The sequence below is a fragment of the Coffea arabica genome, chromosome 1e (genome assembly GCF_036785885.1).
Source record: "Coffea arabica cultivar ET-39 chromosome 1e, Coffea Arabica ET-39 HiFi, whole genome shotgun sequence".
In the NCBI taxonomy this organism is placed as follows: Eukaryota; Viridiplantae; Streptophyta; class Magnoliopsida; order Gentianales; family Rubiaceae; genus Coffea; species Coffea arabica.
The window spans coordinates 3,850,979-3,922,698 of NC_092311.1; the positions used below are offsets into that span (position 1 = coordinate 3,850,979).

Consider the following 71,720-nt stretch of genomic DNA (forward strand, 5'->3'; position numbering starts at 1 on the left):
TGGTCTTTTAGATTGGTTCATAAATTAATATTCTAAAAGGATATATGGGTCACAAAGTTCTATTTGCAGTAAGTTAAAAAAAAGCCTTTTCATTTTAACTTGTTTATGAATATTTTTTTTGCTTAAAAAACTAGAAAAAGAGTAGGTAAAAAATTTTAGTGTTACTTTTGCCTCCACTGAGAATTTTTTCTGGCTCTACCACTGAAATGAATGCAGTAAAAGTGGTTTGATCTTCTCTCCAGCTTATGGCAATAAGCTTGATATCATTAAGCGCCCTTTTTTGAATTATAATTGATTGACCATCATATTTTCTAGAATAGGAGCTTTTACAAACTACTTTTGGACATAATTTCTTTTTTTGGGAGAAGAAATAATATTTTCATTTGCATCAATTAAGAAGATCTAGTTACATTTGCCAAAGTATAGGCTTTGGCCATTGCAGTTCTATTAACCTTAACTATTTGAATTGTAGAGAAAAAAATACAAGTAAAAAGGATATCATCTATTATAGAGCGTACTTTTTGAGGCAATTTCTCTGGATCAGTTAGACAATGAAGCATTGAAAAGGAATCAGTCCTTATTTGAGCCGAATAGTAGGAAATAGTGTGAAGCTACCTAATGGACCAAACATGTTAATGCCTCAATCTGCAACATTGTAAGGGCTAAGATTTTCCTGGAATGCTGAAATATCAAATTTCCGCTAGAGTCTTCAATAACACATGCTATTGCTGCATTATGTATATGAGGTCATGTACCAAGATCCTAAGAGAAAGATCCATCGATAATGGATCCAGTTGACAAAACTGGTACTTTGTCCCTTGTTTATCAAAAAATAGCTTGAGATTTCCCTTGTCCACTAGCTTCTTACATGTACTTTGATTTGAAGAGCACAGGTGTTGAGTCTCTTCTTGCTATGGCAATTTCAATCGATACATCACCGTTGTTGTTGCCAAAATATTGTCTAGACTAAATCGTATACCTTCCTACACAAATATATTCCATGCTAGCCAAATATTCCATAATATATCGATCAACAGCACTAAATCCTCATCCTCAGGAGACTTTGTAAACCACTCCTGCAACCATATAGTTAAAGGAACCAGTTCACCAGTTTCAAAATTAAACCCTAGCCATGAGGCTCTCCAAATTCTAATGATGTTTGACATTTCAACAATAAGTGGGAAGTGGATTCTTCCTGTGTACCACATCGAAGACATATTGGGGAAGGACGGAAATTCTTTTTAAATAGAGCCAAATTGGTAGGACAAACATCATGTAACAAGCACCAAACAAAAAACTGGATACACGATGGAATTTGTAACCTCCATAAAAATTTCCAAACATTTTGCGGGATTATTGACCCCTTAGAAAATGAGGATGACGATGGAATTTGGCTCCGTCGAATAGTTGAAGCCAAGTGATACCCCGATTTAACATAATAGACCCCATTCCTTTCTAGTTTCCATATCATGTGATCCTTTCCCCCAGATTGTGGAATATAAATGGTGAGAATTTTATGTACTTCCATGGCAGGGAAAAACAACTTGGTCAGCGACTCTCTCTATTGCCTAGTGGTATCAATCAAATTCACAACTCAAATGTTCGGCGATTGAGGTAAAACAGAGATGCCACGAAGGGGATTTTGACAATCAGGAATCCAGGTATCCTCTAATTTTATTTTTGTTTTGTTCACTACACGCCGCTTCAATCCTAGCTTCAATAAGTCCCTTCCCCACAAGATGCTTTGCCATTCCCAAGTGGCATTAGTTGCACAATGCACACTAAGAAACTAGTTTTGCTGCAATACTTGGATAGAAAAAAATCAACTGAATAGGGTTCCAGGTTGAGATATTATTCTCCAAGCCGCTCTAGCCAATAATGCTCTGTTCATTTCCTTTGTAGATCTCATTCCCAAACCCCCTTTAAACTTGGACATAGTTTAGGTAGACCAAGCTTTCCAATGGATTTCGCATCCTTCAACATCCCCAGTCCAAATAAACCAAGCTATATATTGGTTCAGTGCTACAACAATGCTTCGCGGAATGTGAAACATTGCAATAGTATACTAAGATAGGGCACTTAGAACATGCTTTGCTAACACAACTCGTCCCATAACTAAGAGATTAGATGACCTACATTTTCTAATACGCCTGAAAATTCTTGATTTGAGCTCGACAAACAGTCAAGATTTATTTTGAGAAAAGTCAAGATTGAGCCCTAAGTATCTTCCCACCCCTACAATAGATTGAATATTGAGTAAACTTGAGATGGACATTCTTAGCTTTGTGGGGGTATTTGAGCTAACAACTAAGCTTGACTTTGTAAAGTTGATTTCCTGACCCGATACTTTTTGATATTTATCAAGCTTTTCCTTTAACCTTTCCGTTGCCTCACCGGTAAATTTGAAAAATACCATAGTATTATTTGTGAACATTAAATGAGATAGCAGGGGTCCATCACGACATACTTTTATAAGAAGACATGAATTCCTTTCTGTTAATGCTGTTAAGAGAGAGGACAGAGCCTGTTGACATAGTATAAATAAATAGGGGAATAATAGACAACCTTGTTGAAGGCTACGACCAGGATAAAAGGCTAACAAATAATCTTGATCCAAGAATCTAGAAATCCCATTTTACAAAGCAGAACCATTAAAAATTGCCAAGAAACCCTATCATAAGCTTTATTGATATCCAGCTTTAAGGCAGCCATATATGTTTTCCCTTTCTTTCTATTCCTTAAAAACTCTAGCACCTCATGGGCTATAAGCACATTGTCAGAGATTAACCTACCTAGAACAAATGCATTTTGATATGGAGAAACTAGTTTAGAAATCTTCTTTTGAAGCCGATTGACCAAAATTTTCCCAATGATTTTGTAAAAAATATTACAAAGGCTCATTGGACGAAAATTTGAGATTTTCCTTGGACTAGAACTTTTAGGAATTAGGACAATATTTGTATGATTTCAACCCTTTGAAATCAAACCAGATTGGCAAAACTATAACACTACTCCTGTGACTTCCAGACCAACTAAATCCCAAAAGTGTTTGAAAAATCCTGCCAAAATTCTATCTAGTCCTGACATCTTCCATTTATCCATCTAAAAGACTGCCACTTTGACTTCTCTATAGTAAACTCCTATTGTAAATAACTTTTTTTCTCATCATCTATACAAGTATTTATACAATCCAAAATGTCTTCAAATGGGGTCAAGCCTTCTAAAATTTGAGAAGTCTACATTCACTATGGATCTTTGCCCTCTGTATAGGTCTAAGAAATACTGTAGGAAAAGATTATTGATTTTGTTAGACTTAGTAATCTTGGTACTGTCTTCATTTTGCAAATGAGAATCTGACTTTTAGCTTTTTTTTTTATTTGCCCATTGATGATAATACTTTGTGTTACAATCCCTTTGTGACACCTAACGATTGTTGGACCTTTGAGCCCAATAACCCTGTTTGCAATCCTATAAATGATCCAAATAAAATCTCAAATATTGATCACATTCAATTGCCTTTGGATTGTTGATTTGACCTTGAAGCCACTTTAAGTGCGGTTGTGCTTGGCAAATCTTGTTATCAAGGTTACCATAAGACAATCGATGCCAATGAGTGAGTTGCGTTACGGTAATATGAAGCCTTTCACTTACCCCATGAATTGTATTGCCAATATTTGTGAGCTTTGGATTTCTCCATATCTTGCTAACAATGGCTACTAAATCTTTGACCCAAAAAGATTCAAATTTTAAGAATCTATCCCCAGCTGCTTAGATGTGTATTTTATGTCCAAAATTAGAGGACCACGATCCGAACGCATAATTGGAAGGTTTCAAAGCATGGTGTTAGGGAACGATTGCAGTCATGAATGAGTGGCAAATGTCTTATCTAAGCGTTCAAATGTGACATAAGAGCCTATCCTTGAATTTGTCCAAGTGAACCAAATGTCCAAACATTGCAACTCTGAAAGTCCCAGATCAGACAGAAAGGAATGAAATTGATTAACCCCTCTTGTACATCTTTAAAAAAAGCTTAGCTTATCATGATTATTTAGAATATGATTAAATTCCCTCACAAAGCAAACAGTCGATCACAGGTAAATAATTTGAACTGTACTACTTGCTAAATGGTTTGCTTGTGCTGCAAATTAGGATGGTCATAAATAAGGAGCAGGACTCATTGTAGACCAGAAACCCCTATAACCTATACAACATCCTTGGATATAACTTGAACCATAACTGAGTCATAACATGTTAAACACAGATCACCTCCACCACTAGAAGTTGGAGGTACCATGTTCCAAAATGAAAAATAAGACACATCCAACCAACTAACTAGCCGTGTAGTAGACATTTGTTTCCATAAGAAATAATACATTAAGAGCATAAGAACGGGTCAAATTAGACAAAAATTGAACCGTAAGGGGTTGACCCATTCCTCTATAGTTCTAGCTTAGAATCCTTATGGCTTTTGAGGTAGTTGTTTTGGGACAACCACCTCCAAACCTTAGCTGAGCAATCAAAACAATCCAACAAAAACTTTCCAATGTATAGTCAAGATCCCCAAATGTAGTAGCATTTTCTAGCGGAAATTGATAGATTGTTAAGGATCACCGACTGGATTCGTTCTTGTCCCTAGACAAGATGCCAATATATTAGAAATCCAAACAACATCATTGACGACAAGAGCTAGGTTCTACTTCTACTTGTGCCTTTCTCTTCCTATCAAGAAAAATTGTACTCCCTTCGTCCCAAAATAAGGGACGTTTTTTGGGATTCTAACTTATTATGCACAGTTTAATCAATTTGAATGTGAGACATTTTTTTCCAATTGTGCCCCTTTGACCGATATCAAATCTTAATTGCTGTCTATGGTGATGTGAAAAGAATCTGTGGGTCCATGTAAAATGTAAGCTCTTGCCAAGCACGCGCCTATTTATGGCCATCAAAATTTTTGGTGCTGTCCAAGCACCTTTTTTTGGATGTCTATTTATTGCTTTTGTGGGTTCCATCATACTTGTTTTTTATTTTATCAATGTCTCTTTTGAGGCTACAAATGGAATGTTAGAGAAAAAAATTGTAGTGTGACTCAAATTTTGGGACATGAAAAAAGGTGAACTATGACAATAACAATGGGACGGAGGGAGTATCTTGAATTTGTGAAGTTTCGGAGTTCTAGATACTATGCATTTGGAATTTAGTTGCAACTAGAGAGCTAAGACCCTTAAGGAAGTAATTTTAGGGTCCAGTTGGTGATATTTTCTTTTGTGAATTCCAAAGACTGATAGGTTAGCGAAAGCTTCCTCAATAGTTCCAATTGTAGCACTCAGTTGCTTGTCTTGTTCTATATGTGGACTTTTAAAGACTTGATACTAATGAAAAATACTTTTGTAAGGAAGCTTACCTTGTGGATCTCTAAGAAAAAGGGAACCTCACTTGAGTCTTTGCACAGAAAACTTCCAATGAAACCCATTGAAATCCCTTAGTAATACAACTGTACTTATCTTACTCTTCTTTGCAGGTGCAATAAATGGTGAGGGGATAATTTCGTTTCCTTTTGTCTCATAGGTAGAAACATAAGATGCTGGTTGAATGCACGGCCTTTGGTCATTGAAAGGATGTGAGATAACTTTATCCTCTTCCCACTGACGTGGCCTTTAAATTTCCACTTCTTGTAACATGGCTTCTCCTTCATGATTCACTATGTCTAATTCCAAGGAAAAAGGAAACTCCACAGATGGTAGCTAGCTGGAGTTACTACTCTTTTCTTCATGAATTAACCAAGCATTAGTGACAAATTCATTATTATTCGAAGAACAATGGTCAACAAATTTGTTGTGTCAATACACGCTTGCCAGTGGTTGCCAATCTTAATTTGTTGCTCTCCCTTTTGCATCCCAGCATTGTTCAAGAAGGTTGAAGAAGTGAAAAAATGATTATCACTATAGGAAGGAAATGACTATGGAGCATGTTCATGAGGAGTTTGTTGAGGAGAACCCACTTGTGGAGAACTTGCTTGCGGAGGCAAATGACTGTCTGGACTTAACACTAGAGTAGCTTATTCTTCCGATAAACGAACTTTAGATAATCCAATAACTAAAATAAGTCTAAAACCATTAGGATAATTGATTGGTGATAGAATTGGGTTACCTGCATGCAAGTGGTTGAAAAGACCTCATGGAACAGTAGGAGGAGCAGTATGATGTTGATGAGCCCAGAGCGTAGGAGGAAAAAGCTCTTCCTGATCGTCAACCCAAAACTCGTATCCAAGTCTTTGAGATATCCCTTGGACCCAAGGAGCAAGAAAACGATGAAGCTCCCTTTGATTACTAATAGAATAATTATTCAAAAAAATGCCCAATCACTCCGCATCTGTGACATATTTTGAAAACATTTTTATAACTATATTTAATCCAAATGATATGATCAGACCTAAGTTTTAAGAAGAAACCACTGAGAAGAGGATCGTTCATATGGAGCCAAACTCGAGCTCTTAGATAACGAGAGTTGTATGAAAGACCTTCATGATGGTCAATCTCTTCCATATTCATGGTTAATGTAGGGGTGGGTAAAAAATCCGATCCGATCCGAAACCCGACGAACCCGATCCTATTCGATCCGAAAAATAGAATATCCGATCCGATTTTTCTTAGTGGGGCAGATGCGGATCGGGTACCCGTAAAAACGGATACGGATACGGATCAGTAAAATAAAAACCCGTAGGGTATATTATATAAATATTAAAAAAATAAGGGTTCATCATATAATTTTTATAATTTTTAATCCTAAGTGTAAGTAAAGTGGTTTACAACCTCATATTCTAATCTCATATGATCCGCCTCTCCTCATCTTGCCTTAAAAAAACGAATATTCTTGGTGAAACCTGAACTAAAATGAACAAAAGAAAGAAAAATTAGTGAAACTCTATCATAAAAATTGTTCATCATTTTCATCCTTTTTCTTTTTTATTCTACTTCCATCGATCTTTCTTGCAAGTTTTTCATCATTTCAATCAAAAATTTGTGTTTGGAGCTCCAATTTTCTATTAGCTAGACAATTAAAACATTTGTGTCTTTCATTTATTTATTTGTTTTATTGCAATTGTGTCTCTTAAATTTGTCTCCTTTATTTTAGTGCAAGAAATTTATTTTTATTTTTCATCATTTTTAATGCAATAAGGTCTATTCCAAAGATGTAAGAAAGTTGGTGCAAATTTTTCAAGATTATTTTGATTATACTTCAAAAATTATTAGCTGTGTTCAATTCTTTTCCGGACTTGATTCCACAATCGACTCATTTTGGATGCAGTCTTGTACCATAACGTCCTTAAGGAAGTTGGAAAAGTTGCCAAATACTTATTATCCTTGTGTTTGTTATGTTATAAAAGGATGAAATGCGTGAGAATGGTGATGTACTCAAAATTATCATAAAATTTCATTATATCTATTAGATATTATAATTCTAATATGTACTAAATTTATGAAATCGGTTTGATTATTGGATGAAATGTGTGAGAATGATGACGTGTGGATTTTGATTATAATATCTCTACCAATGTTAATTAGAAAGCATTTTCTTATTGAAAAATATGTTGATATTAAGTGAAACATATTTTTTATTGGAATTTTTATTTTGGGCGGGTACCCAATGACCCGCCCCTTTTTTCGGGTACCCGAAAATATTAGGAGCGGGTTAGGGTCGCAAAATGGCCGATCCGATATTTTAGGGTCGGGTCAGCCAAAACTTATTAGGGGCAGGTACCCAACCCGTGCCCACCCCTAGGTTAATGTACTCAATTGAAGCCCATGAAGTTGAACCTAAACTAAAATCTGAGTGACAATAATAGATGTGAGTGGAGTATTAGGAACCAATCTATGTAAAATGAGAAATGCCCTATGAACTGAATAAGGACTATTGTCAAGAATAAGTAACATGTCTTGCATAGAAGAGAAATGAAAAAAGAAAAAATTTGCTTCACGTAGTAATACTTGAACTTGTGGATGCTAGTTGAACTCAACATAATTCCACAGAATATCAACACTTAAATGCAGTAGTCTACTAAACAACCAATAAGACAGAGGTCAAACCTTGCAACATGCTGCAGGATATTAGGAAACTGGTGAACACAAGAGATCCCCTTCTTACTACTTGGAGATTATTTGGCACAAAAGAAGTACCAAATGGAACCTCACGGCATTCATCCGAGTTGTCACTACCATATCCAGAGTCACTATTTTCATTCCACCTTGAAAGACAAAAATGATCTGACTGATCCATGTAGATAGGAAGGCCCCTAGGAATAAAGTATCAGGAGTGAAATATATATGGAGTGAAAGTTTGCTGAAGAAAACCAACAAAAGGTCTATTAGATTTTAGTAAATATACAGCCTAACATTCTCAATAACAGTGTAGAAAGGAAACCTCCTAACAAGAAGTAAAGGAAGGGAAAGCTAAAAATAAGGTACGAAACTTCAAGAGAAGGAGAAAACTCCCAAAGGAGAAAGCTTTGGTCAGGGTTTTTTTCCCGTTCATCGACCTAATTTCTCAGTCTCGTGGTTCATATAAAGTTTGAACACTATTTAAAAAAAAAGGCAAGAAAAGAGTCAATCGTCACACCATGTCACTATGAACTCGCACTAAGATTGTTCATCGAGTCGAGTATTCAATCCAATGAGTTGAACCAATCATACCAATTTGATAAACAATTCAATCATAACTAGTCCATATTCATCACATAATCAAACTTGCATTTGTATTTTGTTTTAAGGGAAAAATAAAGAAAAACGAACATTTGCATTTCGGTATGGATAACTAGTTAAAAATATAAACTTGAGTTGTGAAATACAGTCAGTCATCACTAGAGAATGATGGAATCAATAGTGGATGAAAATTTGAGTTGGGATGTAAAAGGAATTTTAGTTGAATAACTAGTTCCAAAATGTTTTAACCAAACAAAAACCCCTAATTTCTAAAATGTCCAACTTCCAATTTGGATTTCTCTCATTCATTTCACCTTAAGTTAATCACAACATAATTTTTTCACTTCAAGAATAATGGATAAAATCTCAAAACTACCTACTCATTGGTATTTTGAAATATGAATCGATACCTAAACTAGCAATTCATTTAGCCAAATCATTGACGTGACTCCAGAATAAAAACCAGCACAATTGCTTTTTCTTGTTCAGAAAAAGCCGATTTTGTGGGTTTTTTTTTATTAACTTGGCCTTTTCTCAAAACTAAAAATGCAAAGAAAAGCCATTTTTTGATAATTAACCACTAGGTAAAAATTTTTTTAAAAAAGGTTAATTGCAGTTGCACCCCTTAACTATTTCAGCATTAGACTTTGTATCTCAAACTTTTAATTTTAATAACCACCTATTATCAACTTTTGATTTTCAATAATGCATTACAAATAACCCAAATTCTGGCCATTCTTTCGGCAACTAATTAGTAAAAGACCACTTTGACCCTTCTTCTTCTTTAAACAAAAAATGATTATTTTAAAAATCAGCATAGGGGCCGAATCTCACGTAATTAAGGCACCATGAAACAACCAAGCAAGAACCAAAGAAAAGATAAAAGAGAAAAATCACCAACTACTTATGAAAGAATATTTATATTAAAAATACAAATCAAACCAAGGAATTAGCAGTGAAAAAGAAAAGGATCTCATTGACAAACAAAATTAGAAAGAAATGGAAGAACATTACTTCTTGCCTAATAAAAACAAATCCTCAAGAGCCTTTACAAAAAGAAAATTCAAACAATAGAGAGAAAAAAAATCCTCAAGAGCTTTTATACCAAAAATAAAAATTCAAAAAAGCTAATTGTGAACGAGAAAACTTACTAGGTACAACTGCTCCAGAAAAAAAAAAACTTACTGGGTACAAGATTGGATAGGAATAGAAGATCATTAGTCCTTACTCAAGAATTTTAAAAAAAAAAAGTAAATCTTATATACACTGACAAGTATACACTATTATATTTGGATGCATGACATATGAGCAAAATTTGGATTTTAAATTTATATTCATATGAGTTGTCATTCATCTAATAGTGATAGTATATATACTGTCAGTATATAAAAGATTAATCCAAAAAAAAAAGAAAGTAAAAACTAGATTCTTAATTAAAAAATTAAAAAGATAAAGAAACACCAGATTCTCATAAAAACCTACCATTCGCCGGCTCCTATGGATCTCCATGATTCCTACTTTCTTTCAATCAACTTTACTCAAGTCTATCAAAAAGCTTCCTCTCAAGTTCAATCTAAAATCCTGATGGTTGCTTTATCATCCCAAAATTTGAATCAAAGTTTGTTACTAAAAGAATTGTATAAGGACTTTAAAGTTCTAAAAAATTCGTATACCAAATACAATGAATGCAAATCAAGTTAATCAAATAAAGACAGGCATTTCTAAACCAGTCACATTACTTTTTCTTTCCACCATAATTTGCTCAATTCTGAATCATGTGAAAAGTAGATCCCGGTGCTTTCTATCGTTTTTTTTTTCAAATTCTTACCTGCCACCACTAAACATATGGGATAGTCCATACACCAAGGGTGAAGAAGTAACAGTAGTAGTATTGGCACGGTTTACAATTATCCTTTTGTGAAACAATAGTTTATTCTCATGTGTCGCGCCCCTTTTTTGAAAATAAAATAATATGGAAATGGTGTTTTAAAAATGAGTTTTGATTTTAGAAAATAAAGAGAAAAGGGTCTAAAATGGGACATTAAATAACGCGATAGTTTGGAACCAAAATATTAGTCTAAAAAGGATTTTTAGAAAGAGAGTCGTTACTTAGTATTGAATTTAGGTGTACCAAATGACCAAAAATATATTTTGAATAAAAACAAATAAAACCCTTTTAAACAATTCCAAATCTTTGAAAACAAGAGAAAAGAGTTTGGGATTTACGATTGAAGAAAGGGAAGGCAAAAATTTGATCTAAGACACCCTTTCAACTTAACCAAAACTAGTTGCGAGATTTAATCAAAAATTTTCTTAATCTAACTTATAAAACATAACACATTTTGATGCTTATATATGAATGCAAACCTAGACCTAGAGGGTATCGAGAGGAACGAAATGTTTCTTCAAAATTTAATTGGTACAAATCACATTAATTGTGAAATCCAAAAAGATCCCTTGAAATGGTCGCGAAAATGCGAGAGATGAGATCAAAAAAAGGAAATTGTGATATATAGATAAATATACATAACCTACAAGAGAAGAATGCAACATAACAGGTATGGAAGATTAAGACTCGTGATACAATTTTTCTTTTTATAGAGGGATAATAGCGTGTTAAGATTAAAAAAGTCATACTCGCCCATTTCTCATATTTGAAGGACGACTCTTCTAATATAGTCAAACAAATGAATTAGTTTACTTCTAATTTCTAAAATAAGATGGTTCAAACATATAGAGGGTAAGGGAATAATAATAGGAAAAATATCATGCAAATGATAAAAAATTCTAAAATAGAAAAATATGCGTGAAATGCAATAAATGTCAAACAAAGGTATGAACCTAGCGCATAAATAGTCTAAAGAGTCTAACATTAGACTAACCCATTTCTACAAGTCCTCACTAGCATTAAACTAGTAAGAAATTTGGGAGAAAAGCCACAACTAGCGTTGGACTAGTGTGGCAATGTCATACACTCAATATAAATAAATAAATAAAACATATAGAACATTAGTGAAACAAATAAATACACAAAGTATAAATAAAGCAAATAAACACATAAATCATATACAACACACAACGTGTAAGTATAATATCTAGATGTAAAACCTAAAAAAGCGAAAAAAATACATAAGCACACAAGTATGCAATTATTACATTTGGGACTCTAACTACAATCTAAAACGGGAATCTTTGGAAATAATAAACCTATTTATTACATTTGTTTATCCATATATATTTTCTTGGTAAAAGGGAAAAACTTATCTATTACAATTTGGCATTTAAAATATCCTCCAAAATAATCAAAAGACTTAAATCAAACATAAAATGAATAAAAAGCTAAAATAAGCAAATAAAAGAAAAATACATAAAACATATAATCACACTTAAAAACACATAGGAGCACATAAAAGGGTTTAAAAAATAATAGAGGGTACATCCCTTGAAATAATGGTTAAATGAGGTAGAGTTTGCCCTATTTATACTCCAAAACCAACAAAAATTGTCAAGACACCAATTTAATTAACAATTTAAAAGAAATGTAAACATATAACAAATTCACTTTATTATTTTAAAGAAATATAAAGAAATATAAAATCTCTAAAAATTTACAAATTAGATGCATTTGAATGAAACATGATTAACAATTAAAGAAGATAAACAATTGTAATTAACAAAAAATCAAAACCATTAGGGACTCAATTGCAAAATTTGCAGAAATTAAAAGTTTTTCAGGTCAAATTTTAATTTTTAAAAAATTAGGGATCAAAATTGAATAAAAATAAAATTTAGGGATCAAAATACAATTAAATTAAGGAATTAATTGAAAGAAATAGAGAAATTATTCAAAAGAGTAGGGACTGAAGAGCAAAATATTCTTTTCTGCTTGTACAAAGACAACAAACATTGGGCCATTTCTATGTATTTTGGGGCACAACACTTTGGCCCGAGGAAAATAAATGGGTTATATTATTAAAAAAAAAATTCCGCCCAATTTATTTTTACTTGTTAAACCTAAGAAAGGAAGCGGGGTTAAGTTTCAAAATCCAATGAAATTAAACACAAACCCAACAGGCAAAAATGAATTCTAACCAATGTCTCAGCCCATAAACATGACCCAACAGCAGCCAACTCATCTGGAAAGATCAAACAAGAGAAGGCAAACGAAATTTGCAAAGAAAGAACAAAGCACTAGTTTCCGGAGAAAAATGTTTTCGAGGGTTTCTAAGGTCGACTTTTGGTATAAACATGATCCTTGCAATTTTGTGAACTCACTCAAATCATCAAACAAGATTTTTAAACATCATAAGTCATGCAAAAGTGAGATCTAAGGTTCATAAATTTAGAACTTTCCATGGCTCGTCTAGATCTCATTTAAACGTTAAATCAACGAAGAGAAGCGAGTAATAGTTACCTCTGATACTTGCTTGAATCGAAACAGGAGTGAAAAGCTCCAGGAATACGTGCAAATCTTCGCGAAGAGAGCCAAACCAAGAATTGTGAAGCAGGAAAATTTGAGGTCGAATTCAAGGTATTTACGAACATTTTTTCAGGAAAGTTTCAAGACAAAAGTTTCTCCCCTACAACTAGAGATGGTGCAGAAAAAAATAATCTCCTCAAAAGGAGGTTGGAGTTGGTCGGAATAAGATGACGAGTAGAGCTATTCGGTCAGCCCTTACTCAAATTTTGTTTGCAGAAATTTTTTTTTTCTTCCTTTTTTTTTTCTTCTCTGATGCTTAGTCGACTTTTCTCCTTTTCTCCCCTAACCCTAAGACTCTCTCTTATCCTTTTAAATGAAAACAAAAATTGATTAATCCCTCAGAATAATGGTCCAGATGGAAACAAGGTTTTATGGCAATATTTGGTCCATTTGATCTTGTTTGTTAGTTGTTGCTTGAGAGATTTTTGAATGGTGAGGTGTTCATGGTACGAATTAATCTTTGGGGGCAAAGAAAACAGGAAACAAAAACGAATTTTGGTTGCCAAAAAATCAAGCTCTTTTTTGTACTGCTGTTGCCGCAATTCTCTAAAGAGAAAACACACGAGTACATTGCACGCACGCGTGAGGTAACCTTTTTTTTTTTTTAAAGTCCAACGGGCCTCTTGGGCCTTTTTCTTCCTTTCGTTTTCTTTCCAGACTTTTTGTTGGATTTGCCTTGGGCTTTTTGGGGGTTTTGGTTTGGACTTTGTTTGGGTTTTGACTAAGGTTTTTGTGAAACTTTACCCTTTTTTTTAAAATTTTGGACCAAAAAATAAGAACATTTTGAAATTCCATTTCTTCTTCATTTTTCTTACAAAATAACACAAAATATAAATGATTCTTTAAACAATAATATACAGAAAAATTAATAAAAGTTTTGGAAGAAATTTGGTGTCTACATCATGATGGAGGCAACCATATTGAATAGGGAGGAAAAAAGTGAGGAGGGGGCTTTAAAAAGTTCAATAAAAGATTAAGGATAAACTAGTTACGTTACTTTTTCTTTCTACCATAATTTGCTTGATTTTGAATCATGCGAAATTTTAAATGTAAAATGTAGTTAATTACGAAAATTAGAAGCTTACGGTGAAAAGTTCAATTTATGAATAATTGAGGGGTGCAAAGTGCATTAAACCCCAAAAAAAAAACAAAAAAGCCGCCTCTTCCCTTTTTTCCTTTCCATATTAACCGTGACACTTTGGATATCCATCAAATTCAAAATATTTAAACTTTTCCAAGTGACGTCGTTTAGCACTCCCACCCCAATACAAACTTTTCAAGCTAATCCCAAAACGCCGGCGTTTCCTTTCCTCAAAACAGCGACGAATTTAAAAAGTTTGAAAGGAGAACCAACAAAAAAAAGAAGACCGGCTTCATATGATAGTATATAAATAATTAAATCAAGAAGAGATGTAAATACAAAGAGTTTCGCGGTTATACACCAAAAATAAAATTCATTCTCTCTCTCCTTCCTTTCTTCTTCTCATTCTTCATCTTCCCCGCCCCAATTCTTCTAATCCTCTACAGCCGACACCATCTTCGATTCCCTCCAATCACCCCTCCTTCTTGTTCCAATGCGTTGAATTTCACTCCAATTTCAAATCAAGCAGCCTGCATCGTTGGTAATTAGTGAAACACTACTCCCTCTGGCGTCCAAATTCATGTATTTATTTTTCAAAAAATTTAAAATTTAAAATTTTTTCTGACTTCAAAATCTCGGATTTTGCAGTTTCAGCTGCCAATTTCTCTGATTTTTGGCTCTATTTCGCGAGGTTTGCCCGATCGCTGTGCGTATTTTAGTTTGGATGATAACTTTCTTTTGGTACTGTTTTGTCTGTCACTTTTTTTTCTTTGAAAATTTGGCTGATTTTGTGAACTTTTTTGGGTTTCTTTTGATGTTGTTGCGCTCTGGGTTCAGTTTAAGTGTTCGCATGAGCTGATTTTTCTGTGGTCTGCTTAATTACGAGATTTTGCATTCATTTGAAAGATTCGGCAAATTTGAATTTTTTTAAAATGTGGTTTTGGTATGTGTGCTTGGTTATGCTGTAAATTACTGATCTTGATAGTCAAGTTTGAAATTTCGCGCGATTGAAAACTCGAATCTTCAAAATTTTTTTTTTTTTTTTTTTTGTGTATTGAGAATGATTGGATTGTGGGGTTTAAGTTTGAATTTGGATTTGTAGTCCACTTGGGTGGGGAGATAGGGGAAAAGGTTTCTTTTTTTTGGGTCAAAAGTTTCGTCCCACTGTTTTAGATTTGTAGGAGTTGGTTGTAGAAATGACGAAGAGATTGTTTAAACTGCTGAGCCTGTCCAAAATTAAACATATGGATTTGGCTGTTCTTAGCTGATGTCATGGAACTCATTATAGTTTATATGCACAATATTAAGAATGCTATTTCGATAGGTTTACTGTTTGAAATCAAATGCTTTTGCTAACTCATTTTTTGCTTTTCAATTTAGGTGACTCAAGAATTTTCTTATGGCTCCAGCAAGAAAGTCTAGAAGTGTCAATAAACGTCATTTGTCGATCAATGAGGTTTCTCCTATTAAAGGTTCCAGTAATGGTAGAAGAAATAGTAAGCGGGTGAGTAATTGATTCTGTCTGCTAAGCAACATTATTTGAATTCTGCAGGGCTTTTGGAAGCTTTTTTAGGTTTTGTAGAGGCAAGTTCGTATTTAGGATTGATTGCGGTTGTAGTAGGATTCTTAATGATATTTGTTATGATTCTAAAAGTTCGTCTTGGGATTTTCGTTCTGAAGACTTTGATGTTTGTCACTTGCACCTTTGGTGGCGTGATTGCATCAACCACTCTTTTGCTCTATTAAAGTTTTTCTAGGACTGAGTCCACTGGTTTAACCTTTTTCCATTTTATCTATGCTGATCATCTGATCAGCCCATGACATTGCATTGCCTTTGAAGGAATAATTTAGTTTCTAATTGGCTGGTGGCTGTGACATATCAGAACTGTTTTAAGCTGTGCTTGTAAAGATTGAAACCACTCTACAGTTGACAATTGAATGTCGATATCCATTTTTACCATGTTTTAAGTCGGTGCTTGCTTTGTTTCTAAACATGTAGGTTACAATGGTGTGTGACAGAGGAAATGCCTCATACTGGACGAAATGATTTTTGTATCTCTTTATGTGCTTTATTGTTACAGCTTATGTCGAATAGGGGTTTTCCTGCTTAAATTTCCTTCGTTGTAATAGAGTGTGAATATCTTTGTACCTGTAACCTACAAGGATGAGAGAAAGAAAAAGAATGCAATCGATTGTAAATTGGTTTTTGCAACTGTAGTCATGTGGATTTTCTTTTAACACCTAAATTGTTCAAGAAATGTGGAGTATACTATACTGAAGATGATCATTTGTTTGAACTTGTTTGCAGAAGCGAAAACCAACTAACAAGCTTGGGCCTCAATGGAGCAAGGAAGAGATAACTCGTTTTTATGAAGCATATCGGAAGTATGGTCAAGACTTTAAAAAGGTGTGTCAAGAAATGCTTGTTGGAAATGCTGGTTGAGTTTGTTTGACTAAGAAAATCATACATTGGCTCAATTTTTTGTTACTAGTAATTGAGGAACCTTACACTATTTTAGCTGCTATTTGGATGCCCAATGTGCAGTTGGCTGTGTTATGGAGTTATTTAATTTGCTTGATAAGCTCTCGATATTCGATCAATCTTGTGCAGATAGCACCTATTACATTTATCTTTTTGGCTCATGTATAACATTAAGCATAAGCCTGCTGTTGCTGTTGATATACCATGGTTTTTAGCAACTATTGTGTTTAACATTTTCCCTACTGCTAACAAATTGTTGCTTCATTTGGATTTTAGGTGGCTGCTGCTGTGAGAAATCGCTCTGTTGACATGGTGGACGCCCTGTTCTCAATGAATAGGGTGGGTAGACTTGTGTTGAATATCGATATTATAATTCAAGCAGATATTGTCTTACTTGGCTCCTCCTTAGAATGGGACTCTAATCTTCTTAATTTTATCATTGGAATATTTTTAGTTTGTGTGGTTTTTGTGCAATTTTCATTGTAGCATGCTTTTATTGTCTTAAACTATTTAGTACTTTTAAAATATTATGCATGAGTATTAAGAATTGCAGTTTATAATTAAAAATCTGCTCTCTCTTTCTGATACAAAATTGATAGCTTTTAGGCAAGGCAGATATCTGATAATTTAGGATGTGTGATAGATAGGTGATTGAATTGGTCTATCTGGATATCCAGATACCTGACAGTTTTAGCCTTATATGTTCTTAGTTAACATAAAGGGTGCATATATTCAGCTACAGTACTTTATAATGTTCTACTTGATTTAATGGAGCATAGGATGTGATACTTGAAGCTGGATGGATTAACCGGTCAGGTGTTGGTTTGCAAAGTTGTTTATTGAATATGTTGACTTCATGATTTAGAGTAATTAGCTGGTCCCATCCTTTCAGCTATTTAAGAAGATAACTCATTGGCATTCCTGTACTTCAGGCTTACTTAGCTCTTCCAGAAGGGACTGCTTCAGTAATTGGGCTGGTTGCAATGATGACAGACTACTACAGCAATTTGGTAAGGTCCTTTTACTTTCCATATGGAAGCATCTCCTGCATATGGTTTGCTAATATATATAATAATCGTGGAACAGATTGTTATGTCGTTCTAAGGAGTTTGAGAAACATATTGTTAGAGTCTTTTTTAATTTTTTTAGATCTCCCTTTGCACTGATCATTTTGGATTCTTTCCTACTGAATCCATTTTTTTCCTCAATAAGAGATGAGTTTCTGACCTCAAATGGTTTTGTAGCACATTTCCGAGGAATGTGGTGGCATTTTTCTTTTTGTTGAAGCTAAAGGGTAGTGAACTGAGAAGCCTGATGCTAGCTCAATAGTACTTGATTAAGATTTGAGCTCCAGCAGCTCTAGTAGTAAGTTGAACCAAAAAAGCGGAGCTTAAGTTATACGGAGCTGAAATCACCCTGGATTATGTTGAATTTTAACTGGTATTTGTTTGCTAGATCATTTATATAATTTTTATAGTAACCAATACAGCCCTCTAGAAGAAAGAGTAAACTAACTTGAAACACTTCAATAACGCTGAAAATCTTTCTCATATTGTCCAACAAGCATTGCTTCCTCTCCAATGCATCCTCTGATGCCGCTTCATACGGTGCCTCTCTTGTGCTGTTTCTCTCCTTTATGTCTCTCTGTCTCCATGATGTGGTTGGTTTATTGATGGCTTTAGAGGATGTTAAGTCTGCACACATCCTCACAGACCAAGATTTAAAAATAAATCTGTACTAAGTTACATCAATACTAAAAGATAAATCTGTACTAATGTTTGTTTGATTCATGTGGTTGAGGTTTTTAATCATTTCATTCTAGAAATTGAATTTCGAGGAGATGCAGTTTTCGAAATTTGATTGAAAGTGTTCATTGATGCTTGACCTCAAGACTCACATTTGAGCTAGAGCATCAATATCAAAAATATTGAAAACTTAAAGCCCCAGCTCATCTGTAGATTTTTCGAGTTTCTTAGCCTCCAGCATTTTGATACGCAGCTCTACTCAACTGGATGGGGGCCATTTTCGAGAAAAAATGAAAAGAAGGATGGGGGTTGCTTGCCGTATACTCCCTCTATCTGACGAACATGATCAGCCTTGTCAAATTTTAGGCGATTTTCTGTTTTCAACTTTCGGAGCTTTGCTTTAGCACCTTTTTTGTCGACTTTCTTAAAATCTTAATTTTCTGTATCGTAATTTTGATGTAAACATGGATATTTTGCACTCAAAGTTTTGATAATTTAAATAAACCAGTTGAAGTTATTATTAGTTACAAAATAATCCAGTTCTGACCAAAAGCTAAAATGGACGAGAATGTAGAGTATCTTTTGAAAGCAAACTTTTGACCTTGGAATTAAGTTCAGTTACTCTTCATTAGATTCTCCAAGAGTGAATGGTTTGTAAGACAAAGTTGTGTGCTTCATGGATTGAGGATTATGGTGGATAATTGTTAATCATCTTTGAGACTTTACAAGACAATGTAATTGACTTGCTCTTCTGTTTTATGCATATTGAATTAATTACATTGTGGCATTGCAGGCAATAACTGACAGCGAACAAGAAAGCAATGATGGTGCTGGAGCATCTCGAAAAGCTCAAAGGCACACTGAGGGAAAAGGTCAGCCTAGTACCACCAAAGCATCTGATGGACATTTTTCTCGTTCCCCAACTGTAACAGCAGGCTATGGTTTCCAATCATTGCTGAAGAAGAAGCGGTCAGGAGGTATGTGGTGTGGAAAAGCGGTGTACTTTTAAGAATTCATCACTTCTCTGTCCTAAAACTCTTTTCTTACTTCACCAAGCTTACTAGAAGGACAATTGAATTGGTGCTAGTTGGGTTTTAGCTTGTCTGTGTCATGCAAGCAGCCTGAAATAGGGGGTGTCCTTGAATGTGGTTTTGATGTCTTACTCTGGGTATTCAGCTAACTTTTTGCTCTTTAGGATTTTTTTATTACATTGGTGCTTAACATGTGGCTTTTCTATGAATCAAGCAGGACCTTTTCCATCTTTAGCTTACTAGTGACCAGACATGACTTTATTGTGGCTGACGGGTCACCTTTTGTGGAGTTTGTTTAGGAAGCAGAGCTCGTGCTGTGGGGAAAAGGACACCACGGGTCCCTGTTGCGTACTCTTATGAAAACAACAAGGGGGAGAAGTTCTTTTCAACTACCAGGCGGGGTGATGATGATGTTGCTCATGAGATAGCGTTGGCTTTGACAGAGGCTTCACAAAGAGGTGGTTCTCCCCAGGTTTCTCAAACACCAAGCAGAAGAACAGAAAGTGTTATGTCATCTCCTGCTCGGAATGCAGAAACCAGGGTAATAGTTTTTCTATATGTCTGTTGGCCTGTTCTCGTGCCTTTTTTTGTCTGTCTTTTCAAAATGTATTAGGCGATCAACTACTGAACCATTTCTGTGTGCAGCGTGCTGAACTCAAAATGGCTAATTACAAGCATGTAGAAAGTGATGTGGATGAAGAAGAATTAGAGGGTAGTATGGAAGCTGACACTGGAGAACTATCAAGGTACAAAACTTATTTAAAGCAAACTGGACGTGTTGGTAGTTTGGTCCCGAAAGGAAGAAGATTCGATGGAAAGAGGCTAGATGTTGATGATAGCAGTGACAATCATTTGGAAGACACAAGGGAAGCATGTAGTGGGACGGAAGAAGGTCAACGATTTGGTGCAGCGAGATATGCAGATGCTAGAAATTCCAAGTCGTCTTACCAAGGTCCAAGGAAGAGGAGTAAAAAGGTTCTTTTCAGAAGAGGTATGAATATTTTCTATGAAATACTTTCAAAACATGGTTCTTCTTCATTTTAATTCATCATAATGTGATAAGCACCATCCTGATAGGTTGTATTCTTCATCTTTTGAGGAGTTGAAAATTATGTAGTGACCAAATGAACCAGTTCTTCTTCCCATTTTTTAAATTTAATTGCTAGTGAATGCTAAAAGCTCTAGTTGTACTTTGAGACAATCATGTTTTATCTCTGTTGTTTTATCAGTTTGTCTGATGTTAGGGAATTAATTAATTTGGATGGTTGTTTTCCCTGCCAATGCTCTGGGCTTGTTGATTCTTTGTCTGGAAATCTCAATGTCCCTGGTGCGACTTGATATTGAGAGTAAATTAATCTGACACCGGTATGAGTGTTTGTGTGACCTGCAATGCTTATGAAATATAAGTTGGCCTCAGACTGATGTTTGTAAAGTATCACATAATAAGAGATGATGTTGACTGGATTTCTTGAGCATGCAGCATAGAGCATGTAGTATACTTTTGAGACAATAATGTCGTCATCTTTTGGTTTATCAGTTTGTCTGATGTTAGGAAATTAATTAATTTGGATGGTTATTTTTCCTGCCCATGCTCTGGGCTTGTTGATTTTTTGTCTAGAAATCTCAATGTCTCTGGTGCGACTTGGTATCCAGAGTAAATTAATCTAACACTGGTACGAGTGATTGTGTGACCTGCAATGCTTATAAAATATATGTTGGCCTCGGATTGTAAAGTATAGCATAATGAGATGATGATGATTGAATTTCTTGAGCATGTAGCATAGAGGGTGCAAAGTTTTAAGATTTCAGTGAAGTTAGAATTTAGGAAATTTAGGAGATTATATCATTAAGGGGATGCATTTTAATATTGCTGCTGCTTTTTTAAGATGTCTTACATTTATATCTACTTGGTTAAAAGTAATTGCTCGAAGATTACCTTGGACTTTGTAAATCTAGTGCTATGTCTTAATTTCATCTTATCCTTTATTTTGTCGTATTTTCACTTTTAACGTGATGGAATTGCATAATTTCTGCTATACTTTGAAAGCAATTGCTCGAAGGTTATCTTGCATTTTGTAAAGCTAGTGCTATGGCTTAATTTGGTATTATACTTTATTTGGTTATATTCTCACTTTAGACATGATGGAATTGCATAATTTACTTTTAGTTGGCTGCCAAGTGTTTATGAAACCAAACTTGAATTTTTTTCCTTTTGTAGATGAAGATTCTGCATTTGATGCCTTGCAAACTTTGGCTGATTTATCCTTGATGTTGCCAGCAGAAGCAAATGAAGATGGTAAGAAATACATACGTCCTATTTTCCTTTTACTTTTGGAGGTAGAATCATGAATGAGTTCGAAGCAGACAATTTTTATTTGTTTCTTGTTTTAACATATGTTGAACGAAAGTCTCTGACCCTCAACAGCGGGTACACAGACTATTAAGCAGCTGATCTTAACAGCATTATTTGGCTGTAGAAATTTACAGACACACACGGAGGAGACATGTAGTTGAATTCATCCTTTATATTTGAAATTTTTATTACTTGTTTCCTTGTTAGTCTTTATGAGCAGTCTTTCTATCTGCTTTCAAAAATTCATTGGACCACAGCTTTGGTGACATTGTCTTGCCTACCACTTTTACTTGTGCAGACTTTGTTTTCCTCCAGTTCTTTTCAATGTACACGCACAAAATGTTACATTATACTCATTGTTGAGCTCTTGGTTGATAATTATCCTCTAGGCTTTTGATTCTAGACTGATTATTGATTGTTGTCTACCTGTGAATAACTGGTCCAAAAATTTACGAGTTTTGTTCTTGCTTCATTATGTTTGTTTTTCCTCTCAGAGTCGATGGTGGAAATTAAAGATGAACATGTTGATCATGTGGATGAATCTGGTTCATTAGAGGCAATACCTGCACCACATCAGAGGGACAAGCGTAGATCTTCAGGGCAGAAAATAAAAGGAGATCAATCAACGATGGCTAGACTGGAAATGGCTTCTACCAAAATTCCAAAATCGGGAAAGATGTCTCTTTATGATGTTAGTGTTGTTCCTGAAGTGAAAGACGAAGTTTACCCCTCTAAATCTATTCGCAAGAAACCAAAGATACTGACATCTAAGGTGAGGCTTAACATGAATGCTTTTTTGTCATCACTGTCACTTGAGTGTTTTGAGGCATCATAAGTTTAAAAGTTAAATTTTTTTTGTGCAGATCCGGAAGTCCGAAACTCATGTGAATAGTCAACTGAGTGAGCCTCAGGAGGCTGAGGTATGATTTGTTTCCTCTTCCCCTTTAGATTTTATTGTGTTTTCTAAAGATTTTATTGTATTCTTCTTTACACAATAGCTTTTTTTCCATGTGAAGCGAGGAGTTTCACATGATTTGTGCTCACATGAATGTGAGATGCATGTCCATACATGAAGTCTTAAATTTGTTAGGTTTGTCAGGATGCATTACATTATCTGAAAGTAGGACTTACCGAGGTAATTGCTATGTTCTTGATTTTATTGTATATGTAATTCATTTCTTCTACCTTATAGTTTACTATATATGAAATACAGTCATAATTTTTTGCTTTCTTTGTATTGACCGGTTCAGTGATCTTGTTTTCTCTGCTTCCTAGCCTATTAGCAGGTTTGGCAAAATCCACCTGTGGCAGCAAATAGGCTACATTTGTTGTCAATGTCTTGTTGGTTGCTTGCATCAGTTGTATCCAATCGATGCACTATAAACTTTTACAGCACTCATGTCTCTTAATGCAATTCTCAACATTCGATAGCATTTGACCAGGGTTTTTTTTCCTCCCATCCTCTTTTCTTCATCTTCTGAGCATTTGGTGTTGCATTATGTCTGATGTAGTATAGTTATTCGGGTTTTTCCACTTCATACACCTTTGATGGCCAAATTTGAGTCAACAAATATTTTGGTTATGATTTGCAGTTTTTTGTGTCCTTAACTAGTCATAAAAAAAATCAAGTGGTGTTTAAATATTGCTGCTTAATTGGATTATCTTTCGACCCATTGTATTGACCACTTTGATCATGGTGCATATATATTTGACGCATCTTTTGCAGTTATTAATTATCTTAGCCTGTTGGCCGTTTTTTTTACTACCTCTCTTAGAGCTTAAATGCTTTAATTCCTACCATGGCTTCTATTGCACCAAGTGTGCTCTTTTCATACGAGCATCTGGTATTCATGGATAGCATAGTTAACCCAAATGGGAATTTGCTGATATATTTTTTTATCAATAGTTGTCCTCCAATGGGTAGATATCTGGTCAATCAATATCCTTTTTCTGCGGATTAGATATATCAAATAACCGATCTGCTCAATCCCTAGTAGATTCCATTTGTTCTTCCTCCTCCCACCTTTTGCTTTAGCAAGAGCAATTGTTGGTACTACAGTTCATATTCTTTGAAGTTTCCATTTCATAAAGAAGCCACTACCTTGTCAAATTTAAAGTAAAAAGTGAGTCAATTCATGAAGTCTTCATCAGCAAAGTAGCTATTTTGGCTTACAATTCGGCTGGTCATGGAAATTTTTGCTGCCGCCTTCCAAATAGCTATCTGAATCTTATTCCAGTGGCCCTTACTTGAGATATTGCTTAATGGATTTGATATTGATAAGATATAGCGGATTCTCAGATTTCATATTCTATTACACTTGTTTTACGCCTTCAGATGGCTCAACTTATAAGTCAAGGTAGGATGTCAGGTTATGTTGCTCTTTTATGTATCCAAAAATGGAGCCTTGGTCATTGAGGTTGTGGAGTCTTTAAGATGGAGGAGCTAAGTAAATAAGTAAACAAAATTCAACAGAAAATGGAGAAGCAGAGCGATTAATTTCAGCAGGGATCAAGTGTAATCTACTGTAAATATTTAAGGAAAAGTGAGGAGCCAAGTCATTTAATGCCTTTGGAGACTGTTGTTTAACTGATGCAAAAGTTGGAAGCATTGGTATGCTGGAATACTGAATGTAGAACTTGCAAAACTTTTATTTTTCATCCCTTATTCAGGTTTGTTAGTTCTGAGAAATGTCAGTTAACTTACTAAAGCCTTTGAGATTCTAATGTGCAAGGTCACAATGCAAGTTTATGTAGTATGCCAGTCCAACCAGTGACTAATAAATATGCCAGGACTAATAATTGCATGAGTGTGGGTCTTATAGCATAGCACTGCACGGTCCATTTTTAAATGAAGTGGCTGTTGCATTTAGTATATTTCATGTATGTATGTCCTCGATATTCTTTTTTGGCTTGCATTCTTTTTTAGCTTCATGGATGAAATCAAGTTTTTTGTGGTTCCGTTTTTGCAGACTAGAGATTTGGGGAAGATGATTAAGAACAAGAAATCTTCTCACAGTTCTTCACCAAAATTGGTAAAAAATGTTGAACATTCTTCTAGTGCTGATCCAAGAATAGAGGGAAGTGATTCCGCTCAATCAACCATACAGGCCCCTCCTGCAAACCAAGTTAACTTGCTAACCAGAGTAAGGAGCAGGCGCAAGAGGGACCTGAACAAACCGCAAATTCAGAAAGATTTGAAGCTTTCAGAGAAAATTTCAAATGACAGGTCTAATGTACCTTTAGCCTCAGTTAATGATACGGCATTTAGTGTTAAGGTAAAATATCTTTGACTTTTTAGAAATCCTGGTTGAGTTTTGTAGTTAGTTAGAATATCTTGGTTCATATTGCATGGTGCATCTGGCAGGGAAAACTTGCCAATTGCTTATCTAATCACCGACTAAGGAGATGGTGTGCATATGAATGGTTTTACAATGCTATTGATTACCCTTGGTTTGCTAAAAGAGAGTTTGTGGAGTATCTGTATCATGTTGGATTGGGCCATGTTCCAAGGCTAACTCGTGTAGAGTGGGGTGTGATAAGGAGGTAATTTTCTTCACTTGTCACGTCATAACAGGTTTTTATGTTCTTTTTAGGCTGCTATTGAACCACCAGAATATTCATGACATGTTTGTTGAACAATGTGCTTCCACCATGTTGCAGTTCACTGGGAAAACCTCGGCGTTTTTCTCAACAGTTTTTGAAGGAAGAAAAGGAGAAACTTAATAAATATAGGGATTCTGTAAGGACCCATTACACTGAATTGCGCAAAGGTATCAGAGAAGGACTCCCGACAGATCTTGCTAGACCTTTGACAGTTGGCCAACGTGTTATAGCTATCCACCCAAAAACAAGAGAAATTCATGATGGTAGTGTGCTAACAGTTGATCACTCCAGGTGCCGGGTTCAATTTGACCGTCCCGAGCTGGGTGTTGAATTTGTTATGGTAATGTAACTTATGCAATGTACCTTGTTAGTTTTTAGCTAAATTCTTTTAGTATGTCAACTTCAAGATGAGTGGCCAAAATTTGAAAATTTACAATTTAGTTTAACAATATACAGATGTTTATCTTCCTGCATGTTTCTTTCTCTTTTGTCCTTTAGCTAAGGAAGATGAGCAAACATAATAAATTTTACCAAGTAACTCCCTTTGTACATATGTGACATCCATTAAGATGTATCAATAGTACAAGCAGTACATTGGAGTTTTGTTAAAGACATATTAATGGTATATTGAATGCCTTGGAGTTTTTTAATGTGGTTTTAAGTGGATATAGCTCACAAGTGTCTTCTTGAAAGGTTGGGTCTGCATGTTGAGCATGCCAATTGAAATGTTGCTGGTGGTAAACTAAGGAATTTGTAGTTGTTTGCAGGGGTAATCGCATATTGACATTCTTTTACTGCTGTTTCTGAAAAAGGTTGTCCTCTTCCACTTTGTTTATCTCAGTGATTTTAGTCCACGATGAGAAATCAGCCAGCTAGAGGGAAGTTACTTAAAAGCTAAGCTGATTGGTTTATGGATTGTGAATGCAAGTACATGACTTTATTTTTACCCTTTTGTTTTAATTGCTAGACTGGCTTGATCATTGTTTCGGAGGCAGTAGAAATTTTTTTAATACCAATCTTTATTGTTAACCGCTCAATGTAAAAAATTTTGAAAAATAAATATGAATGAATGTCTAAATCTGGTTCATATATTCAATGGATGATTGGTGATAGACAATGTGGAAGATAGTTTTGATGAACATGACTCACTCAGGTGCAGTTTTGTGGTTGAGCTTAAATGGAGTTTCTGTTCTGTATTCAGCTTGTTTCTCTCTCTGTATTATATATATATATATATATATATATATATTTGGGTTGCCTGTTACATTGAACTGGCACTTGTGGCAGGATGTTGATTGCATGCCCTTAGATCCTATGGAAAATATCCCCACAATGCTTGCAAGGCACATTGCCGTTGATAAGTTTTTTGAGAACTACAATGAGCTGAGGATGAATGAACAAGCAAAAGAGTACATAAAAATTTCATCTGGTGACAACGTGGAGAACATCAATGGGCTTTCTAATTTGTCTTCATCAACTTACCCTGTAACTAATCTATTAAAGCAGACAAAGGTTTGTGATTTCCTCTTTCATTTTCATTATTTACATTCATAACAACAGTTAATCATTATTTTTTTTTAATTTTTGGGCCCTATACTGGTGTAGATTGCCAGTCAAAATGCTTAACTCATGTCTGTTATCTCTTCAAAAAGTTCCTTTTTTCCCCTCCTGGACATGATATAGAGCTTTTTTCTTTGTAGTCTTCTAGGAACTTTTTGATTTATAATATCATGTCATAAGAATTCTGTACTGTGAATATTTTGCCAATGTCATCTGCCATCCAACTTCACCATTTTTTAATAATTACTTTGTATGTCTCACATTTTAATGTATCGTAGGGTCTGTATTGGTTAGGTATTTTTAGGGGTGTTTTTAAAAAACCTTTGCTGTAGTTTTGTATATTGAAAACTTTCACTATAGATGTATTTTGGGGGTGTTTTTAAAATTTAAAACTTTATTGAGATATTTTTAAAATTTTTTTATCTTCCTACTATGACCACCCACCATCACTTCCTCTCCAACCTCCTTCCCCCAGCCGTCACCCGCCCACGTCGACTCCACCCTTTCCTCCCTCTTCCTCTTTCGCCCTTCTTCCTCTACCCTCCCCTCCTTTTTCCCCACTTCCTCCTTCTCCACTCCCCTTCCTGTTTTCCTTCCTCCTTTACCCCTCCCTTCCTTTCCCTCCATTCCAACCCCCCCCCCCCCCCCACACACACACACGCACAAAAAAAAAGAGCACAATGACCAGACTTGGTCGGGGGAGGGAGCTCAGTGGGGGTAAGGGAGGGAGGGGGAGAGGATGAAGGAAGAGGGGAGGGTGAGAGGAGGGAAGGGGAAGAAGAGAAAGCAGGCCTTGGGGGTGGTAGTGAGGGTGTTGGAGGGAGAGGGTGGCACTAGGTGGGGGTGGGAGTGGAGCAAGGGTGGTCGGGATTTTTTCTTTTTTTGAAGTTATTTTTTGGGTGTTTTTTTTAGGTGTATTTGGTGTGTTTTTGGGGTGTATTTGGAATGTGTCACTGTAGACTTGTTTTGGAAAACTAATTTTTCCAAATACTTGCAATCCTTTCAGACCCCTAATTTTTAACTAGATGTGATTGGGAAACTGCTTGATGCATATTATGTGGTATCCTGAAAGCATGCAATGGGGCCCGAGTAATATGTGCTTCCTGTCTGATCCTTTTTAGGGTAAATTTCAAGGTTTTTTGGAGTGTAGAGGACATGTTAAAATAACTGAAATGAGTTAGATCTCAATGTGTGTGACGGGTATTTGTAGGATACTTTCTGTCTGTTGGTATTCTACTGAGGAATGATGAAAGTATTACATTCAATTAACTTAGTAAATCATGTATGAATTGGATTCATTAGGTGGCACCAGAAGATGCCAATTTGCAGACTAGGGCTGTACAGATGGAAACACCCACTCACACATATTCTCAGCCTTGTATACCTGCTCAAGTTCAGGCGAAGGAAGCTGATGTTCAGGCTCTTGCTCAGCTTACCCGTGCTCTGGATAAAAAGGTCTTGGCTTTTGCATGTTTTTCTGCTAAATTTGTTGCTTTTGATGTTTGATTAGTGGGTTGGAATGTTTTAAACTTACTTTTTACTCTTATGATTAGCATAGATAGCTCTTTCTAGCATTGTTGCTAACCTTTTTCCCCCATACACATGTATCTGTTACATAGGCAAGGCAAAACATTTTTCATTTTCTGGTATGGAGTAAGATTCAGTTTTATTGTTAGAGAGTTTTTTTTTTTTTTTTTGTAAAAGTACTTTTGGAACTGAACTTGGTTTGATTGTATTCACCTATATTAGGAAAACCACACTGCAAAAGGTTTCATTTGAAAAGCATTTTTTTTTCAACTTGTGGTAGATTACTTCATGTAGTTACATATTAGAATGTTATTTCTATTCTTTGAACACAGAATATATGTCAGTAGCTGCTGGACAGTGATGCAGTCTCAAGCTTATATGTTATATTTTCTTGTCATTTTTAATTTTGGTTGTATTGTTTTGGGTAAAAGCAGGAAGTCTCCAATTGTGTTTTCTATTAAAATCTTGATCCATCACGTTTGGAAATGGACATCTCTCTTAGTTTGGGTGGAAGGGCCATTTGAGAAATGATTATAGTCTCATTTTTCTTTCAGTTTTGGCCTTTCACTTGGGTTCATTCAGTAATTATTTACTATGCTAATCTTTCCATTACTAGTTGCATAAGGAGTTCTAGGCTCATATCTAGATGTAAGATGAGGAGTCTCATATAGCCTTGTTGGAACATGTAGGAAGCGGTAGTTTCAGAGTTGAAGCGTATGAATGATGATGTAGTGGAAAATTGCTCACTTAAGGAGTCAGAGTCTTTTAAAAAGCAATATGCGGCAGTTCTTGTACAGTTACACGAAGTAAATGAACAGGCATGTATTCTCTCTGAAATAAAGTTTGAAGTTCTTTCTCTTGGGTTGGCATAACTTTGAATCAACCAGGTGTGTAAGTGCCCAACATTTAATGTATTTGGCAGGTTTCTTCTGCTTTGATTTGCTTGCGACAGAGGAATACATATCAAGGAAACATTTCACTTGGATGGCCAAGACCAGTAGCCAATTTGGGTGATCCTGGTTCCATGTTGAGCTCTTTGGATTGCTCTACCAGCCAGTCGCAGGATTCTGGATCTCATATCAGTGAAATTATTGAAAGTTCAAGGAAAAAAGCAAGATCCATGGTAGATGTAGCATTGCAGGTATAAAAAGTCCTGTTTTTATATATATATTTTTTGGCTTGAACAAAGTGCTGTTTTACACAGTGATGCATGTCAAATATTGATCTTAACTCGTGTACAGTCTGTGTTGAAGTATTTTCCAGCTAAAAGTATGGTACATATATCCAGCTAAAAGTGCTTCCGGTTGATTTAATGGAGTTTAAAGGCAATGAAAAAGATTTTAAGATTTGAGGTTGAAATTTGATTTAGAGCTCTCAACTTTTCAAGTGCTTGACCTTGTTGTCAGGATTTGATTGAGCTTTTCTTAGCTTTCTTGAAAGGCCAGGGTAACATGGATATTTTAGGATTTTGGACGTCATTTCATTATGGAGCACTTCAGTACTGAAATTAATGCACAAGATGCTTAAATTCTTATTCTCCTGCTTTTCTTCATTGTTTTGGCCACTGATCGGTCTGCATGACCTATGTAATTGTAGTCTTGGATTGATACAACTATTGCCACATGATATTGCATAATAGGAGAAACCTCTTGAGTTCTGGTAGGCTTTGATTGGTTTAAGTGGGATGAAGTTTCTTTTATTTTGGTACTAACCTCCTTGTTTAGTGTACATAGATCTAATTGGGCTGGTGCTTCTGATATGACCCCAAAAGTACATACCTTTGGATTTTTAAACTGTAGGATTGGTTTTTCTCAATGCACTGTCATCGCTAGTTTGGTGTATTGGTTTCTGGTTGGCAGATGAATATTTATTGAGTTGAAGTTTCATTTCTTAGCATTTATTAATTCTAATTTGAATTTGCTTTTAATCATTTAGGCCATGTCCTCGCTTAAAGGTAGGGAGAATACATTTGAGAAGATTGAGGAGGCTATTGATTATGTAAATGAGCAGCTTCCTTCAGATGATTCCTCTGTTCCAGCTGTAAGATTGCTTATTGCCATAAATTCAACTCTCTAGTTCTGGCTTTTCTGAATCAATTGAACTCTAGCATATTGATTGTTTTGCAGGCTCCCGATCCTAACCTGAAAAATGCGACAGACAGGAATGAGGCACAAATCCCTTCGGAGCTTATCACTCAATGTGTAGCTACTCTGCTTATGATTCAGGTGCTTTTTGGGTGTATATCTCTAAGATTCTTTATTTCTCTCTCTCTCTGTTTCTTTCTTTTACTTCATTGACTGCCCGCTTATGATGATATTTACATCAGAAGGTTGATCTCTTGGATGGTCTCCTTTCCCCTCTTCCTGTGAAAACTACAAGCTGTGCATATTTTGGTTTATATTTTCCTTATGGCTTATTATCAATCCAAAGAACTGAATCTCAGTTTCAGTGAAGTTGACATTTACGGCTATCAAATCATAGCTACAATGACATTACTGGCTCAATCTAGCAACTATTCGTATAATGGGATTAATCTGCATTCTCTTTTCAATGAATTAAGGAGTTGAAAATAATCTCAAACTTTGTTTAACTGATAAGGAAGCTCACCCTTCACTTGCTTGCTGCTGTTGGGTTTTGCATCATATTTGAAATATTTTCTTTGTCAACTCCATTTATTGGTAAGCAAGTTCTTTCTGCAGTTGTAGCAATGACATGACTAGAATATCAGTTCTCTATTCGAGAATTGGACAGCTGTGCCAAGGTTCGTGTGTCATGTCATATCAATGGTAAATTACTAGGTTATAAACGGAAATATGCCTTAGATCAGTGCGTACAATGTTTTAAATGCTGTTCATTCTGCAATTTGTTGTTTTTGTTTTGTTGTGATGTACGGAGTTTGACCTTTTTGAGAATGTATACTTGTTGGCTTAACATTGCAGTCATCTATTGCAGAAATGTACAGAGAGGCAGTTTCCACCAGCCGATGTGGCTCAAATATTGGATTCTGCAGTTACAAGCTTGAAGCCTTGCTGCCCACAAAACCTTCCAGTTTATACAGAAATACAGAAGTGCATGGGAATTGTCAGGAACCAAATATTGGCGCTTATACCTACTTAGCCAATAAAACTTGGAAGTATATTTTTTTTTTCTTGTCTGCAATGTAGATAATTGATTTGATTGCCATCTTAGCTTCTAAGGCTGCCATGACAAGTGTTCTCTTTGTATCCAACTAACATCAATGGAATGAGTTATCACCTCCATTATAGGTCATCTATCTTCAAATTCATGATAGACTTGCCTCTTATTTACTGTTAAGTTGATTATGTACCCATTCGCTCTCCCTTGTTGATAGACACGTACAAGTTTTGGGTCCTTTGCAGCTATTGAATGGATTGCGCAGGATCCTATGGGAATACAGTTTTGGAGAAGTCAAAGAGGGTTTTTGCCTCAGCTGTAGTATAACCAGAGATTTTAAATTTTTGAATGCAAGAACTGGGTATTAATGAAGTAGTCGATTTGTTTAATCAGCCAGACTTTGCACACTTTGCAAGCAGCAGCTGATGTTCAATCAATATTCAAGAACATTAGCGTATTGATCTAACAGCTTTAGTTGTTTTCTCTCTTTTAAACAGGATACTAGGGCTTTGTTTGGCATCGACGTGTTTTGAGTGCTTTTAGGAAGACAGATTGTAGAATACCATCTATAATTACTTGTTAAAGACACTCTTAAAATAGATTTAGAAAATGTCAAAAATGCACCTCATTTCACCTCCATTTTTTGGTCAACCAGGGACGGGGCAGTAGCTGCGAGGAGGGGGGAGGGGTAAGGGGAGAAGGTGTTGGGAAGCAAGAAAGGAGCGGAGGAGGGTGGCAGGTTGAGGGGAGAGAGGGACGGGGAAATACTCAACAAAGCCCAAGTTGCAAAATTTTCCTTGTCTTTACAGATAGGTAGTAAGCAACAATTACAAAAACTAATATTTCAAATACAATGTTACAGTAATATATAACCAAAAATAATTTTATTCATATAATATATTAAAAATAAATCATAAATATACAAATAAAAAATAAATTCTACAACATTTTTCATCAATCACCATCACTGCCCTTACCCATACCCACAACTGCCACCACTCCCTTTCTCCTTCCCTCTTCCTCCCCTCACTTTCTTCTCCCTCTTCCTCCTCCCTTCCCCGCCACCCCCACCTCCTCTCCTTCTGCTCCGCCGATCTGGTTTTGACAAGATCACGACTAAAAGGAAGACGGAAGGAGAGGAAGAAGAAAGAGAGGGGAGGACGAGAAGGAAGAGGGAGGGGATGAGAAAGAAGGAAGGAGGGGGTGATGACAGTGGTGGGTGGTAGTATTAATTTTTAAAATGTACTCTAGATATTTTTTTTACTTTAAAAAGTACCTTAAAATAGATTCCAAAAACTCCTTCCTAAATACCACAAAAAAACATTTACAATAAAAAAATTTTCATCTACACTGTTACAGTAAAATATTTCAAAAACACCCAAAAAAATGGTTAATCCAAACTACAATAAAATATAATTATTGTGCAACCTGGGATTGAACCATTTAACCTGCAAATTGAACCGATAATCTGATGACCTAGTCATCTCTTCGGGTCGCAATATGAAATATCTCCCCGATTATGGTGATTTTACACCTTTAATGCAATGAATTTACAATGTGAACATAAGTTTGCATTGTCCTAAATATGTAAGTACGATCCACATCATGGTTAATCTTTGCTATAATTATCTCAAGCAATTAATCTCTAGGCTTTTCTTATTTCATTGTGACATTTATCTTTCAAGTTATTTTTTGTCTATTATATCTATGTTAATTTATGTCATTAATGTAGATTTAATAAAAGTATGATATTTTAAGGAGAAATAGTTGTATTAGACTATTCGAACAAGTTTACATAAATGTTAAAGATTGAAGTTGTTCAATGTGGTTCGACCTAAATAGAGGTATTGTCCCACAAGTATTTTCTACATAGGTTAGATGAGCATGTTTCAGCATGCCCATTGAGATGAAATTGATGATCAAGTCTTAGGAACTCAAAGGAAGAAGGAACCTACTTGCCAAAATTTATAGGATATTGAAACTTATTTGCTGCTTCATTTTGGAAAAGGTTTCTTTGATCTTTGTTAGTCCAAAAGATCCGTTCGACTAAAACAAGCTACTTAGAAGTTAAATTCGTTGGTTATTGATTTTGAATGCTAGTATACTAACATAAACTTCGATCTTCTTTGTTGGAATTATTCTGGATTCGGTTATTATTGCAGAAGCAGAGGAAACGTTACTGGCTCACTCTTGTTTCCACTTTTGCAAGAGCATATAGCTTTGATTGTTTCGTTCTTTTGACATGGACAATTTCTGCAAATTCCATTGCCTTTTGCTGCCATTGTTACCTTCTTGTATTGTTTATGCTCTGTACTTCTTCCCTTTGTCTTTGGTTCATCTAGTAATTTTTTAAAACACTCTTCTTTCCATCACTAATTGCGTGCAGAGTTTTTTTGCTCATTGTCAAAATCTTAGTGAAATGTCAATATCAACATTGTAGACAGAGTAACTCATACGCTATGTTGAAACATGCAAGTAGTAGTAGTTTTTGAACTGAATCCTATGAATTATGGTGTGGTGAAAAATTGCTCTCTTAAGGAGTGAAGAGTCTAAACAAGAATCAACAAGATTCTAAAATTGATATGTTGCATTTTTGTCATTAATTTTATGGTTATTCCCTCTTTTATTTTACCAAATATTACGTTATTTGATTGATTCTACTTATATTTGGTTAATGGTGCTAAATTGTAGGGAAATTACCAAAACATGATTAAAAGGGGCAGTTTCCACCTAATTTGGTGGTGGTACGTTGGGACCTACATTCAAGTCCAGAAGACTCGGGAATTTGTCACGCATGGAGATTTCGTAGTTCGAGTCAAATATGGACATCTTTGGTGAATTTGGATGACTTTAATTATCTTTGTTAGTTGTAGAGTTGAATTAGGAAACAATTAAGTATTATCTCTTTAGAATGTTTCCTTTTTCAATTGGGGGTTTGTTTCCCTTAAAAAAATGAGAAAATAGGAAGAGCAAGCCGGATCCCGCGTGATTAAGAGTTCGGCCAACAACAAATTCGGGAGGAGTTTTGTTTTCCTTCAGAAGCTACAAAATAGGAATTGAGAGGAGGGCCCGTGACTTGTCTTTTTTCTGTCTTCTTTCGTTAGTTTTTGGAGAAGGAACCAATGGTTATCAAGGAAGTCCTGTGGATTTTCCTTGAGGATGTGTAGCTAAATCTCCATTTTCTAGTCAAGGGGACAACTGAAGATTTGGTTCAGCAATTACTATGAGATCTAAATTATTTTAACTGTGTCCTTCATTTATTGGTATATGTTTTCTGTTTTTCATTGTTATACCTATTGTGTATGATTGAATAGTGTGCAATATTTAATCATTCACGTAGGCTATTTTGCAAATTGGGGGTAGTTGAATATGTAATTGTTCGATTACCTCCGTCCCGGTAGCAACTGGCATAATTGAGTTTATGTCAAGAAAACATACGATCTAACTTAAACAAACCCTCGTAGCGTGTTTGTTAGTTTGGATTGGGCTTTTCTAAATCTTAATGCAGACTAGAAATTAAATCCTATGGTCGTACTTAGGATTGTTTCCGAGTTAGAGAAATAGTTAACGATCGTACCTTAACTATCGAGAAATTAAGGAAAGACTGGTTGTTTATCGCGTGTATGATAACTATAACCAATCTATTAATAACTGTTGGAATTATATTTGAATCAATGATCAGTTGCATGAACCATCTCTGAAGTGCACCCTTGGCTAGAGTTCTCCCTATTATTTCTTCTAATCAATTATTTTTCGCATTTAATTTATTTAGTTAGCATTTAATCCTGAAATCCCCCATTTGTCTTGACTCGAAAGGAAACGAACTTCTCCCCAGTCCCTGAGGAGATGACCTGTTTGCCACTGTCTACTAGTTAGTAAATTTTGTCAGTAATTAATTCTGGTATATAGGATTAAGCAAACTCTTCGGGAACAAGGTGAATCAAGTAACCCATTGCACACCTAAGGTTCCTGCTCCAGTACCTTGAATTGATTATTGACAGCTTGAGGATAGTTAGATTTTATTATTATTATTGCACAGATTCGGCACCTGTAAAAAACCTAGAGTGCACGCAAAGGGCCAAGGTGTAAAATCCAAACAACACACCAAGTGTTTAAATTTGATAATCTCTCTATCTATCCATCTATTATATCCACGTCTATATCTATCTATCTATCTATTTCTATACTATATAAAAGTACAATGAGTTTTGGTATTTTGGAGTCTGGGTGTAAGCATTGTTATGATTTGAATTATGCCCTTCTTAACTTGTGGTTAAGTTTCATGCAATCTTAAGTATGGGTTAAAGTTTAATTATGAATTTCTAATGATCAAAATTCATTGTATCATATGTACTGGTTGGTTAATTATTACAATCACTATATTGCATCATACCATAGTGATTTAGAAAGAAAAATCTCCTTAAAGTTATAAATAGTGAAATGGTTTGAGAAATATTTGTCAAATGAATTATATGAGTTGCACACATCTAGTTCAAGAGGGGAAGAACTTTTTATGTTGCACACAAAGGACTTTCACTATACAAAAAATTAGACACCTTCATATAACTGAAATAACAATATTAAACTGAAAAAAAAAGGAAATCTGAAATAGCCCATACAATCCATCATTATTATTAATAGCAACCCTTCATAACAAGAAAAACTGAAAAAAAAAATGAAAACTATTCATAAAATGACATAAAGCGAATAGAAGTGAATCAAAAAGCTAAAAATACAACTCAAATAATACCACAAATAACTTTCAAATCACTCGAAATTCTAATTCAGGTGAGTCAAATCTAAGGGAAGACAAAAATTTGTTATTGATAGCAATAGAGTAGTGCTTCGTTTATATATTGTTTCGAGCAAATCGAGTTAATCCAGCAAGCCATCAGTCCAAGGAAAAGGAGAAGAAGAAAAGGTTACCATATATAATACTATAATTTGTTAACTACATATCCTATCTTATGTCTAGAAACTAATAATTGTACTCGAAGAAAAGGTAGATCTGCAGTGTTGGTTGGTCTGATACTTTTAGCTCTTTGTGGCTAATGTAACCAAGAAGTTGCTTGATGAAATGATGAAGACCTGATCCCTTCACACACTTTTTTTTTTTCCTAATCCCTTCTCATTTTTCTGTTACTTGCCCTAATAATTTGCGTAATAAAGATTTTTTATATTTTAAACGATAAGTTAACAATAAGAAAAAAAAAAGGGCATATTAAGAAGATGCATCTTCAGGAACTAGCCGCCAGGCATCCAATTAATTGACCTACAGAGATGAACAAGCATAAATTGATTAATTACACTTGTGCATGTTTTCCAGACCAGGCAACATCTAAAACATGTATTCCTTTCATTTTTTTTTTTAACAATATATTACTTACTTGCTTTTGTTTTTTCAGTTCTGACGAAGATTTCATAAACAAATATAAAGTGCATTACTCGCTTGCCTTTTTTTTTCAGGTAATTTACTAATTAGTAACTATATTTTTCTTAATAATTAGCAAATATCAATTAATTATATTCTAATTAATTTCATCCACTGCAAATATGTTTAGCAAGATGACTTTTCATTTAATCAAGATTTTATTTATTTTACTGATAGTAACACTGAAAATTACTGCTGAATTGGATTTCCTTTAGCGCAGTTTCAAGGTCAATTCGTCCAGATTTTCTGAAGAAGTGCTGCCCTGTCTTTAATTACTTTAATTTCAGTTTCATCAAATCACTTTTTCGGTTTTCTTGATTACTGTTTATTGATGGAATCAGGAAGATGCTTTCTGGTGTAAATAATAACAAATTGAAAATTAAGAAATAAAAAGAGAAGCAAATTATGCATTTTCGAGGAACATGTGAAGAAGTCCTCATTTTTTTTTCTTTTTTTTGGCCACTTTCATTTCTTTATTTCTTAATTGCACGAGAAGATGCTTCAAGCAAAGAGGAAGCAATATTTATTTATTTTTGAATGGCAAACGGGCTTCAGCATTAATCCAAGAAAGTTAAGAGTGAAAATTTTGAAAAGAAAAAAGAACCAAATAAAAAATGCTAAACACATGAAAATCACTCTGATGACTATTTGGAATTTTTGCTTTTTGAAACTACCAAGCAGGCAAGCACTGAAAACATTGACAATTTCCCATTAGCCCGAACAAGATTCACTATTTATTTTTCTTTCTCTTCAAATTAATTTTGTTAACTTTTTCTTCTCCATTCCAACGATATCATCTTACACCATTAGACTTGTTGAACTGAATTTTATGATTCTAATACTATCAACATTCAGGGTTGTAGGATTGAAGGATAAAGTAATCACTCAATATACATATACATAAACATATATATACATATATATATATATATATAGATGAGTGTGTGTGTGTTTGTGGGAGATAATAAACAAATAAATAGAGTAATCTTATTGCAAATATATTAGCAGGTTGATTAATTAAATTAATCTAGATAGATAAAATAGGGTAATCCAATATTCCAATTAGTTAATTTTCTTTTCTTTCTCTTTAAGTTAATTTTGTAACTTTTTCTTCTCCATTCCAACGGTATCATCTTACACCATTAGACTTGTTCGACCGAATTTTATGATTCTGATACTATCAACATATACATATATATCTAGTACCATGTTAAAAGGCAGTTGCCTCTCCTTTGTATACATATGAGAGTGTGTGTGTGTGTGTTTGTGGGAGATAACAAAAAAATAAATAGAGTAATCTTATTGCAAATATATTAGCAAGTTGATTAATTAAATTAATCGAGATAGATAAAATAGGGTAATCTGATTAGTTAGATTTTTATTTATTTTACTGATCGATATCTAAAACAGGTCAGACCGAAACAGTACACACTATATAGTAATAGTACACAGAATTTCTTAAATAAATAAAGGCGGCCAGCATCACAAGCCATTGACCAAAGCTTAGTAACATGGCCTCATCTTAATGTAGTACTAGTAAACAGAATTTCTTAAATCACAAGCCATTGATGATGGCCTCATCTTAATATAGCCTTAAAACTTTCTCTCCTTCTTTAATATTACTCCTTGTTTGGTACATGGAAATGCACAGAATAGAAAGGGTTTCAGCTATAATCCGGTAGGGAAAAAAGTTACTGTTTCAAGGTTTGATAAACAAGTCAGAATCGAATGTTTATTTATTCAGTTTCCAATTTTTGGTATAATCAGTATTAAGATGTTAGAATGGAATATAGTAAATACAAATTTGACTTAATTACCCTAGATTAGTTTATAGGACATAATATATCTTCTTATTTTTTGTTTTATTTGTTCAACAATAGAATTTGTCTATTTACTTGAAATTTTGGTAGCTTGATTTAAAAATAAATGATGAATGGTATCAAAATTCTTCAATTTATAATTCGTATTCATTCTAATATATAGATTTTTAAGTTAAAATTTTATTTACTACCAATATAATTAGTAGTGTAAAATATAAATTACATGAAGTTAGACAATAATAATTTATTTTTAATCTATTTTCAATTTTGATATGATATTCAAAAAAAAAAATTCTTGAACGATTGTTCAAAAATGAAAGAATAAAGTATCTTAAAACATTTGTTTCCTAGTATAAAAGAAAAAAATTATTCAAAATACAAGGAAAATTAATTATTACAAAAATTACATTCAAATATTAATTGAGCTTATAAATAGCTTAAGATATGGCAATGCATAGACTTATGACGGTAAATTTGGCATGCTACTATTTAGTCATTCTAGAATGAAGGTGAAAAGAGCTTTCTCTAAATTTTTTTGAGGAATGGGATTCTAAAAAGGGTTGGAATGAGCATCCCAGCTGGAAGAAATGAACAAAACATGACAATTGTGAATTATACCAAACAGTAGAATGAAATAAACAAGTTGGAAAGGCATTTCTTTCTAGGTGTATTTGTGAGGTGCATTTATGAGGAAGAAGCTAATGAGCTTCTAAATCCTATGTCGGATCACAAATACATGACAATTTAATGGTGTAAACTAGTGAAGAAGAATCTTAGCACTGCCCATAATTTTTTTTTTCATCGTTCCTCAAGAACGTAAAAAGGATGCCCTACCAACCACATAACACTTTATTATGATCCAATCAACTCATTTGGTTGAGCAAAGAAACTGAGGTTTTAATTCCAAAATGAAAAAGATATTATGTAGATCTGCCAACTCCTTTAGATTTATTTTAAATGACAAAAGAGCTCCAGCATTGACCCAAAAAATAGGAAGCGAAAATTTTAAAATGACTCGAATCAAAGGACACATAAAAAACTCTCTTTTTCTGAATCAAATTCATCAATATCTTTCCTTTATCTTTAAATTAATTTTATTAAGTTTTCTTCTCCACTAATCCAACAACTTATCTTCAGTCTACTAAATTTAAATAATTCCATTTCTCAATTTATTTCATAATTACATAAGCAATCAAGAAGTTGGTTGATGAAACGAAGAAGTCCTCATCCATTCTAAATCTCTTTGTGTCCCTTCTTGATTGCTTAAGTAGTCAAGAAGAGTTGGCTTAATTGTTTAAGTAATCGAGAAGATTCTTTGCAGTGTGAATAACAAATAAACATTGAGGAAAAAAGAAAAAGAAAAATGCAAAGTAGGAAGATGCATTTTCGAGGAAGTAGCCACCAGGCATATTCTAATACCAGCCAGATTGAATAAATGAACTAGATAGATAAAGTAGAATAAATTGATTAATCAGGGCGAGATTTCAGATCTATTTCTCCTGTTGCCAGCCCCTCAATCAGTTTAGTTAAGTCAACTCTTTTGAGTTTTGTGCACTGTTACATTAATCGCAATTATACTAATCTGAATCTCACACATCAACCCACTGGAATCGTTAACTCATCTCTCTCTTGTTCTGGGCTTCTATTCTGATTTCTACCATTTGTTGCTGAAACATTCCTTCCATCTCCGATATTAGAAAACCTTTCGATCCAAGTTCCAATTCCAAGCAAGAAACAATGGCTGACGCTGCTATCAGTGCTACTGTTAAGGTCGTCTTGGGGACAGTCATTTCCATTGCCGCGGACCGTGTTGGTATGGTTCTCGGGGTCAAAGCGGAGTTGGAGAGACTAGGCAAAACTACTGCAACGATCCAAGGTTTCCTGGCTGATGCTGACGAGAAAATGCATAGCCAAGGGGTGCGAGGTTGGCTCAAGGAGCTAGAGGATGAGGTTTTTAAAGCTGATACCGTGCTAGACGAGCTCAACTACGACAATCTTCGTCGGGAGGTGAAGTACCGAAATCAACCAATGAAGAAGAAGGTATGCTTCTTCTTCTCCTTCTTTAATGCAATTGGCTTTAGTTCCAGCTTAGCTTCAAAGATCCGGGACATCAACACCAACCTAGAAAGGATCAACCAGCGAGCCAATGAGTTGGGATTGGTCATTAAGTACCAAATTGAAGCTGCACTCCCTGCTGATGCCGTTGGTGCCAGACAGACCGACTCTATTGTCATTCCGAACGTTGTAGGAAGATCCGGCGACGAGTCAAAGATTGTGGACATGTTATCGAGCCCATCTGAAAAGGTTCTTTCTGTTATTCCCATAACAGGCTCGGGAGGTTTGGGAAAGACAACTCTGGCGAAATCAGTCTACAATAATCCAAAAATAGATGGGCACTTTGGCCAAAAAATTTGGGTTTGTGTGGCTAAAGAACACATTAAGATAATGGAGCTGTTCAAGCTCATTTTAGTACAATTGACACAAGACGAAGTTAAAGTGGATGACAGAGAGGTTATCGTTAAAAAAATTGGAGAAAAGCTCAAGGGACAAAGATATTTCCTTGTTCTTGATGATGTGTGGGATCATGATCAAGGATTGTGGGATGACTATTTCAACACTTTGATGGGACTCAACGAAACCAAAGGAAGCTGGTGTCTTCTCACTACTCGGTTGAAACCAGTGGCTGATGTTGTATCTACACATTTGAAGATGAATAGCGGTCCTTATTTCTTAGGAAAGCTATCAGATGAGGAGTGCTGGTCCATCATAAAAGGAAAGGTGATGAGTGCAGGGGAAGAAGTACCAGAAGAATTGGAAGCAATACAGGAGAAAATTTTAGGGAGATGCGATGGCCTACCCTTGGCGGCAAGTTTGATTGGTGGCTTGTTGCTTAACAACAGAAGAGAGAAGTGGCACTCCATTGTGCAGGAGAGTCTTTTGAATGAATGTCCAAGCGAGATTGAGCAAATACTTAAGGTGAGTTTTGATCATTTGTCACCTGCATCAGTTAAAAAATGTTTTGCATATTGTTCAATTTTCCCCCAGGATTCAGAATTGAAACAAGATCTATTAATTGAGCTTTGGATGGCGGAAGGTTTTGTTCAACCAGATCGCCAAAACCAAAGATTGATGGAGGAAATAGGGGGTGATTATTTGAGGATTTTGTTACATAATTCCTTATTGGAAAAAGTAGAGGGGTGGCAGGGAACATACTATAAAATGCACGATCTCGTGCATGATTTTGCAAAATCAATTCTCAATCCAGAAAGCAGCAATCAGGATCGCTACCTTGCATTGAACTCTTCTGAAGGTTTGGCAGAAAATACCACAAGGACAATACCAGCATCAATTCGCACATTATTTCTCCATCTAGAGGGTGGCGTATCTACTGACATGCTTTTAAGATTCAAGTGCTTGCATGTTCTCAGATTGTCCGGCGATGATGTCAAGTTTCTACCGAGCTCCATTGGCAAACTACTACATTTGCGGTTGCTCGACATTTCATGTTCTCTAATCACAAGTTTGCCGGAAACTCTTTCCAAGCTATATAATATGCAGACACTAACGATGAGAGATCATGCATTTGGAGGAGGTTTTCCAAAACAGATGAGTGATTTGATCAGCTTGCGGCATCTAAACTACTACCATGGTTATGCGGAATTTGAAATGCCGGTGCAGATGGGACGATTGACTTGTCTTCAAACTCTGGAGTTTTTTAATGTAAGTCAAGAGAGGGGTCGTGGTATCGAAGAGCTTGGGACCTTGAAATATCTGAAAGGATCGTTGGAGATAAGAAATCTTGGACTAGTGAAGGGCAAAGAAGCAGCTAGACAAGCAAAATTGTTCGAAAAGCCAGATCTGTCTCGCTTGGCATTTGAATGGAATAGGAGGGATCTGAAAAGTGATAACCATGATGAGGATGTGTTGGAAGGTCTCCAACCTCACCCAAATTTGGAAAAGCTGAGGATTTATTGTTTTATGGGTAATAAATTTCCGCAATGGTTTATGAATTTGTCAAAATTGGAGACATTACAGATAGAAGACTGCAAGAGATGCAGTGAACTCCCCTCATTAGGGCAACTGCCATCCCTCAAAAGTCTCTATTTGAGAAGCTTGGACAACATTCGATTTATTGGAGATGAATTCTACGGTATTACTGCTAATGAGGAGGAGGAGGAGGAGGGCAGATCACGAGCATCAGGGAGCAGCACTAGAAGACGAAAATTCTTTGCTGCCCTTGAAGAACTCAAAGTAGAAGATATGGAGAATTTGGTAGAGTGGAAGGATGCAGACCAAGTGAGGTCAACAGTAGGTGAAGCAGAAGCAGATGTCTTTCCCATGCTGAGGAAATTGAGCATTCAATATTGCCCACAACTGACCACTCTTCCATGCTCGTGTAAAAGTCTACACGTGGAGAGTTGCGATAATCTAACAAGTATAAAAATGGGTTACGGCGCTGCTTCTGTTGAGGAGTGGTGGATCGACTCTTGCGACAATCTTAGGGAGCTGCCAGATCTGGATCTGTTTGGATCGAGTTTGCAGCGATTGACCATCGCAAGTTGCCCAAGATTAATTAGTCTAGGAGTAAATGGACAGAAATGCCCCCTACCATGCCTTGAGAAATTGAGAATTAATAATTGCGAAGGGTTGACCACTATATCCGACAAAATGTTCGAGTCATGCCCGTCTCTGCGGTCCCTGTGGGTGATGAGGTGCCCCAATTTGTTCTCGTTTTCGCTTAATTTGCAGGAGATGTCTTCTCTCGAGGAATTCATCTTAGTCGAATGTCCCAAATTGATCCCTCATAGGTTCAATGGATTTGCTTTTGCCACCAGCTTAAGAGAATTGAGGATTGGTCCCTTCTCCTCAGATGACTCCTCAATCGATGATTTTGATTGGTCCGCATCAACACTTCGTGAGCTTGAATTACGAGGGTTGCCTCACTCGGATTCCCTGCCACACCAGCTTCAATACTTGACTACCCTCACTTCACTAAGGCTGGAGAACTTTGGAGGAATAGAGGTGCTACCTGATTGGATTGGAAACCTTGTGTCCCTTGAAACCCTATCGCTATGGTCTTGCCAAAAGCTTCAGTCTTTACCACCCGAGGCCGCCATGAGACGACTCACAAAGTTAACTCGTGTCGACGTCTTTGATTGTCCTCTATTAAGACAATGATACACTCCCCAAAGAGGCATCTACTTGGAGGAGGAGATTTCAAGTGATCCGGTGAGATTTTCCTATCTAAAGTTCACACTCATATATATGTATACAAATTTTTTGTTTCTGCATCTCATTGACATATATTTGCTCTTCAGTCTCTTGTACTCTTTTTCTCCATCTCTTTTCCCCAAAGTTATTCTCCGTAATTAATTCTCTTCTTTTGGGCAGACCTTGGTTTCTTTTCAAAGATTAGTTTTAACAAAGCCTGGTTTTGAGCAAATTAGAAGAGACCAAAATTCTATATTTTCTCTGCATCTCGCCATTGAAAGATTTTGAACATCTTAAAAACTCAACTTGTTACCTTCTATTTGGCCAAGCATGAAATTATTAGCAACGCTGCATACACAATTAGCCTCTTTGTTTGAATGTGTTAGCAAATGACTCGAATCAAAGGACACATAGAATGCTCTCTTTTTTTGAATCGAATTCATCAATATCTTTCCATATATTTAAATTAATTTTATTAAGTTTTCTTCTCCACTAATCCGACAAGTTATCTTCAGTCTAATCCAACAAGTTATCTTCAGTCTACTAAATTTAAATAATTCCATTTCTCAATTTGATTCATAATTACATAAGCAATCAAGAAGCTGGTTGATGAAAGGAAGAAGTCCTCATCCATTTTAAATCTCTTTGTTTCCCATCTTGATTGCTTAAGTAGTCAAGAAGAGTTGGCTTAATTGTTTAAGTAATCGAGAAGATTCTTTGCAGTGTGAATAACAAATAAACATTGAGAAAAAAGAAAGAAAAAGAAAAATGCAAAGTAGGAAGATGCATTTTCGAGGAAGCAACCACCAGGCATACTCTAATACCAACCAGATTAAATAAATGAACTCGATAAATAAAGTAGAATAAATTGATTAATCAGGGCGAGATTTCAGATCTATGTCTCCTGTTGCCAGCCCTCAATCAGTTTAGTTAAGTCAACTCTTCTGAGTTTTGTGCACTGTTACATTAATCGCAATTATACTAATCTGAATCTCACACATCAAATTTGTTGATTACTACTCCAATTACCCATTCACAACATAGGTATCAACTGCCACGCATTGCGTGGGACTCTCCCCTAATAGTTAATAAGATGAAGAAGTCATTATCCATTCTCGCTTCTTTTATTTCTTGTCTTAATTATTGAAGTAACCAAGAAGTCATTAGATGAATGATCCCATGATCCATTCTCCTTTCCTTGTTTCTTGTCACAATCCATTGGGAATATGTTTAGCAAGATGATTAATTATATGAATCCCATTTTTATTTATTTTACTGATAGTGCCACTGAAAACTACTGCTGAATAGGATCTACTAATAGTATCACTGAAAATAACTACTGCAAACTCAACTCGTCCAAAATTTTCTCAACTCGTCCTACCTTTCATCACTTTAATTTCAGTTTCATCCAATCACTTTCGGTTTTCAATTTCAACAAATAGGAGAAACTGGTTATGTACATTTCCCAGCTCTGAAAATTCATTTAAATTACCAAAAGCTATAGCATTGACACAAGAAAGTTATGAATGAAAAAGGAACCAAACCATAATACTTCTTAATCGCATCAAAAAGCACTCTTTCCGCTATTAAAGTTTTTAGCTTCCGAAGCTTCAAAAAAAAAAAAGTGTACGTGACCGCACGAATAATTGACTAAAAAAATTGATGTGAAGATGTCATATGCCATTTTCACTTCTTTATTTCATTTCTTAATTACTGTTTATCGATGGAATCAAGAGGATGCTTGCTGGTGTAAATAATACCAAATTGAAATGTGAAAAATAAAAAGAGAATCAAATTGTGCAACTTCGAGGAAGTTGTTACGTGCGTCCACTCTATCCATGTTCACTTTATTATTCTTTGTTCTTGGCCTCTGTGGCGCTTTTCACATTTTCCAGATCTGAAACAAGTCCTTAATCTGTTTTTTTTTTTGGCAACCACTTTCATTTCTTTATCTTTTATTACACGAGAAGATGTTTGAAGCAAAGAAGAAGCAATATTGCCCAATGAGCATCTAAAGTCCACATGTAATCACAAGCCGCTAGAGTTGCCGAGTGGAGGGCACTTTTTAATAATTTTATTCCTAGAGAACATAAAAAAGAGGTACTGCCTACTACTAGTCACTTCTCCTTGAGGACTTGGGAGGCGGAGTTGGAACTTTTGGGGTGTTGATATGGAAGTGATGGAAACTTGAAGCTTGGAGTGCAAAAAAGAAAAAAAAAAAGAAAAAAGCGTTTGGTCAAAAACTTGTTTATCAAACAAACCCAAAAAATTAGTTTGGTGAGAATATAAAAGAGTTAGTGGGAGATCATTATTCGTTATTCTACCAAATTGAAATTTCTCGATCTTTGCTTCTTCCATTTCTCCTAGCAAAAACCCTTGCTTTCTTAGTTCTTTTCATTTCCTCACAAACGATCACACTTGGGAAATCAAGCTTAAGCAAGTGCTTCTCAAGAGCTAGGAGATCTTCCTTTATAACTTAATCAAGGTAACTCTTGCATCTTTTAAGTTTTCTTTACTTGACTTGATTTGGTTTTGGGTTTAATGTAAGTTAAGCTTTGGTTTTGAGTGGACCTTTTGGTAGAGATCCTTATATATGTGGTAGTTTGGTGATTGTGGTTATTTTTTTATTGAGGGATAATTGTTGAAGTTTTGGATGTTTGGTGATGTTTTGGGTTGATTTGTACTTGGTTGTTGTACTGGGTTGGACATAGGTAGAAGAGGTGAAAAAGGAAGTAAAGCTCGAAATTTTTATTATCACAATGACAAAACTAATTAGTATCACATTTGCCATTGATCTAAAACAAGCTATTGATGAAAACTAGTGTCACGGATTCATCTTAATGGAGTACTATTAAATGGAATTTATTTGAATAACTAAAGGCCACCAGCGTCACAAGTCATTAGGGGTGTGAATCGGAATCGAAATTGGTAATTTGGAACTTTGAAATTGAAATTTTTTGAAATTTGGGTATTAGAATTTTCGACCAAATTCGATTTCAAGTTCACCAACTCCAAATTCAATTTGGAATTCCGATTTCACCGAATTCATGAATATAAAAATTATTATTATTATAATATAAATATTATATTACATATATATATAAAAATATTATATATATATGTGAAAACAAAATTGAAATCGAAATAGGAATTCCGAATTCCGATTTCGATTTCGATTTCAATTTCGAATTGTGAATTCGAAATCGAAATTTTGGATTTGAAAAATCTCATTACCGAATTCGACCAATTCGAAATCGAATATTCCGATTTCCATTCCGAATTATCAAATTCGAAATTTCGAATTTAATTCGAATTCAGTCGATGAATCGAAATTTTTTGACTTTGCACACTCCTACAAATCATTGACCAAAGCCAGTTTTGCAGTCTCATCATACCTAGGGATGGCAACGGGGCGTGGTTGGGGCGGGGGACCCCTCCCCCACCCCCGCCCCGTTGCCTATTAGTTCCCCCCGTCCCCCGCCCCGTCCCCCGCCTCCCGCTCCCCCAGCCCCGCCCCTCCCCCGCCCCGTCTTGCCCCGCTTCTCCCGCTGGGGCACCCGCGGGGTTAATATAATTTTATTATAATTAAATTTTAATAAATAATCAAGTACTAAAATATCAACACATTACCAAATTATTATTCATTGTAATTTTACAATTGAAACTCATAAAAACAATCAAACAGAAGTTATTTGAATACAATCCAATATGATGAAATAAATATAACTAAAATAGTCAAGTTTTCACTTTTAGTACAAATGCAATCACTAATTCATTATTGTATTTGTGCTTTTTTTTGAGAAAAAAGTGTTATTCTATTAAGTGTAATTAGAAATTTAGTATAAATGTATTAGTAAATTTAGTATAACTAATTAATAAATTCTATTAGTAGACATGTATAATTATTCATATAATTGATAATATCAATTATATTACATAAACTAATATACATTATATAATACATCTAACTAATAATATCATTATCATAAGTTTATAACTAATTAACTTACATATTATATATAATTATATATATATATATATATTTTTTGTTTTGCGGGTGGCGGGGCGGGGGTATGCTCCCCCGCCCCCCGCCCCGTTTCTTAGCGGGGGGAAAAATTCCCCCCGCCCCCGCCCCAACCCCCGCCCCGAGAGCCCCCCGCCCCCATTGCCATCCCTAATCATACCTTAGAACGAGTCTTTGTGATTAACATATTTTTTTTAATAATTCATGCTTTTCTTGGAGCATTGGGGAGCCATCAATGTAGCAATTATGAGAGGTGATAACAAATATTGCAGCAAAGTGAAGGGAATTCAAGCAAAAAGCATCCAGTAGCTGTGGTACAAATACACGATTAAGTGAATAATTAACAAATAGTCGATGAGAAGCTGTCCTCACTTCTTTATTTTTGGTCTTAATTACTATAATAATAATAATAATTAAGAAGTGGCTTGATGGGATGAAAATGTCACAGCACATTTCTTTGTTTCTCGTCTCAGTTCCTTCAGTAATCAAGAAGATGATTTGTAAATGCAAATAATAAAGTAACAATAAGAAAAAAATTATAAAAAAAAGAAAAAAAAAAGCAAGAAGATGCAATTTGGAGGAAGTAGCCACTGTGTTTTGACCATGACAGATGCTTATCAAGATGACTAATTTAAACTAGAAAACTTTGAAAAAGGTAAAGTGATGCATCATGTTTCTTTTTTTTTTTTTGGGTGTTGCTTTCTTGACCAACAAATATCTGAACTATATCTTACCTACTTAATAAAAAAAATTAAAAAGATAATAAAAAAACATGTCCTAGCTGCAATTGTACTTTTCCACTTCCTTGTTTTTTTAAAATTAATTCCGACGAAGCAAATTAGCCATACTTTCTGCTAGATAGAATTTTTAGACAACCAAAGGCCGCCTACATTGGCAAAACTAATTACTCTCACAACTAGTTTCGGGTAGAATTTTTAAATATCCGACAAAGGAAAATTAGCAGCATTAGATAGAATTTTCTAAACGACCATTCTATCTAAACGACTAATGGCCACCACCATTAATCAAACTAGTATTGATACGGTCGACAAGATTTTTTTTTTTTTTGACAAAACATATGTCAATATTATTAACAATCTAGTTGGAAATCATCCACCACAATTTGTTAATTGTTTGACAAAGTAATCTACACTAATGGTAGAAAATACATTAAGCATGTTACAGATATATTTCATCTGAAAAATTATAAGATTTAATAGAGTTACAAAATATAAAAGATTACGCTGTAAATCACAAATCATCAAATCTGACTAATTGAACGAGCCGCTTCATAGATATCTATGCATGTCTATTCTTTCAGATCTATTGTCCAACTGGTTTGACCTCAAAACTGATGTTGAGATTTGACGAAAAGACCTAAAAAATTTTAGACCTAACATATAGATTTGAAGAAATTCTTAGATTTGAGAAAATAAATAACAAAAAAAACACTAAACAAAACTCTCACCAAGATAGTTTGGGAGAGAAAAAAACTCTCATTAGGATACTTTAGAAGAGATTTTATTAAATAAAAGTAAGCACAAAGAGGAAGGGAGACCTTGGCTTAGGGCCAAGATCTTCCTATGGAGGACGAAGAGTAGAGAGAAAGTTGAGAGATAAGGGGAAAAAGAAGGTTGAGGGAAAAGAGAAAATAGCCCCTACGGCCGACAAGATTTTCGTCTAAGCTTTCACACAGCTATTCTTTATCAAATCATGCAACACATATTTATTTGCGAACCAAAACTTGTAACAAATATTACAACCGGTTGACACATTAAAATCGTACTTAGCCATATTTCTAGATTACATAATCTTGAGGGATGCTTTTAACTTCTCTGGCCAATACAACCATAGACACGGATTGGTTAAATGAGTATAGGGGCAATTTTAATGATAAAAAAATACAGAAAGTGGAAGACTGGTGGATGAGTATTGGTGTGTCAACCATCATTTACAGAAAAAAAAATACAGAAATGATAAAAAAAAATGGTGGATTGGTTAAATGAGTATAGGCGAAATTTCAATGATAAAAAAAATACAGAAAGTGGAAGACTGGTGGATGAGTTTTGGAGTGTCAACCATCATTTACCTTGTAGTTCTGAATAATAGCATATAGATTCTTTATACTTTTAAGCACATTCAATTAAGATGTCTCAATTTAGAACTTAGAGACAGAATTTAAAGTTTAGAGACAGACTAAGGGTCTGTTTGATAATATAATAAAGTGCTGAAACTGAACCTTTTCAGACATTCAGATGTTTTGAGTGTTTAATAAATGAAAATCCATCTGCTGAACTTGTTAAGTAATGCTAAACTTGCATGTATTTTTTTCAGTACAAAAATCCTAACTGAATGCTTAATTCTGATAAAAATCAGTAGAATTATTTCAACTACCTTATCTTATCTACCAAATCTACCCTTGTTTGTTAATTATATTCAAAATTATTATCTAATTAAACAACCTGATATTCTCTATCAAACGATTTTCTGTTTCTTTTTTCTCCTTTTTTAATGACTTTCACATTTTCTCCATACTCCTCATATAATATATTTCATCTTTTATATTAATTTGATTTAAAAATAAATTATTGTCGTTTTCATACCTAATAATTTTAAACTAATTAAATCATAGGTTCTATTTCTTTTTTAAATGAAAGATATAAGGGCAAAATTATCAAATTAAACTTATTACGCACTCGGTTATAAATATTTGTCAAACAGTATAAATAGGTTTAACATTAAAATTTAGACATTCATATATTTTTCTTTTCAGTGCTTAAAATTCAGCAAAATAATTGTTTCAGTATTCAAATTTCAAAATTCAGACTTCAGACTTCAGAATTCAAATATAGTTTAATCAAACGGAACCTAAATTAAGAATCATGCTATAGTTAAAGGATTAAAGTATCCTAATTTAGAATTTAAGAGCTAAAGCGTCATGTGCGGTTATCACAATTCTTACAGGCCCTTAATCTGGTATACCACCAGGGCGGAATTAAGGTGGGGGCACTGGGGCACGGACCCCCACTGTCCCCCTTAAATTCTTATAATATTTGTACAATTTTAACGTAATTTTGAGTGTGCCCCCACTCCCCAAATTCCCTTTCCTCCTATGTCCCCAATTTTCCCTCCCACAACTGATGGTTTCTCTTTTTTAATCCATCATTTACTTCCTTTGTCCCCACTTCCCAATTTCCCTTTCCTCCATCATTTATTGCTCCTCTGGTTTCCCATTTTCCCCCAACAGAGCCACAAATCTATCCGCACCGAACCTTGATCATAAGGACCTCCTATCTGCCGTCCCACACTGAATTGGATGTTCTAAGTTGGATATTCTTGCACTTGACACTGAATTGGATACTTATATTAATGACTTGAAATCAGCCAAGGAATTTCTTGATTTAAGAAAAATCTCTGATCTAGCTTAAAGGTTGGTGGAGACTAAGAGAGATATTGTGTATCCATTGGTTAATATGCTCTTAAAGTTGGCTTTGATTTTGCCTGTTACTACAGTTACAGTAGAAAGGGCTTTTTCAGTTATGAATATAGTGAAGAATCGGTTACGAAATAAAATGGGAGACACTTTGATGAATAATTGTTTAGTTACTTATAATGAGAAAAATATACTTCGTGAAGTTCAAAATGAGAAAGTCGTAAACCGTTATCAAAATATGAAAACTCATCGTGAACAATTGTAAATAGTTTAGTTTGTTTTTGAAATAAAATTATTATTACATTAATAATTTTGAGTTTGTCTTTTTTTGTTTTTCATGGAATATACGTATTATTTGTACTTGTTGGTGAATTTTTTTTTTTTTTTGCTTAAAAAACTAGAAAAAGAGCAGATAAAAAAATTTTACTGTTATTTTTGTCCCCATTGAGATTTTTTTCTAGCACCGCCACTGTATACCACCACTATTTCTTGAGGTTTGCTTATTTTATTAAGCAACATATAAATCAAGTAGTAATTGAAGTTACTGGTTTATACAATTGTAATTTCATTCGAATGCCGAGATCAGAGATAGTCTCTCTTTTTTTTTTTGCAAAACAAGATAAAAACCAAGCAAGTTCCATACTATGAAAGTCCTGTCAACCTCATTTTAATGTTAGAATGTAAGAAAGAAGTCCTAACAACCACCGAACACTTTGTTATGATTCAATTAATTCATTGGGTTGAGCAAAGAAACTGAGGTTTCAATTCCAGCAAGAAAAGGATACTCTGTCTATCAGCCACCTCTTTTTAGACATATTTTAAAAGACTAAAGGGCTCCAGCATTGACCCAACAAAAGAGGTAGTTTTTTCATTTTTTATCTATTAGATTTGAGTTTTTTCACGAATTGATTATCAAATTTGGAATTTCTTAGGTCCATTTGCTAGATTTCGCTATAATATTTGAACTTGAAATACTTAATTAGCAGATCTATCAATTGAAAACATACATAGATATTCGTGGGACCATAATTATTTTATTTCACTTTTTAAAATATTTTTTGGAGGTTTACAATGTAATTTTTATCTATTTTTCGGATCTATACTATCCATACTTCAGATTTGGTCTTTGATATTTGTGTATATTTGATGATATAATTTTTGCCATTAGTGCAAATTTTAATGAAATTATGATGTTTGATATATAAAAAAAACGTCTACTAAATTTAAATAATTCCATTTCTCAAATTGTCCTCATCGATTCTAATCTGTTTGTTCCCTGTCTTAATTGCATAAGTAGTCATGAAGAGTTGGCTTAATTGTTTAAGTAGTCGAGAAGATTCTTTGCAGTGTGAATAACAAATAAACATTAAGGGAAAAAAAGGAAAAGAAAAATGCAAAGTAGGAAGATGCATTTCGAGGAAGTAACCACCAGGCATATTCTAATACCAGCCAGATTGAATAAATGAACTAGATAGATAAAGTAGAATAAATTGATTAATCAAGGCGAGATTTTAGATCTATGTCCCCTGTTGCCAGCCCCTCAATCAGTTTAGTTAAGTCAACTCTCTTGAGTTTTGTGCACTGTTACATTAATCGCAATTATACTAATCTGAATCTCACACATCAACCCACGAAGGAATCGTTAACTCATCTCTTTCTTGTTCTGGGCTTCTATTCTGATTTCTACCATTTGTTGCTGAAAACATTCCTTCCATCTCTGATATCAGAAAACCTTTCGATCCCAGTTCCAATTCCAAGCAAGAAACAATGGCTGAAGCTGCTATCAGTGCAACTGTTAAGGTCCTCTTGGGGACAGTTATTTCCATTGCTGCGGACCGCATTGGTATGGTTCGGGAGGTCGAAGCGGAGTTGGAGAGACTAAGCAATACTGCTGCAATGATCCAAGGTTTCCTGGCTGATGCTGACGGGAAAATCCATAGCCAAGGGGTGCGAGAGTGGCTCAAGCAGCTAGAGGATGAGGTTTTTAAAGCTGATACCGTGCTGGACGAGCTCCACTACGACAATCTTCGTCGGGAGGTGAAGTACCGAAATCAACTCATCAAGAAGAAGGTATGCTTCATCTTCTCCTCCTTTAATGCAATTGGTTTTAGTTCCAGTTTGGCTTCAAAGATCCGGGACATCAACACCAACCTAGAGAGGATCAACCAGGGAGCCGGTCGCTTGGGATTGACCAACCAAATTGAAGCTGCACCCCCTGCTGATGCCGCTGGTGCCAGACAGACCGACTCTATTGTCGTTCCGAACGTTGTAGGAAGATCCGGCGACGAGTCAAAGATTGTGGACATGTTATCGAGCCCATCTGAAAAGGTTCTTTCTGTTATTCCCATAGCAGGCCCGGGAGGTTTGGGAAAGACAACTCTTGCTAAATCAGTCTACAACAATCCAAAAATTGATGAGAATTTTGGCATAAAGAGTTGGGTTTGTGTGGCTAGAAAAATTGATACAGTGGGGCTGTTCAAACTCATTTTAGAATCGTTGACAAAAACAAAGGTTGAAGTGGATGGTAGGGAAGCCATAGTTCAAGAAGTTCGAGGAAAGCTCAAGGGACAAAGATATTTCCTTGTTCTTGATGATGTGTGGGATCATGAACAAGGATCGTGGGATGACTATTTCAACACTTTGATGGGACTCAACGAAACCAAAGGAAGCTGGTGTCTTCTCACTACTCGTCTAGAATATGTGGCTAATGCTGTGCCTAGAGATTTGCAAATGAATGATCGTCCTTATTTCTTAGGAAAGCTATCAGGTGATGAGTGCTGGTCCATCATAAAAGGAAAGGTGATGAGTGCAGGGGAAGAAGTACCAGAAGAATTGGAAGCACTGAAGGAGCAAATTTTAAGGAGATGCGATGGCCTACCCTTGGCGGCAAGTTTGATTGGTGGCTTGTTGCATACCAACAGAAGAGAGAAGTGGCACTCCATTGTGCAGGAGAGCCTTTTGAATGAATATCAAAGCCAAATTAATCAAATACTTAAGGTGAGCTTTGATCATTTATCATCTCCATCAATTAAGAAATGTTTTGCATATTGCTCGATTTTTCCCCAGGACACTGAATTAGGAGAAGATGAACTAATTCAGCACTGGGTTGCTAAAGGTTTTGTTCTACCAGATCAGGAAAACACAAGAATGATGGAGGAAAGAGGAGGCGAGTATTTAAGGATTTTGTTACAAAGTTCCTTACTAGAAAAAGTCGAAGATGAGGGGAGCACATATTATAAAATGCACGATCTCGTGCATGATTTTGCAAAATCAATTCTCAAACCAGAAAGCAGCAATCAGGATCGCTACCTTGCATTGGACTCTTCTAAAGGTTTGGAAGAAAATACCATAAGGACAATACCAGCATCAATTCGCACATTATTTCTCCATCTAGAGGGTGGCGTATCTACTGACATGAACATGCTTTTAAGATTCAAGTGCTTGCATGTTCTCAAATTGTCTGGATATGATGTCGAGTCTCTACCGAGCTCCATTGGCAAACTACTACATTTGCGGCTGCTCGACATTTCATCTTTTGGAATCACAAGTTTGCCAGAATCTCTTTGCAAGCTATATAATTTGCAGACACTAACGATTGATGATTATGCACTTGAAGGAGGTTTTCCAAAACGGATGAGCGATTTGATCAGCTTGCGGCATCTAAACTACAATCATTATCGTGCAAATTTGAAAATGCCGGTGCAGATGGGACTATTGACTTGTCTTCAAACTTTAAAGTTTTTTAATGTAAGTCAAGAGAGGGGTCGTGGTATCGAAGAGCTTGGGACCTTGAAATATCTGAAAGGATCGTTGACTATAAGAAATCTTGGACTAGTGAAGGGCAAAGAAGCAGCTAAACAAGCAAAATTGTTCGAAAAGCCAGATCTGTCTCGCTTGGTGTTTAAATGGGAGAGTGGGGATCGGGAAAGCGATAACCGTGAGGAGGATGTGTTGGAAGGTCTCCAACCTCACCCAAATTTGCAAGAGTTGGGAATTTATTATTTTATGGGTAATAAATTTCCACAATGGCTTATCAATTTGTCAAAATTGGAGACATTGCGGATAGAAGACTGCAAGAGATACAGTGAACTCCCCGCATTAGGACAACTGCCATCCCTCAAACGTCTCTATTTGACAAGATTGAGAAACATTCGATCCATTGGAGATGAATTCTACGGTATTACTACTAATGAGGAGGAGGAGGAGGAGGGAAGATCACGAGCATCAGGGAGCAGCACTAGAAGACGAAAATTCTTTCCTGCCCTTGAAGAACTCTGGGTAATACGTATGGGGAATTTGGTAGAGTGGAAAGGTGCAGACCAAGTGAGGTCAACAGTAGGTGAAGCAGAAGCAGATGTCTTTCCTGTGCTGAGGCATTTGAGCATTCAACGTTGCCCACAGCTGACCACCCTTCCATGCTCGTGTAAAAGTCTACACGTGAGGAATTGCGATAATCTAACAAGTATAAAAATGGGTTACGGCACTGCTTCTGTTGAGGAGTTGAGGATCCACTCTTGCGACAATCTTAGGGAGCTGCCAGATCTGGATCTGTTTGGATCGAGTTTGCGGCGGTTGACGACCGAAAGGTGCCCAAGATTAATTAGTCCATACCTTTTCTTTGCTTTCGTAGTTTGTCATGATTGAAGCTGTTCTGAAATGTAATATTATGATGTTTATTCCAGAGTCTTAGGAAGCAGACCTCATGTTATTGGACAAAGGACACCACCATTTGCCGTTGCATTTCTGACTAGAATGCTAAGGGATAGAAGTTATTTTCATTGACCAGACAGGGTTTGAAGATGAAGGCAGTTATCAATGATGTTAATTTAGCTCATTAGATAGCATTAGCTTTGATGGATGTTTCACAAATAGTTGGCTAGGTTTCTCAAACAACTAGTATTTAAGGGTTGGCTAGGTTTCTCAAAAAATTGAAGTTTAACAAAAATGTCATACAATTCTAACAACTAGAGTTGTCAACAATTGAAATTGGTACTGACTAGTATTTTTTTTTTTTTTTGTCAACGATAACAGTAGCATTATTCTCCAAGATACGTGTAAATTACTTGCTAATGTCAAGAGCCTAATCTTCAAAACAAAAAACTTACTAAAGCTGTTAAATTAAGTATTTGTACTAAGATTTTTATTTTCCTCTTTTTTTCAAGTAAGGTGGGGAGAGATAGGCAATCCATAGCATTCTTTAATCTTCAATTTAGAGAATAGGAGTCTTTTCTTTAAGGGTGCATTTGATAACATATTGAAACTTGAAAATTAAAATCTAAAATCTAAAATCTAAATCCATTAAGTTACTGAATTGTTAAATACTAAATTTGATACATCTAAATCCGTAATTGTTCGATTACCTCCGTTCCGGTAGCAACTGGTGTAATTGGGTTTATGTCAGGAAAATATACGATCTAACTTAAACAAATCCTCGTAGCGTGTTTGTTACTTTGGATTGGACTTTTCTAAATCTTAGTGCAGATTAGAAATTAAATCCTATGGTCGTACCTAGGATTGTTTTCGGGTTAGAGAAATAGTTAACGATCATACCTTAACTATCGAAAAATTAAGGAAAGACTGGTTGTTTATCGTATGTATAATAACTATAACCAATCTATTAATAACTGTTGGAATTATATTTGAATCGATGATCAGTTGCATGAACCATCTCTGAAGTGCACCCTTGGCTAGAGTTCTCCCTTTTATTTCTTCCAATCAATTATTTTTCGCATTTAATTTATTTAGTTAGCATTTAATCCTGAAATCCCCCATTTGTCTTAACTCGAAAGGAAACGAACTTTTCCCCAGTCCCTGAGGAGATGACCTGCTTACCACTGTCTACTAGTTAGTAAATTTTGTCAGTAATTAATTCTGGTATATAGGATTAAGCAAACTCTTCAGGAACAAGGTGAATCAAGTAACCCATTGCACACCTAAGGTCCCTGCTCCGGTACCTAGAATTGATTATTGACAGCTTGAGGGTAGTTAGGTTTTATTATTATTATTGCACAGGTTTAGCACCTTTTCAAAAACCTAGAGTGCACGCAAAGTGACAGGTGCCGAACCTGTGCAATAATAAATACCTACTCGAGAAAAATACAGATTTTGTATATAGCGGTGAGTAGGGTCGAATCCACAGGGACTGGGGATAATTTGTTTCTTCTAGAGTCCAAAGTATGGGGGGTTTTGGATTAAATGCTAACTAAATAAATTAACTGCAGAAAATAATTAATTAAAAGAAATGATTGGGGAAACTCTAGCCAAGGGTACACATCAGAAATGGTTCATGCACTGATCATTGATGCAGAAATAATTCCAACATTTAGCAATAGATTAGTTATAGTTGTCATGCACGCGATAAACAACCAACCCTTCCTTAATTTCTCGATAGCTAAGGTACGACCGTTAGCTATTTCTCTAACCCAATAATAACCCTAGGTACGACCGTAGGATTTAATTTCTAGATTGCATTAATAATTAGAAAGGCCCAATCCTAACCAACAAACACGCTACGAGGGTTTGTTTAAATTAGATCATATGCTCCCCTGACATAAACTCAATTACGCCAGTTGCTACTGAGATAGAGATAACGAACAATTACGGATTCAATTACCCCTATTTAGCAAAAATAGCCTATATGAATAATTAATTATTGCGCACTAATCAATCATACACAAGGCCATAGCAATTAAAATCAAGAAACATATAAATACCAATAAATGAAGAAAATAATTAAAACAGATTCGATCTCACAGTAATTGTCGAACCAAATCGTCAGTTGTCCCCTTGACTAGAAAAGCTTAATCACGCCTCATGAGAAAATCTCCCCGTTGGGGAATATTGTCGAACACCTGGCGTGTGTCAGAGGCCAGTCCAAAGAAAAGAAACTAGAACTAAACTAAAAAACTAAAACTAAAGCCCTAGATATCTTTTGCTTCTGTACGTTGTCCCCTTTTAAAGCAACAAAAGAAAGATGACTAAAAGCTATCTAGATGGTCCCCACACATGTGGACAAAGCCTCCCAAGTACTTCTTGTTCCAAGTCTCTCTACGTTGTTTTCTTTGAAGCCCAAATGGCCAAATGCCTTTCACTAGCTTGTGGTCCCCCACCAATTCAAGGGCCCAAGGATTGAAGCCCTTAGAAGTCTCCATATTTTTCACAAAGTCCCTCCTTTTTGGTAGTTTTCTGCTTCATTCCTGAAATTGATTCCAAATACCAAATATGAGTAAATATCAGCAATTAACACAATATTTGTCAGGGATAGAAGGGAAAATTAATAATAAAAATACTAACAAATTATACCCTATCACAAAGGGCCAAGGTGTAAAACCCAAACAACACACCAAGTGTTTAAATTTGATAATCTCTCTATCTATCCTTCTATTATATCCACATCTATATCTATCTATCTATCTATCTATATCTATAATCTATATAAAAGGACAATGAGTTTTGGTATTTTGGAGTGTGGGTGTAAGCATTGTTATGATCTTATTTTGTGTTATTTGAATTATGCCCTTCTTAACTTGTGGTTAAGTTTCATACAATCTTAAGTATGGGTTAAAGTTTAATTATGAATTTCTAATTATTACAATCACTATATTGCATCATACCATAGTGATTTAGAAAGAAAAATCTCCTTAAAGTTATAAATAGTGAAATGGTTTGAGAAATATTTGTCAAATGAATTATATGAGTTGTACACATCCAATTCAAAAGGGGAAGAACTTTTTATGTTGCACACAAAGGACTTTCAATATACAAAAAATTAGACACCTTCATATAACTGAAATAACAATATTAAACTGAAGAAAAAGGAAATCTGAAATAGCCCATACAATCCATCATTATTATTAATAGCAACCCTTCATAACAAGAAAAACTGAAAAAAAATGAAAATTATTCATAAAATGACATAAAGCGAATAGAAGTGAATCAAAAAGCTAAAAGTACAACTCAAATAATACCACAAATAACCTTCAAATCACTTGAAATTCTAATTCAGGTGAGTCAAATCTAAGGGAAGACAAAAATTTGTTATTGATAGCAATAGAGTAGTGCTTCATTTATATTGTTTCGAGCAAATCGAGTTAATCCAGCAAGCTATATAGAAGCCATCAGTCCAAGGAAAAGGAGAAGAAGAAAAGGTAGCCTGCGGTGTTGGTTGGTCTGATACTTTTAGCTCTTTGTGGAAATATAAATAGTATTCAAGTGACACTGGAGAATTCAAAAGGAACCAAATCAAAATACTAATTACTAAACACACAAAAGAAGCACTCTTTTGACTCTTTAAAACTTTAGTTTCTAAACTACCTACACTTAAAAGCATTGACAATTTCCCAATTAACACGGATCATACCAAATAAATTGCTTTTCTTTCTCTTCAAATTAATTTTGTTAAATTTTCTACTTTAATCCAACAAACTTATCTTAGTCCACCAAGTCTAGTGATTTTGTTTCTCAATTAGTCTAATGTAACCAAGAAGTTGCTTGATGAAATGATGAAGTCCTGATCCCTTCACACACCATTTTTTTTTCCTAATCCCTTCTCATTTTTCTGTTACTTGCCCTAATAATTTGCGTAATAAAGATTTTTTATATTTTAAACGATAAGTTAACAATAAGAAAAAAAAAAGGGGCATATTAAGAAGATGCATCTTCAGGAACTAGCCGCCAGGCATCCAATTAATTGACCTACAGAGATGAACAAGCATAAATTGATTAATTACACTTGTGCATGTTTTCCAGACCAGGCAACATCTAAAACATGTATTCCTTTCATTTTTTTTTTTTTACAATATATTACTTACTTGCTTTTGTTTTTTCAGTTCTGACGAAGATTTCATAAACAAATATAAAGTGCATTACTCGCTTGCCTTTTTTTTTCAGGTAATTTACTAATTAGTAACTATATTTTTCTTAATAATTAGCAAATATCAATTAATTATATTCTAATTAATTTCATCCACTGCAAATATGTTTAGCAAGATGACTTTTGATTTAAACAAGTTTTTATTTATTTTACTGATAGTACCACTGAAAATTACTACTAAATAGGATTTCCTTTAGTGCAGTTTCGAAGTCAATTCGTCCAAATTTTCTGAAGAAGTGCTGCCTTGTCTTTAATTACTTTAATTTCAGTTTCATCAAATCACTTTTTCGGTTTTCAATTTGAACAAATAGAAGAAACTGGTTAAAAAAAAGGTACCATTTTCCTAAAAAATTGATGTGAAGAAGTCATAGACCATTTTCACTTCTTTGTTAATCAGACTTTTATTTATTTTACTAATCGATATCTAAAATAGTTCATACCTAGTGCATCCTATATAGTACTAGTAAACAGAATTTCTTAAATAAATAAAGGCCGCCAGCATCACAAGCCATTGACCAAAGCTAGTAACATGGCCTCATCTTAATGTGCTACTGGCAGATAGAATTTCTTAATGAAGAAATCACAAGCAATTGACCAAGCCAAGAATGATGGCCTCATCTTAATGTAGCCTTAAAACTGTCTCTCTTTCTTTGATATTACCCCTTGTTTGGTACATGGAAATGCACGGAATAGAAAGGGTTTCGACCAGAATATGTATCCACCAGGATGGTAGGGAAAAAAGTTACTATTCCAGGGTTCGATATACAAGTTAGAATGGAATATTTACTCAATTTCCAATTTTTGGTATAATCCATTTTTAGATGTTAGAATGGAATATACTAAATACAAATTTGATTTAATTACCATAGATTAGTTTATAGGACATAATATATCTTCTTTTTTTTTTTTGTTTTATTTGGTCTACAATAGCATTTGTCTATTTACGTGAAATTTTGATATCTTTATTTAAAAATAAATGAGGATTGATATCAAAATTCTTCAATTGTAGTGAAGATTCAAGTTAAATTTCGTTTATTACCAATATCAATAGTAGCGTAAAATGTAAATTACATGAAGTTAGACAATTATAATTTATTTTGAATCTATTTTCAATTTTAATATGAGATTCAAAAAAGATTCTTGAACAGTTGTTCAAAAATCAAAGAATAAAGTATCTTAAAACATTTGTTTCCTAGTATAAAAGAAAAATATTATTCTAAGTACAAGGAAAATTAATTATTACAATAATTACATTCAAATATTAATTGAGTTTATAAATAGCTTAAGATATGGCGATGCAGTAGACTTGTGACGATAAATTGGATATCCAAGGATGAAGGAGAAAAGAGCTTTCCCTAGATTTTTTTTTTTTTTTTTTTTGAGGAATGGGATTCTAGAAAAAGTTAGAATGAGCATTTCAGGAAAAAAGAACTTTTCCACTTAAATGAATTATACCAAACACTGAAATGGAATGAACAAGTTGGAAAGGCCTTTCTTTCTTGGTGTATTTGTGAGGTGCATTTATGAGGAAGAAGCTGAAGTATTCAAGAAGAGTTGGCTTAATTGTTTAAGTAATTGAGAAGATTCTTTGCAGTGTGAATAACAAATAAACATTGAGGGAAAAAAGAAAAAGAAAAATGCAAAGTAGGAAGATGCATTTTCGAGGAAGTAGCCACCAGGCATATTCTAATGCCACCAGCCAGATTGAATAAATGAAATAGGTAGATAAAGCAGAATAAATTGATTAATCAGGGCGACATTTCAGATCTGTGTCTCCTGTTGCCAGCCCCTCAATCAGTTTTAGTTAAAGTCAGCTCTTTTGAGTTCTGTACACTGTGTTACATTAATCGCAATTATACTAATCTGAATCTCACACAGGAATCGTTAACTCATCTCTTTCTTGTTCTGGGCTTCTATTCTGATTTCTACGATTTTTTGTCGAAACATTCCTTCCATCTCTGATATCAGAAACCTGTCGATCCTAGTTCCAATTCCAAGCAAGAAACAATGGCTGACGCTGCTATCAGTGCTACTGTTAAGGTCGTCTTGGGGACAGTCATTTCCATTGCCGCGGACCGTGTTGGTATGGTTCTCGGGGTCAAAGCGGAGTTGGAGAGACTAGGCAAAACTACTGCAACGATCCAAGGTTTCCTGGCTGATGCTGACGAGAAAATGCATAGCCAAGGGGTGCGAGGTTGGCTCAAGGAGCTAGAGGATGAGGTTTTTAAAGCTGATACCGTGCTAGACGAGCTCAACTACGACAATCTTCGTCGGGAGGTGAAGTACCGAAATCAACTCACCAAGAAGAAGGTATGCTTCTTCTTCTCCTTCTTTAATGCAATTGGCTTTAGTTCCAGCTTGGCTTCAAAGATCCGGGACATCAACACCAACCTAGAAAGGATCAACCAGCGAGCCAATGAGTTGGGATTGGCCAGAAAGCAGCAAAAAGAAGCTGCACTCCCTGCTGATGCCGCTGGTGCCAGACAGACCGACTCTATTGTCGTTCCGAACGTTGTAGGAAGATCCGGCGACAAGTCAAAGATTGTGGACATGTTATCGAGCCCATCTGAAAAGGTTCTTTCTGTTATTCCCATAACAGGCCCGGGAGGTTTGGGAAAGACAACTCTGGCGAAATCAGTCTACAATAATCCAAAAATAGATGGGCACTTTGGCCAAAAAATTTGGGTTTGTGTGGCTAAAGAACACATTAAGATAATGGAGCTGTTCAAGCTCATTTTAGTACAATTGACACAAGACGAAGTTAAAGTGGATGACAGAGAGGTTATCGTTAAAAAAATTGGAGAAAAGCTCAAGGGACAAAGATATTTCCTTGTTCTTGATGATGTGTGGGATCATGATCAAGGATTGTGGGATGACTGTTTCAACACTTTGATGGGACTCAACGAAACCAAAGGAAGCTGGTGTCTTCTCACCACTCGTCGGGTACCAGTGGCTGATGTTGTATCTACACATTTGAAGATGAATAGCGGTCCTTATTTCTTAGGAAAGCTATCACGTGATGAGTGCTGGTCCATCATAAAAGGAAAGGTGATGAGTGCAGGGGAAGAAGTACCAGAAGAATTGGAAGCATTGAAGAAGCAAATTTTAGGGAGATGCGATGGCCTACCCTTGGCAGCAAAGTTAATTGGAAGTTTGTTGCTTAACAGTGGAAAAGAGGAGTGGCAATCTATTGTGGAAGAGGGTCTCATTGTGGAAGAGAGTCTTTTGAATGAATATCAAAGCCAAATTAATCAAATACTTAAGGTGAGCTTTGATCATTTATCACCTGCATCAGTTAAGAAATGTTTTGCATATTGCTCGATTTTTCCCCAGGACACTGAATTGGGGGAAGATGAACTAATTCAGCACTGGGTTGCTAAAGGTTTTGTTCTACCAGATCAGAAAAATAATAGAGTGATGGAGGAAACAGGAGGCAAGTATTTGAGGATTTTGTTGCAAAATTCCTTGCTGGAAAAAGTCGAAGAGTCGTGGAGAACGTACTATAAAATGCACGATCTCGTGCATGATTTTGCAAAATCAATTCTTAATCCAGAAAGCAGCAATCAGGATCGCTACCTTGCATTGGACTCTTCTAAAGGTTTGGAAGAAAATACCATAAGGACAATACCAGCATCAATTCGCACGTTATTTCTCCATGTAGAGGGTGGCGTATCTACTGACATGAACATGCTTTTAAGATTCAAGTGCTTGAATGTTCTCAGATTGTCCGGCGATGATGTCAAGTTTCTACCGAGCTCCATTGGCAAACTACTACATTTGCGGTTGCTCGACATTTCATCTTCTAGAATCAGAAGTTTGCCGGAATCTCTTTGCAAGCTATATAATTTGCAGACACTAACTATGAGATATGGTGAATTTGAAGGAGGTTTTCCAAAACGGATGAGGGATTTGATTAGCTTGCGACATCTAAACTACTATCATCGTCGTGCAGAATTTAAAATGCCAATGCAGATGGGACGATTGACTTGTCTTCAAACTCTAGAGTTCTTTAATGTAAGTCAGGAGGAGGGTTGTGGTATCGAAGAGCTTGGGACCTTGAAATATCTGAAAGGATCGTTGAGGATAAGAAATCTTGGACTAGTGAAGGGCAAAGAAGCAGCTAAACAAGCAAAATTGTTCGAAAAGCCAGATCTGTCTCGCTTGCTGTTTGAATGGAAGAGTGGGGATCGGGAAAGCGATAACCGTGAGGAGGATGTGTTGGAAGGTCTCCAACCTCACCCAAATTTGGAAATGTTGGAAATTCAATATTTCATGGGTAATAAATTTCCACAATGGCTTATCAATTTGTCAAAATTGGAGACATTGTGGATAGAAAACTGCAAGAGATGCAGTGAACTCCCCTCATTAGGACAACTGCCAGTCCTCAAACATCTCCATTTGGAGGGATTGGACAACATTCGATTTATTGGAGATGAATTCTACGGTATTACTGCTAATGAGGAGGAGGAGGAGGAGGGCAGATCACGAGCATCAGGGAGCAGCACTAGAAGACGCAAATTCTTTCCTGCCCTTGAAGAACTCTGGGTAGAAGATATGGGGAATTTGGTAGAGTGGAAAGGTGCAGACCAAGTGAGGTTAACAGTAGGTGAAGCAGAAGCAGATGCCCTTCCCATGCTGAGGAATTTTAACATTCAAAATTGCCCACAACTGACCACTCTTTCATGCTCGTGTAAAGGCCTATACGTGAGGAGTTGCCATAATCTAACAAGTATAAAAACCGGTTACGACACTGCTTCTGTTGAGGAGTTGAGGATCCACTCTTGCGACAATCTTAGGGAGCTGCCAGATCTGGATCTGTTTGGATCGAGTTTGCGGCGGTTGACGATCGAAAGGTGCCCAAGATTAATTAGTCTAGGAGTAAATGGACAGAAATGCCCCCTTTTACGATGCCTTGAGGAATTGAGTATTGATGATTGCGAAGGGTTGACCACTATATCCGCCAAAATGTTCCAGTCATGCCGGTCTCTGCGGTCCCTGTCGGTGAAGTGTTGTCCCAATCTGGTATCATTTTCGCTTAATTTGCAGGAGACGCCTTCTCTCGAGAAATTCGTCTTAGACACCTGTCCCAAATTGATCCCTCATAGTTTGAAAGGATTTGCTTTTGCCACCAGCTTAAGAGAATTGAGCATCAACAGTCCCTTCTCCTCAGATGACTCCTCAGTCGATGATTTTGATTGGTCTGGTTTAAGATCTGCATCAACACTCCGTGAGCTTCGATTAGAAGGGTTACCTCACACGGAGTCCCTGCCACACCAGCTTCAATACTTGACTACCCTCACTTCACTAAGTCTGGACAACTTTGGAGGAATAGAAGTGCTACCGGATTGGATTGGAAACCTTGTGTCCCTTGAAACCCTAGAGCTATGGGATTGCGACAAGCTTCGATCTTTACCATCCGAGGCTGCCATGCGACGACTCACAAAGTTAAATCATGTTGAAGTTTATTGGTGTCCTCTGTTAAGACAACGATACACTCCCCAAAGAGGCGTCCACTTGAAGGAGTATATTTCAAGTGATCTGGTGAGATTTTCCTATCTAAAGCTCACACTTGTTACCTTCTATTTGGCCAAGCATGAAATTATTAGCAACGGTGCATACACAATTAGAGCCTCTCTGTTTGAATGTGTTAGCAAATGTTTCATTGGATGTGCAATGCTAGATGTACATGCAAGCATTCGTCATTTTTTTGTCACTGATATTGCCAGTCTGAATGGACGACATTAAAGCTAATCAAGAAATAGTTGTGAAGAAAATTTGCTGTTCTTTGGGACTCTATGTTCTTATTGCCATGAAATTATATCAGTCTCCTTGAAGTTCAAATATGTTTGTTGAGGAACTAGAGTGCTGCAAACCTTCACCCCTTACAATTGCTGATGCATGCTTCATAAGAATGACAATAATATGGGATGGTTGTTTATCATCTTCCACAAGTTCGTACATTTGCTTTTTTGTTTTGTGAGCTGAATTACTGTATTGTTACCTTGTAGACAAGTGGTGACAGCGAACAAGAAGGCAATAATGGTGCTCAAACATCAGTCTCATGTTGTTTCCCATCGTTGCTGAAGAAGGAGAAACCAGGAGGTATGATGGTTCTCAAACATCAGCTTCTCTCCCCAATAACTCTTTTAAACCTCCACCCAATTTATTAAAAATACAAGGGAATTGGTGCAAGTTTTTATCAAAGTATGCTTGAGTGAAAACAGGGTGTTTTTCTGCACTTTCATGTACTTTGAACTTTTGTCCTATGCTATATAGCTTAGTTTTTAATCTTTAAGATTGTACATTTACTAGGTGCCTAACATGTCATTTGATTGTGAAAGACGCTGGTTTTTTCCATTTTCTTGTACTGGTTACTAGACCATACCTTTTCTTTGCATTCCTTAGCTGTCATAACTAAATTCATACTGAAATGTAACATTACGATGGTATTTTCCAGAGTCTTAGAAAGCAGACCTCATGTTGTTGGACAAAGACACCACCCTTTGCTGTTGCATTTCTTACAAGATTGCCAGGGGCCAGAAGTTATTTTCGCTCATTAGACAGGTTTGAAGATGAAGTTAGCAATCAATGATGAGAATTTTGCACATCAGAGAGCGCTAGCTTTGATGGAGGCTTCGCCAATAGGTGGTTCTCCCCAGGTCTCCCAAACATAATTTTTTACTCATCTCCTGCTCGGGCTGCAGAAAGAAAGGTAATAATTTAGCTTGTTCATCTTCAGGGCAGTTTTGATAGTTTTTATCTGCATTCTTGATATGTATTTTGTAAATCAATTACCAAAACTTCTTTTTTCCCTTTGGTGTAACATGCTGATTGCTGAACAAATTGAAAGAGACCAAAATTCTGTGTTTTCTCTGCCTCTCTGAACTACTGAAAGATTGAAACATCTTAAATCTCTTTAAGTGCAACTTGTTACATTCTATTTGGCCGAGCACAAATTTATTAGCAATGGTTCACATCCAATTAGCCTCTTCGTTTGAATGTGGTACAAAATGTTTCATTTGATTTGCAATGCTAGATGTACATGGACACATTCTTAATTTTTCTGTCACTGATATTGCCAGTCTCAATGGATAACATTAAAGCTAGTTGAGAAATGATTTTCACAGAAAACTCATGATACAATTTGCTGTTCTTTGGAACTGTGTACTTATTGCCATAAAATTAGATCAGTCTAATTGAACTTCAAATATGTATGTGGAGGAACTAGAGTCCTGTGAACATTCACCCCTTATAATTGATACTGCATGCTTCATATCAATGACAATAATGTCTTTTTCTTTTCAATGACAAAAATGTTGGATAATTGTTTATCATCTTTCACAAGTTTGGAAAGTTTATAAGTCACAATTGCCTTGATTTTCTGTTCAGTGATCTGGATTACTGTATTGTAACCTTGCAGATGAAAAATGCAAGGAATGATGGTGCTCAAATATCAGCTTCATGTTGTTTCCCATTGCTGCTGAAGAAGAAGAGCTCAGGAGGTATGTGGTGCACAAAAGTGATAATGCAGCACTTCTCTCCCCAAGAACTATAAGTTTGCATTCTGGTATGCTTAAGTCATGTAATTGGCAAGAAAACAGTGTGTTTTTCTGCACTTTTATTTGTTGTTGAATGTTTACCCTGTGCCACATAGCTTATCTTTTGCTCTTGAAGATTTTTATGTTTATTTGGTGCTTAACATGTGTTGTGATTGTGAAAGAATCTGGAACCTGTTCTGAAATGTATTAATATGATGTTTATTCCAGAGTCTTAGGAAGCAGACCTCGTGTTATTGGACAAAGGACACCACCGTTTGCCGTTGCGTTTCTGACTAGAGTGCCAAGGGACAGAAGTTATTTTCATTAACCAGACAGGGTTTGAAGGTAATAATTTAGCTTGTACGTCCTTGGGGCAGTTTTAATAATTTCTGATCTGCTTTCTTGATATGTATTTAGTAAATCAATTACCAAAACTTTTTTTATTTCTTTTGCTGATTGCTGAACTGAAAATGGCTAGTAACAGGCTTGTAGAGTGTGACATGGATGAAGAACAAAGAGAGGGGAGCATCATCCGAGCATGGAAGCTGATACTGGAGACCTATCAAGGTGCGCAGCTGATTTTAGGCAAATTAGACTGATGGACTTGTTGGTAAAGAAGTTGGATGTTTGTGACAGTAGAGACAATAAATTGGATAAACAATCAATTTGGAGCAGTGAGAGAAATGCAGATACAAGAAGTCTTGATTTGTACAAAGGTCCAAGGAAGAGGAGGGAAAACGTTCTTTTCAGTAGATGTGTGCATATTTTGTGAAGAATTAACACACTTTAAAAGCTGGCATTTCATACTTTTGGTGTATCAGAATGTGACAAGTCCTGATAGTACGTTTTCTTCATCTTTTACAGTGAGTAAAAGTATGTCTAGAGACCATATTTGTAAGATTTCCTACCCCTTTTTTAGTTTGGCATTTGATGGAGAGAATTTAGAACTCTTATTACTTTTCCTCTTCAAGTAATCATTTTTTGTTATCTCTGTCGGCTTGTCAATATCACCTGATACTGCGAAACTGCTTAATCCAGTGGTTTGTTAATTAGCCACCCATGCTTTGGGTTCACAAACAAATCATAACAGTAAAGTCTAAATGATGATCTTATTGTTAAAGGCTTTTATATAAAAATAGGTACCTAATACAAGTGAAACAACGACTAACATTATTTGTACTAATTCTAGATTCGTGAGATCTGCATGCCCATCAAACATTCTACTTGGTACATTTTATGAAATTTTCATCAGTATTGAGTAAATTAGTCATCCTCTTTCCAAAATTTTAAATTAAACTGCAATATCTAATATTAGGTCGTATTATAAATTTTCTCCTTTCTAGTTCTCCTGTGCCGCCATTGAAGTTCAACAAAAATGTCATACAGTTCTAACAAAGAGTTGCCAACAATTGAACTTGGTACTGACTATTGACTTGGTAAAACTTACTGTTAAACTAAGTATTTGTACAAAAATTTTTATTTTCGTCTCTTGTTTCAAGCAAAGTAGGGAGAGATGACCAATCCATAGCGCTCTTATTCGATAGAGGAGAACGAGAGACTTTTCTTTAAGTTGGACAGGTTTCAAGTGAACCAACTACTACTAGAATATTTGGGCACCAAAGATAGGCTTAATGCTCTCTCTGGTTGTAGATCAAAAGATCAAATTTCTTGATTTGCATTCTTCTTTGTAGAATTTCTTGAAAATTTCATCAGCCGATACATAAGTATTTGTCTAATCTCGTGGCAGTTCAGTCTCCTTTAAGTGCTTCATTGATCGTTTTGGGTCCATCCCATCGTCCTAATGTAAAGTAGGAATAGGTATAGAATAAGATTTGTCCAGTCAACAAAAAAAAAAAAGGGACAGGTTTCAACTTAAAACCAATGAGTCCATTAGGCTACAATATTTGCAAAAATAAATAAATAAACATTGTTTAATTTCATAAATATAACTTTTAACCATTTTTTTTATCTTATGTATGTCATACCATTAAAAGTACTACAATGCTATAATTCCATTAGGCTACAATATTTGTAAAAAAAAAAAAAATTTTTATTTAACTTCATAAATATAACTTTTAACCTTTTTTATCTTACATATATCATACTATTAAAAGTGCTACAATGCTATAATTCGTTATTGATTCTTTGGACTACGAAATTCTTTTCTCATGTTTGCTCAGAAATGAGAAATGAGACATTAGTCTTCATTCTTCAGTTGAACTTAGATGTTTTAGACTTTTAGTGAAGCATTTCTTTCAGGTAAAATAAATTTCACTAATGCATTTAAATAATTATAGAAAACTACTGTTCTCTTGAATTTAGATCATAAAATATTTAAAGGTCAATATGGGACATGAGACTTTAGTCATTTGAACTTCAACGTTTTAAACTTTTAGTGAAGCATTTCTTTCAAGTAAAATAAATTTCAGTAAAGCATTCAAATAATTATAGAAAACTATTGTTCACTTGAATTTGGATCATAAAATATTTAAAGGTCAATATGAGACATGAGACTTTAGTCTTCATTCTTTAGTTGAACTTAGATGTTTTAGACTTTTAGTGAAGCATTTCTTTCAGGTAAAATAAATTTCACTAAAGCATTTAATTAATTATAGAAAACTATTGTTCTCCTGAATTTTTTTTTCCGTAATGGCACATTTAGCTTAATTTAACCTACTCCTACTTCTAGTCCTACTCTAGGAGGAAGGAGGAGTGGCCCAACAGAACTGAGAGAACCGACGGGGACTGAACTACCGTTGCACCAGATGAGTGCACCACGCACCCGTCTAGATTTAGAAGAAACTACATATAGTGGCACATTGATGAGAGGTAAAATTTGAATCTTTGATCATCCAATGCACAATTCATGTGATGGCCAACTCCTCTAGAGTAAGTTGGTAATTGTTCTCTTGAATTTGGATCATAAAATATTTAAAGGTTAAATATATTGATTCCTTTGTTGTCAAACCTCAAAGTAATTATCAAAGAAACTTTTGCAATAATATCATACCAAAAGATTCATAATCCATGCTATATTGCATTTTGGAAATGATACCTTCCCAGTCCTACCAAAATCACAATACTATAGTACATATAATCAGTTAACTTGGTCTTCGTGAAGTACATATAGTCTGTGTTCGACCCATTTCTTTGACAAAAATAAAAAACAAAAATGATACTAGTAAAAGAAATGACCATATGGTCAAAACAGTAATAATGCTAGATTCAAACGTATGAAATCCTTCGTGGACTAAATTGCAAATACCCTTGTCCCTTGACAGACCGATACTTCCTTATTTACAAAGGATTCAATTCCGCAATTACTTCAGCTGAATTCGAGTAGCTTTATGAATTTTCAAATCAAACTCAAGAATAATAATTGTCTATTCAAAATCAATGTTATAAAACCTAGTCCAAATTGGCTGGTCGGCCTTCTTTTTGGTATTGGTTTGGTTAAAAAACCAATTAGTATCAATTTATAGTTAAACCAGTTGAACCGTCCAGTTGAGCCAGCCAAAGCAAGAACAAAGCGTATATTATTGAAATTTTCATCAGTATTGAGTAAATTAGTCATCCTCTTTCCAAAATTTTAAATTAGACTATTGTATTCAATATTGTGGTCGTATTATAATTTTTCTCTTCTCTAATTCTCCTATGCTGCCATTGAAGTTTAACAAAAATGTCATACAATTCTAACA

The 71,720-nt window shown here is 35.3% G+C and overlaps 4 protein-coding genes and 1 long non-coding RNA gene across 15 annotated transcripts; 4 read left to right on the forward strand and 1 right to left on the reverse strand.

Moving 5' to 3' along the window:
• Window positions 1-7,921: 7,921 nt before the first annotated feature.
• On the reverse strand, window positions 7,922-13,731 carry LOC140007963 (uncharacterized). The gene is made up of 2 exons (XR_011815394.1): window positions 13,111-13,731; window positions 7,922-8,290 (listed from the first exon to the last, which is right to left on the reverse strand). It is a non-coding gene; the product is annotated as an uncharacterized lncRNA (long non-coding RNA).
• Window positions 13,732-14,657: 926 nt separating this feature from the next.
• LOC140007968 (protein ALWAYS EARLY 3-like) lies at window positions 14,658-31,828 on the forward strand. Of its 2 annotated transcripts, XM_072051617.1 has the most exons (22): window positions 14,658-14,798; window positions 14,906-14,998; window positions 15,638-15,761; window positions 16,566-16,664; window positions 17,016-17,078; window positions 17,672-17,749; window positions 19,278-19,461; window positions 19,815-20,056; window positions 20,161-20,506; window positions 21,734-21,811; window positions 22,363-22,640; window positions 22,732-22,788; window positions 24,838-25,143; window positions 25,233-25,411; window positions 25,529-25,811; window positions 26,759-26,983; window positions 28,334-28,486; window positions 29,248-29,376; window positions 29,481-29,699; window positions 30,494-30,598; window positions 30,685-30,783; window positions 31,511-31,828. In XM_072051617.1, the coding sequence occupies exons 3-22, from the start codon at window positions 15,657-15,659 to the stop codon at window positions 31,673-31,675; spliced, it is 3,393 nt and encodes a 1,130-aa protein (XP_071907718.1). In that variant the 5' UTR covers window positions 14,658-14,798; window positions 14,906-14,998; window positions 15,638-15,656; the 3' UTR covers window positions 31,676-31,828. The 2 variants fall into 2 exon arrangements, with proteins under 2 accessions (XP_071907718.1, XP_071907724.1); XM_072051623.1 differs by lacking the exon at window positions 14,906-14,998.
• An 8,542-nt stretch (window positions 31,829-40,370) lies between these two features.
• On the forward strand, window positions 40,371-44,334 carry LOC113697939 (putative disease resistance protein RGA4). Its single transcript, XM_027217568.2, has one exon. It carries the CDS (start codon window positions 40,682-40,684, stop codon window positions 44,120-44,122), a length of 3,441 nt encoding a protein of 1,146 aa, XP_027073369.2. The 5' UTR covers window positions 40,371-40,681; the 3' UTR covers window positions 44,123-44,334.
• Window positions 44,335-46,354: 2,020 nt separating this feature from the next.
• Window positions 46,355-56,604, forward strand: LOC140007986 (putative disease resistance protein RGA3). 2 transcript variants are annotated; one of them, XM_072051636.1, is made up of 3 exons: window positions 46,355-46,640; window positions 53,340-56,198; window positions 56,295-56,604. In XM_072051636.1, exons 2-3 carry the CDS (start codon window positions 53,380-53,382, stop codon window positions 56,392-56,394), a joined length of 2,919 nt encoding a protein of 972 aa, XP_071907737.1. In that variant the 5' UTR covers window positions 46,355-46,640; window positions 53,340-53,379; the 3' UTR covers window positions 56,395-56,604. The 2 variants fall into 2 exon arrangements, with proteins under 2 accessions (XP_071907737.1, XP_071907733.1); XM_072051632.1 differs by lacking the exon at window positions 46,355-46,640 and having other exon boundaries at window positions 53,126-56,198.
• Window positions 56,605-62,035: 5,431 nt separating this feature from the next.
• Window positions 62,036-69,009, forward strand: LOC113697899 (disease resistance protein RGA2-like). 9 transcript variants are annotated; one of them, XM_072051648.1, is made up of 6 exons: window positions 62,036-66,025; window positions 66,493-66,586; window positions 66,942-67,196; window positions 67,874-68,051; window positions 68,251-68,367; window positions 68,507-69,009. In XM_072051648.1, exons 1-3 carry the CDS (start codon window positions 62,492-62,494, stop codon window positions 66,947-66,949), a joined length of 3,636 nt encoding a protein of 1,211 aa, XP_071907749.1. In that variant the 5' UTR covers window positions 62,036-62,491; the 3' UTR covers window positions 66,950-67,196; window positions 67,874-68,051; window positions 68,251-68,367; window positions 68,507-69,009. The 9 variants fall into 9 exon arrangements, with proteins under 9 accessions (XP_071907749.1, XP_071907751.1, XP_027073357.2 ...); XM_072051650.1 differs by having other exon boundaries at window positions 67,874-67,986; XM_027217556.2 differs by having other exon boundaries at window positions 67,905-68,051.
• The last annotated feature ends 2,711 nt before the right edge of the window (window positions 69,010-71,720 follow it).

Coding starts and splice junctions, on each gene's coding strand:
- LOC140007968 (XM_072051617.1), top strand. CDS start 15,657: ATGGCTCCAGCAAGAAAGTCTAGAAGTGTCAATAAACGTCATTTGTCG. Junction 15,762..16,565: donor GTAGAAGAAATAGTAAGCGG/GTGAGTAATTGA, acceptor ACTTGTTTGCAG/AAGCGAAAACCAACTAACAA. Junction 20,507..21,733: donor AAAGGTTCTTTTCAGAAGAG/GTATGAATATTT, acceptor TTCCTTTTGTAG/ATGAAGATTCTGCATTTGAT.
- LOC113697939 (XM_027217568.2), top strand. CDS start 40,682: ATGGCTGACGCTGCTATCAGTGCTACTGTTAAGGTCGTCTTGGGGACA.
- LOC140007986 (XM_072051636.1), top strand. CDS start 53,380: ATGGCTGAAGCTGCTATCAGTGCAACTGTTAAGGTCCTCTTGGGGACA. Junction 56,199..56,294: donor CGGCGGTTGACGACCGAAAG/GTGCCCAAGATT, acceptor TGTTTATTCCAG/AGTCTTAGGAAGCAGACCTC.
- LOC113697899 (XM_072051641.1), top strand. CDS start 62,492: ATGGCTGACGCTGCTATCAGTGCTACTGTTAAGGTCGTCTTGGGGACA. Junction 66,026..66,492: donor AGTATATTTCAAGTGATCTG/GTGAGATTTTCC, acceptor GTTACCTTGTAG/ACAAGTGGTGACAGCGAACA. Junction 66,587..67,904: donor GAAGAAGGAGAAACCAGGAG/GTATGATGGTTC, acceptor GTAACCTTGCAG/ATGAAAAATGCAAGGAATGA.